Source organism: Grammomys surdaster, unplaced genomic scaffold (genome assembly GCF_004785775.1).
Source record: "Grammomys surdaster isolate TR1022 unplaced genomic scaffold, NIH_TR_1.0 126086, whole genome shotgun sequence".
Lineage (NCBI taxonomy): Eukaryota > Metazoa > Chordata > Mammalia > Rodentia > Muridae > Grammomys > Grammomys surdaster.
The window spans coordinates 1,151,922-1,224,010 of record NW_021620894.1 but is presented as its reverse complement, the minus strand read 5'-3'; the positions used below and the strand labels follow the sequence as shown (position 1 = coordinate 1,224,010).

General features: G+C 38.9%; 3 protein-coding genes and 1 pseudogene across 4 annotated transcripts; 1 reads left to right on the top strand and 3 right to left on the bottom strand.

The window, feature by feature from the left end:
* Positions 1-684: 684 nt before the first annotated feature.
* On the bottom strand, positions 685-1,620 carry LOC114611248 (olfactory receptor 8B12-like). Its single transcript, XM_028755893.1, has one exon. The coding sequence runs from the start codon at positions 1,618-1,620 to the stop codon at positions 685-687; it is 936 nt and encodes a 311-aa protein (XP_028611726.1).
* A 31,003-nt stretch (positions 1,621-32,623) lies between these two features.
* LOC114611277 lies at positions 32,624-32,824 on the top strand (annotated as a pseudogene).
* Positions 32,825-46,495: 13,671 nt separating this feature from the next.
* On the bottom strand, positions 46,496-52,052 carry LOC114611186 (olfactory receptor 145-like). 2 transcript variants are annotated; one of them, XM_028755835.1, is made up of 2 exons: positions 52,038-52,052; positions 46,579-47,499 (listed from the first exon to the last, which is right to left on the bottom strand). In XM_028755835.1, exons 1-2 carry the CDS (start codon positions 52,050-52,052, stop codon positions 46,579-46,581), a joined length of 936 nt encoding a protein of 311 aa, XP_028611668.1. The 2 variants fall into 2 exon arrangements, with proteins under 2 accessions (XP_028611669.1, XP_028611668.1); XM_028755836.1 differs by lacking the exon at positions 52,038-52,052 and having other exon boundaries at positions 46,496-47,529.
* A 4,750-nt stretch (positions 52,053-56,802) lies between these two features.
* On the bottom strand, positions 56,803-57,794 carry LOC114611241 (olfactory receptor 8B12-like). The gene has a single exon (XM_028755886.1). The coding sequence runs from the start codon at positions 57,774-57,776 to the stop codon at positions 56,844-56,846; it is 933 nt and encodes a 310-aa protein (XP_028611719.1). The 5' UTR covers positions 57,777-57,794; the 3' UTR covers positions 56,803-56,843.
* Between the last annotated feature and the right edge of the window lie 14,295 nt (positions 57,795-72,089).

Below are 72,089 nucleotides of genomic sequence, written 5' to 3'. Positions count from 1 at the left end.
TAGGGATACTTATACATGCATGTCCTTTACAATTCACAACAGCAAAGTTATAGAATCAGCACTGATACCTATCAACAGATGGTTTGATAAAGTTGGTATGTAAAAGCTCTGAAGTCCACTTGAGGGAGCACAGGGACCTGATTCGAGGTTCCATTGTTCTGATTCCTTCTCATACTTCAAGTATCTTAAAAGCGTTATTCCAAAGATTAATCTACACAGAGCTGAATGGCATCACAGAAAATGCAGTCAGATTTATTTAAGTGAAAACATCGGTGATCAGCTTATAGAGGTGGAACTGGCCATGCAAAGGGTAGAGCAAGAAAACAGGCTAAAAGAAAGTAAAATCAATGTTATTGGAATTCAAGGGCCTGTATTTCAGTGCCAGCTCAAGAATGAGTAGCATGTGTGTTTGTAGGTGCCCTGTAAAACACTTAGAGTCACCGTGTGCAGCACTTGTATGAAACGGTTACATTAGGTTACTTTTAAGGTATATTGTATCATTATGAAAACAGTATCTACATAAAGAAGAACAATTGGGACAGCCAACTGGGAAAATTTAAATATTCTTACAGACAAGATTTTGTTTTCCTGTTGGTATAACACTGCCTTTCATTTCCTTTACTAAGAAATAATAAATTCTTAAAATGTTAATGAAAAGCTTTGGGTGTTATTTCTGAAGTACTTTTAAGAGAAAAGTTTTCTGCTCAAGGTTTTCTTCAGAGCAATCTTGACATCCTTATTCCTCAGGCTGTAGATTAATGGGTTGAACATGGGCACCACAGCAGTATAGAAAACAGAGGACACTTTTCCCTGGTCCAGAGGCAAACTGGAAGGTGGTTTGAGGTACATAAAAGCTCCTGACCCAAAAAACAGAGACACTACAATAATATGGGACGTGCAGGTACTAAAGGCTTTGGACCTGCCTTCTTTGGAGCTAATGTGGAGAATACTAGAGAGGATAAAACCGTAAGATATGAAAATGGTAACAATGGGCACCCCAATGCCAATGGTCACAACAATGAAAACCACCAACAAATTGATGGAAGAGCTATTGCAGGACAGCTCAAGGAGGGGAATGATGTCACACATGTAGTGGTTAATGATGTTGTCAGCACAGAAGGTTATAAACTGTAAGTTTCCCATATGGGCCACGGCCCCAAAAACTCCCATCCCATAGACACCGGACAAAAGGTATGAACACACTTGGGGAGACATGGTGACCTTATATAACAATGGCTTACAGATGGCAACATAGCGGTCATATGCCATTGCTGACAGGATGTAGGACTCAGAAAAGACAAAGAAGCAGAAGAAGAAAAATTGTGTCATACATCCTGCGTAGGAGATGATATTCTTTCTCAGAACAAACCCCACCAGCATTTTAGGGGTGAGCGTGGTGGAGTAGCTGAAATCAATGAAGGACAGGTTGAGGAGGAAAAAGTACATGGGGATATGCAGGTGAGAGTTCAGCCCGATCAGCGTGATCAAGCCCAGGTTCCCCACCATGGTGACCATGTAGAAACCTAGAAACAGGATGAAGAGTGGGATCTGGAGTTCAGGCTGGTCTGCTAACCCAACAAGGACGAACTCTGCCACCGAGGAGATGTTCGCTGCAGCCATTCTCCTCTCCGAGTGTCTGTGAAGAGTGGGGAAGAAGTAACTACACAGCACAACATTACATGGAAGCCGAAGGAGCCGGAGGATAAAAGAACAGAAACATTTACTGTCACTAACTATGGGACAAACGCTTTCTAAACACTGCTAACTATCCTAGTTTTACAGGTGGGGACCTTATGGAATGGCCGTGACGTCACAATGCTATAGTCACTAAAGCACAGGAAGTACAATTGTCTGGTTCCTAATGGAGAGCGTCTAACTGCTCCGGAGAAGGGCTGCTGTGCTTCAGGCAGATACTCACACGTTCAGCTCCGAGCCTCGCTTTACTGCCTCCCGTGCATCTTGGTGGTGGTGCTGAGGGAAATTGTCTAGAGGGAAGAAAACTGACAGAGCGCGTTAACAGCAGTCCTAACTCTGCTTCACATTTACAGTCAAAGCTTCTGATTTCTCCTGGTTCTCATGCAGAACTGGAGGTAGAGCTTGCCCTTTGGTTGTACTTTTGCGATGAGACTCCTTGACAGTGACTGGGAAAGGCATAGCATCCTTCTCTAGCACCGTGAACAACGGGGAGCTGTGCCTTTTGTTGGAAATCTCAGTGAGCTTGTCGCAGAGGCTCCCACAGGGCCATTGCCCCAGAGTCCACCTTCCTAAGGAAATGTTCATTACACTCTTGTTAATGCTTCGTGTGGCTTTTAATGAATTTCTTGCTTAAACTACATCTTTTTAAAACATTACTGAAAACAAAACATTAAATTTGGAAATAATTTTTACCATCTGGTACAGAGCACCTGCCGTTTACCAAGCATCGTGCCTAGCACCACACAACAACAATGGACAAATGGTTCTGCCTCGTTTACTACTTATATCAACGTAATATCTAAGTTTTTTTTTCAGGGACAAAGAGTTTTATTTTCATGTAAATGTTTTGCTTTAGCACAGAAGTGATGAGAAATGGACTTAAGACAACTATGACTATGTATAGTTAAACGAGATAGATGGACATTAGGTCAGCACTAATTTATGTAGCCTCCATGTCTATGAGCTGGGAAGTTAAAGTGTTCTGCTTAGAAATATAGGGGTTGGTTGACTATTAAAAGCATGCATTGTTTTATGAGATAAATATTATTTTTAATTAATCAATTAATTAATTAATTTACAATTCAGCTGTTGCCCCCTCCCAGTCTCCCTCCCACAATTCCTTACCCCTTTCATCTTCACCCTGTCCCCTAGAGGATGCTCCCCCCCACCCACCAGGCCTCCTCACTCCCTGAAGCCTCAAGTCTCTCGAGGACTCAGCACCTCTTCTCTCACTGAGGCCAGGTTAATGCACTTGTTAGCTAGCTGTATGTAACCATCATACAATGATTCTATACTTCAATACATCCATAAGTGTATACCATATCATCTACTGCTTTTAAAATCTGCTGATTTGTAAATGAGAAGGCGCACTTCAGACCTTTGAGTCCACTCTGATTTCTCCAACTCCAATAGCCAATCTTAATTATTGCCTCACTGTCTCCTTATCAGTGGTTACACGATCTCTAAAGCACTGTCTTTAATTACAAGGATCCAAAGGCCCCAGATATATTTAAAAAAAATACAGCCATTTTAAAGAAGGGTAAAAAATACTAGAGGCAGAAACAATCAACTCAGAGGCTGTCAGACATCAAAAAAGAAGGGTAACTATTTCACTCGTGTGACAAAAATCACCTGACCCCTTCCAAGCTAAAATATAAAGAAGCTTATTATGTCATCCTATTTTGGGCTCAGTTTAATCGTTGCTTGCCACATACCTCTATCATTTGTTAATGTCTGAAAGGCCGGGCATTATCCCTAAGTCTAGCAACAGGGATTTGATGACTTTGACCCAGAACAGCATTGCACATCTGCTGGATCCCAGAAGTTTTTCTGAGCCACTTTTCAGGGAAGAATAATAAATTGTGTATTTATAGGACATTATTCAAGTACAAGAAATACACGCGTGTGTGTGTGTGTGTGTGTGTATGTGTGTGTGTGTGTATGTGTGTGTGTGTGTGTGTGTGTGTGTGTGTGTTTCCTCATGAAGAGGAAAGTGTAAACCACTCAAAGATGTAGAAAGAGGAGAAACATTCCAGTTTTAAACGGTTATCTGACATCTGAACACAAGATTTGAAAAGTGATTGAGGAAAGCAATTATTGAACTACCACACCAACATCTACGGTGTGATACAAGACCCTCTCCAAGACATCACATTTTGACAAGAAACTTAAATTCAGTTAGTTAACTCAGAAGGTGACTCCAAGGAAGAAATTGCTGCATGTAGTAACAGCACAGATGGGTTGGAGACGGTGCTGAGAATTTAAGACAGCTGAGTCAACTCTATAGGTCACTCACTGAAACTAATACAAGTTCTAATAAGATTTTGTGTGGAAACTTATATTCTACATTCCTTTACAGGAGACTAAGGCTGATGAATTTCATAGCCAAGAAATAACTTCTATTTGAAGAAACAAAACCTTTAGTTATCAAATTGTTTACATGATTTTAGCCATAGTGAAGGTTAGAGTTTTGGAATTGTTTCAAAATTTTAATACAGAAATCCATCTCCCCAGGCCTAGCTACCACTTCTATACATATGCTGTCACACATACACACACACACACACACTCATGCATGCATCCACACATATTTTGTGTTGAGTGCACAAACATCAGTGAAGTTTTACTAACTCTCAGCTTGGTCTCAGCCATAATAGTTTCATTGGACAACTAATATGACTGTCTGCATCTCAGACTGAGAATGATGGCGGGCATCTTCTGTTCTCAATCCCACTACACACACTTAAGGAATATATAATATCAAATCATTATTTAAAAAATATAATTTCCCACAAGACAAGAATTCTTGAAGACTGTGAGGGGTTGTGGGGAGACCTTAGGGATTCATTAAACATTTGCATGTCTCTAGGAGCTTTGGCGAGTTCTATGTGCATGATGTAAGAACCAGAGAAAGTTCTTCTGAGGTTTTTAACAGTTCACAAATGGTTTCCATGGGAACTTCATTTCAATGCTTCAATGTTTTATTTCAAGTAAACCAGGGTTCTCTATCTTTTTATTGTTAGCTTGCCACAATATAATGAAAGTAAAGCAAGGAAATAACATCCTTGATTATATTACCTGACGCAAAACTATCCTTCATCCCAAAACTTAAAACTTTGTATAATAGCTTCCTTGCTTGTCTTACTATAAATAGAAAATGATATGTAAGACATGGATTATAACAAGCTCATCAGGGCAAACATATGTGCAAGACAGAGCTTTTATGCATAGAGTTGTATGTGTTAGTCTCCAAGAGACTGGCATACCATCAAATTGCATGTGTTTGTGCAAAGGATGACTCTGTCCACTCTACACAAGAGAAATCCAAGCTATAATTTCAACAGCTCAGACAGCCTGTCCAGAGAAAGAGTGCAGTTGAATTGTCCTTATCCCAAGTGAGTTCATTCGAACACTTAGGATGTGCATAGATTAACAACATCTCCAAGAAGTCTTATACTTACCAGCGTTAATTAAAATATGTGCATTTATCATGTCAAAATGCTAAGTAAAAAGTTCAAAGGAAATGGCTCATTTCCTAAAGATTTGTGATCTGATAGAGGCGTCACCCATCTGTTTCCTCTATCCTTTACCCACCTTTGTGTTCCAAAACATCCAAGATCCAGAGCTCAATGACCTATGCCTCTTCTCTACACACTGGATATCTCATCCTATGGTGTTAAAAATATTCTCTGTGACTCCAGCAAGGGAAGCAGGTAGGTAAACTACAGATCTTCACCTACACCCCCCTTTTCCAAACCCCCACCCCTAACCCATCTCATCCCTAGCCTTGAAGCAGACTACCTGTTGAGACCACCCTCCTCCAACTTCCTTCATCTCCAATGGATCACACAGCTCTTCCCCACCCAACATCCCCCGCCCTGCCCAACTCACTGCTTTATCCCAGGCCACAACTCCAGCAAGCATTCCCTTGGGAACTTACTGGCCACTCTAATCAGGGAAACAGGTAAGCTAACTTCAGATTTTCACCTCTTTTTCTACTTCTCCAAATCATATCTCTCCAATCTTTTTCTCAACTCTGTACTAGACCACCTTCTTGCAGAGCCCATCCCTCCCACCCCATTTCTAATAGATTACACAGAGCTACCTCTCCAAACTTCCTTCTCTGAACTCATTACTTTATCCCAGTCCTCAACTCCAACAGGTATTCTGCCTCCATCATCAGGAAACTAAGCAAATCCTGGCAGAATACTCTACTTTCCTCCTTCTTGTGAAAGTACCTACCTACCACCATCACCTCCTGGACCATCTCCTTCCAAGTATCAGCTCCCAATACTGAGACAGACATTTTACCTAGTGCCTTAGGGTTTTATTGCTGTAAAGAGATACCATGACCACAACAACTCTTATAAAGGAAAACATTTAATTGAGGCTGGTTTACAGTTTCAGGTGATTAGTCTACTATGAGGGAAAGGAATATGGCAGCATGAAGGCAGATATGGTACTGGAGGAGTTAAGAGTTCTTCATCTTGCTCTTTGAGAAGCAGAAGGAGACTGTGTGCCATACTAGGCATATTTTGAGGGTAGGAGACCTCAAAGCCCAACCCCACAGTGATACACTTCCTATAACAAGGCCATACCTTCTAATAGTGCCACCCTATATGGGCCAAGCATTCAAACACATGAACCTATGCAGGTCAAACCTATTCAAACTACCACACCTGGGAACCTCAGTGACCACCTGAAGAGGTTAACCAAACTCAACAAAATACAAGAAAGAAATAATCCCAGAATATCAAATCAAAAAAGGGAAACACACATACACACACACACACACACACACACACACACACTATAACAACAAAATAAGAATAATCAATGAACATTACTCATTAATAGTTCTCAATATAAATAGTCTCACTTTCCTGATTAAAAGACACAGACTAAGAGTTTAGATATGAAATCAGGATCCATCCTTCTGCTACATCTAAAAAGCACACCTTAACATCAAGGATAAACATCACCTCAGAAAGAAAGTGTGGAAAAGATGCTCCAAGCAAATGGACCTAAGGAGCAAGCTTGTGCAGCCATTTTAATATCTAACAAAGTAGATTTCATACCAAAACTAATAGTAAGAGATAGGATAAGACACTACACACTCATCAAAGGAAAAATCCACCAAGAGGACACTATAATTTTTAACATCTATGCACCAAACACAAGCACAACCAATTTCATAAAAGAAACAGTATTACAGCTTGAAACACATATTGTCCCTCACACATTGATACTGGGAGACTTCAGTACCTGACTCTCACCAGACAAAAACTAAGCAGAGATATGCTGGTGCTAACTGAACATTATAAACCAAATGGACCTAACAGATATTTGAATATTTTACCCACACACAAAAAAGACTACATCTTCATGTTGGTATATCATGCAACTTTCTTCAAAATTGAACACATACTTAAGTCAAAAAACAAGAAACACATACAAGAAAATTGAAATAACACCCTTCATCCTATCAGAGTACTGTGGATTAAAGCTGGATATCAACAAGAAAAGGAAGAACAGAAATTTTACAAACTCATGGAAAATAAACAACTCACTACTGAATAAAAAAATATATATCAAGACAGAAATTAAGGGAAAAAAGGACTTCCTAGAATTGAATGGAAATGAATGCACAACATACCTGAACTTATGGGACACAATGAAGGTGGTTCTAAGAAAAAACTTTACATAACTATATGCCTACATTTAAAAATTGGAAAGGTCTCATACTGGTAACTTAACAGCATACCTAAAAGCTCTAGGAAAAAATGAATAAATCACATCCAAAAGGGGTAATGGCAAAAAAAAAAAAAGATAATCAAATTCAGTGCTGAAATCATTAAAATAGAAACAAACCAAAAAATACCAAGAATCAATGGAAGGAAGAGTGGTTCTTTGAGAAAATCAATAAGATGGGCAAACCCTTATTCAAATTAACTAAAAGGCAGAGAGAAATATCCAATTTGAAAAATTAAAGATGAAAAGTGGCACATGACAACAGACACCAAGAAAATCTAGATAACTATAAGGATATTCTTTAAAACCTATATTCTACCAAATTGAAAAATCTAAAAGAAATTGACAATCTTCTCCATACAAACTACTTACCAAAGTTAAATCAAGATCAGATAAGCAACTTAAACAGACCTATAACTCCTAGTAAAATAGAAGCAGTCACTGAAAGTCTTCCATCCAAAAAAAAAATTTCCAGGGCCAGATGGTTTTAGCACAGATTCTACCAGCCTTTGAAAGAAGACTTGTTGAGAACACTCTTCAAATTATTCCAGAAAATAGAAACAGAAGAACATTGCTCAATTTACTTTACAAGACTACAGTTACCCTGATAGCCAAACCACAAAAGATTCAACAAAGAAAGAGAATTACAGATCATTTTTTCTTATGAACATAAATCCAAAAATACTCAATAAAATGCTTACAAACCAAATCTAAAATGTATCAAAATGCTCATCCACCATAATCAAGTAGGCTTCATCCCATAGATGTAGGAATGGTTCAATGTACATAATAGCCGATAAATGTAATCCACCACCCTCATTAAAAAAAAAAAAACTGAAAGAGAAAAACCATGTGATTGTCTCATTAGATGCAGAAAAGGCCTTTGACAAATTTCAATACCCCTTCATAATAAAAGTCCTGGAGAGATTAGGGTACAAGAAACATATCTAATTCTAATATAGGTAGTTTTCAGCAAGCCCATAGCCAACTTAAATGGAAAGAAACTCAATGTAATCCTATTAAAGTCAGGAACGAGGCAATGTTGTCCACTCTCCCATATCTAGTCACTATAGCACTTGAAGTCTTAGCTAGAGTAATAAGACAAGTGAAGGAGAACAATGGCATACAAGCTGGAAAGGAGGAAGCCAAAGTATCTTTATTTGTAGTTGATATAATGGTTGTGGTGGTTTGAAAGAAAATAGACCTCATAGGCTCATAGGAAGTAGCCTGATTAAGAAGTGTGGCCCTGTTTGAGTAGGTGTGGTGTTGTGTGGTGTTGTTAGACAAAGTGTATCACTGGAGGCAGGCTTTCAGGTCTCAGATGCTCAAGCCAGGCTCAAGATGGAAGTCTCTCCCTGCCTGCTGATCTGTATGCAGAGCTCTCAGCTCCTTCTCCAGCACCATGTCTGCCTGCACACTGCTGTCCTTCCCACCATGAGGATAATGGACTAAATCTCTAAACTGTAAGCCAGCCCCAATGAAATGTTTTCCTATATAAGACTTGCTGTAGTCATGCTGTCTCTTCACAGCAACAGAAACCCCAATCAGACCATAGCATACATACATGACCAGAAAACTTCCACTGGGAAAATCCAACAGCTGAAAAAACACTTTCAGCAAAGCAGCTATGTACAAAATTAACTCACAAAAATCAGTTCCCCCCTCCTATATCTGAATGACAAATTGTCTGAGAAAAAAAAATCAGGGAAACAACAACTTTCACAGTACCCTCAAATAAAGTAAAAATATCTTTTGATGTCTCTAACTAAGCAAGATAACAACTTATATGATAAAAACTTCAAGTCACTGAATAAAAAATAAATGAAACTGAAGATTTCAGAATATGGAAAGATCTCCCATGCTCATGAATTGTTGGTAGGATTAATATAATAAAAACGCCCATCTTACCAAAAGCAATCTATAGATTCAATGAACTCCCCTTCAAAATTGCAACACAATTATGCAGAGACCTTGAAAGGACAATTCTTAGTTTCATGTAGAAATATCATAGACATGAAGATAACTAAAACAATCCTAAACAACAAAAGAATTGTATGAGTTATCACTATCTCCATTTTACTTTGTAATACAGAGATATAATAATAATAACAGCATGGTATTTGCAAAAATACAGACAGGTTGATCAATAGAATTCAATTGGAAACCCAGATATAAATCCACACACCTAATTTTTATAAAGAAGACAGAAATACACACTGGGAAACAAAATTAAAAACAGCATCTTCAACAAATGATGCTGATCAAACTGGAAGGCTGCATGTGGAAGAATCCAAACAGATCCCTTCTGCACAACACACTGCACAACATTCAAAACTCTAAATTGATGAAAGACCTCTACCTAAAACCAGACATAATGAACCTGATAGGAGGGAAATTGGGAAACAGCCTTGAACACAATGGCATAGGAGATAACGTAGGCTCGAAAATCAACAATTGACAAATGAGGCCTCATGAAACTGAAAAAATTCTGTAAGGCGAAGGACACTTGTCAGTAGGGCAGTACAGCAGCCTACAGAATGGGAAAAGGTTTGCACCATCTACAAACCCAATAGAGTACTCTGATTTGTGTTTCTTTCCTTTCTGTCCTTCAAATCATAAAGCAACCTTCCCGTCCAATTCATGATGTCATCTTTCAACACTGTTTTGCTCTGATAGTCATATTGCCAATGAAATCTCATGGATCACCTTTCCCCATTTAGGGAAGAATACACGTAATTTTAGTCTAAATATCTGCTTTATGTATAGGTATAGATTATAGTAATGGAAGTGCAAATACAAATTTTCCAAGTATTTTCTGCTACTGTAAATCTAGATGTAATCCTTGGTTTGGGAGCTCTGAGGCTCCAGGGTGAACTTGCTACTATTATTTTGCTGCTACTATTATTTTGCTGAATGGATTGACTATCAAACTTCCCTCTAAATTCACATATTTGCACCCATAGATTAGTGCGGCTCTCTGGGAAGTATCTTCGTGCACTGGATGGCTGTTAATACAGAAACTCACAATTGGTCTAAGTATGGAGAATAATGTCAGAGAAATGCCTAGCCACAAATGGGACACCATGTGACATGCTCTTCTCTCAGAGGCTAGAGACCATTTCAGAAAAAAAAACAGAAGAGAGACGGTAAGGGCTGGAGGTCCAGGATAGTCAGAGTAGAAAACTGTCTTCCAGACATGATGGGACTGAATAATTACCTGCTATAATTGCCTGCTCAAGACCTGTACAATTTTTAAGTTAATATATCAGCAGGGAATATGGAACCCTTCACTACCCCCCACTATGAGCTAAGGATCTATTGACAGTTGATCTGTGGGAAGGAGAGTCAGTTTTCTTGAAGATTGTCTCTGGCAGATCAACCATGCTCCAGTGGAAGGCCCTAAAATGATGAGTATATATACGGGCAACCCAAATTAGATTTTGTGGATTATTAAAAAAAAAATGACATGAAGTTTAGAGAGAGTGGGGATCGATCCCAGAGAAGCGCAAACAGGTAGCAAGTGTGAATAAATAGTAGGAAGGTCAAAGAACTGGACTGTAGAATAGATCATAAAATGCTGGCCTAAACCTGAAAATGGAAATAAAAAGTAAAAATTCACTCTCGGAGAAACAGAGCTTGAAGGAGGAGAGGCTAAAATAGAAACTGGAGAATCAGCTCCACAGAGATGGCTGAAGAATGAGGGACAGCTCTGAGTGCAATGCTTAAACCAAAGGTTGAGGACTGTGGTGGTTTGTATATGTTTGGCCCAGGGAGGAGCTCTATTAAGAGGTGTGGCCCTGTTGGAGTAGATGTGGCATTATTGGAGTAGGTGTGGCCCTGCTGGAGTAGGTGTGGCCCTGCTGGAGTAGGTGTGGCCCTGTTGAAGGAGGTGTGGCCCTGTTGAAGGAGGTGTGGCCCTGTTGGAGGAGGTGTGTCACTGTGGGTGTGGGCATTAAGACCCTCATCTTAGCTGCCTGGAAGTCAGCATACTGCTAGCAGCCTTCAGATGAAGATGTAGACCTCTCGAGCGCTCCTGCACCATGTCTGCCTGGATGCTACATGTTCCTGCCTTGACGATAATGGACTGAACCTCTGAACCTGTAAGCCTGCCCCAATTAAAAATTGTACTTATGAAGGTTGCCTTGGTAGTGGTATATATTTACAGCAGTAAAACCCTAACTAAAACAAGCACAAAGGGTGAAAGATTTCAAAAGCACTCAGAAAATGGGAGAAGGGAAATTTTTCAAGAAAACTTTCAAATTAAAAAGCCGAGAATAGTAACCAACAGGACGACCAGGTGACAAACTGGCTTGCAATCAATTCCAGCTCAACAATTCCTTAGTTGTGTGACCTTGGGAAAATTGTCCTAACATCACTGAAATATGATAATCCTATAGTAAACTCAGGGAGAGTAATGCCATATTTGCAGATGTGTGTGAGTTATGAAGCCTGACTTTTGTAAACACTTGTTAGATCCATAACACTAGACTGAACTCTCTCCCCGAAAAACGCAGTTTGATAGAGGAGTAATAAATTGTAGATTCAGACTCCTACTTCCTCCACATCACTTTTTACCTGTATACTAGTGCAAAGTGTTTCCAAGATTTCATTATCAAAGGCACTTTAAGGCACGGGAAAGATGTAAGAACAGATTTCATTTATTTATTGTATTCAAGACTAATTTGAGTTTCTCTTTCTTCACTTATAAATTTTACTGATTTGCATCTTTTAAATAACTTTCTAATATCTTTAGGTTGGTAAGTTATTAGTATGGTTATTCACAACATTAAATTACTTTTAATGTCTAATATTTGTAGTGATTTGTCCTCTTCATTAATGATATTACTAGTTCTTATTTTATAACTTTTGTGATCAATATGGCAAAAAAATTTATTGATCTCTTAAAATAAAATACCTACATTCTTTCACTGATTTTCTTTATTAATATTTGATATTCTGTTCTACTAATTTATACTTCAACTTAATTATTTTCTTTTATTTATATTATTTTTTTCTATTCACAAGTTGGGACATATGAATTATTGGCTCTTGATTTAAATTTTTTCTTCTATAAGACAGATATCTAAAATTATAAAACAACTTTAGCTAAATCATACAATGTTCAACTTTTTCATTTTTATTTAGCTTAAAATATTTCTTAATGTTCCTTGTGGGTTTTGTTTTCCAGCAATTATGTTATTTAGAAGTGTATAGTTGGTTTAATTCCCATATGTGCAGAGAGTTTTCAGAGATCTGCTCTTAGTTTCTGATTTAATTTCACAGTAGGAAGAGAACATATTTTGTATGTTTTTGGTACTCTTAAATTTATTGAAACTTGTTTAATGTTTCAGCATATGGTCTGTGTTCATGATTTTTTTTCCATGTACACTTGAAAAAATGTGTTTTATTGTTGTTTGGTAAAATGTTATATAATGTCACCCTCTTCATGTAAGTAGATAGTACTGTTTGGTCTTTTATGCCTACAATTTGTCCTCATATTTTGTCAGTTATTGTTGACACCACCAACATAGAATTTGTATTTTTCTCTACCTTTTTTCAGTTTTCTCAATGTTTATTTAATGTATTTGAAGTTCTAAGTTGACTTTAGTCATTCATCCCCACTCTCCCTCTCCTTCTTTCTCTTCTTCTCTTCCTCTCTTTCTCTCATCTTCTCCTTCCTCTCTTACTCCCAACCTCCTGTTGCTCTCAGGACCATCCCAGGGCCTGGCACATATGAGATAAGCATTCTTCAATTGACAAGAGTTATTGTAAAATGTCTCTAATAATAATTAGTTGTATATTTCATGTCCTGATGTCCACTGTGTTAAAATTTACCATAGCTACTCCAAACTTTCAATAATTGGGTCTCGTTTCTCATTACTTTGTCTACTTTTACTTTTTTGAGGTATGAAATATACATGGATATATTTATAGGGAACTCTATGATACTATGATACATGCATGCAAAGCGTAGTAACCAAACCAAGGTGCTTATTAGTGTTCCCATCACTAACATATCTATATTCAGGGACCTTTTACACTCCTAGTTATTGTGAAATCTATCACACACTTTTACCCTAACTAGTAGTTACTCTATTAAGCTCTAGTAAACCATCACCGATCATCCTACCTGTGTGTTTTGTTCCTTGTGCAACATCTTCCCACCCCACTTCTCTTCTGTGTCTCCCAGCCTCTGATGACTGCTACTCTACTCTGCCCTTCTATAAGACTGGTTTTTCAATTTCCATTTTTTTTTTCTTCAGCGAGCAAAAGGAACACATCTTGCAATTTTATTTAACAAGTTTGCATTTTTCCCATTTATTTCTGTTTTTTTTTATTGAATATTTTATTTATTTAAATTTCAGATGTCATCCCGTTTCCCCATTTCCCTTCCTTAGAAATCCCCTATCCCATTCCCCTTCCTCCTTTTTGCTTTTATACGATTTTAATTACATGCAAGTATTAAGGTCAGTTCTAGGTTCAGGAGCTAGCAATACAGTAGATGCAAATAGTCAAGGAACAAGCAAGACAATAAACACAACTAGTCAAAGAACAAGCAAGGCAATAAAATTCTGTGAACACTCCAGTGATCACTGTTTCTAAGGGCTTATCATGATGACCAAAATATCTGAGCCAACTTCTCTGTCCTAGCCCAAAGTCATTTTCATGTCTCAAGCCTACTTTCTTGTTCTAGCCTAAAATTTAGATTCCTGTCTGAAATTACTTCTTTGTTCTAGCCTAAGATTTAGATTCCTGCCTGAAATTACTTCTTTGTTCTAGCCTAATGTCAAATTCCTGCCTGAAGCCATGTCTCCAGCTGTATATGTAGTGAAGGATACCCTTTTCAGGCATCAGTAGGAGAGAAGGGTCTTGGTCCCTTGAAGGTTGGATGCCCCAGTGAAGGGGAATTCAAGGGTAGAGAGATGGGAGTGGGTGGATGGTTGGGAGCACACCATCACAGAAGTAGGAGGAGGGAGGATGGAATAAGGGGTTTCTGGGGGGGATGGGGAAGAGGATAACATCTGAAATGTAGATAAAGTATACAATAATAATAAGAAAACAAAAAGAAAAAAGAAAAACAAACAAAAAACAGATTTTTCAATTTCAATGAAGAAAAGCATGGAATTTGTCTTCCTATGCATGGATTATTTTATTTAACATAAGGACCTCCATTTCCACCCATATTGCCATAACTACAGGATCTGATGATTGTGTAACCAAATTGTATTCTATAATTACATTTTTCTTATATATCTGTGGAATGATGGAGACCTTGGTTAGTCTATAATCATGTATGATGCTATAGTAAACATAAAGATACATAAATATACACCCTAAATCTCTTTGATATATTAATTTTGGTCTTTGGGCCATTTACCCATTAATGGAATTGCTGAATTGAATTGGTGATTTTATTTTTAGTTTTTAAAGGAATCTCCATGTTTCCCATAATTTTTGAGGAAAAAAAAAACAGCTGTTTGCTATTTAATGTTATGGACAGTAATGAATAATGTTCATTTTTAAATGTACATAATTGGATTTTTCATCACTCAAGTTTAACTTTTCTGTCTCTTAACCAGCATGTTTAGATTATATGTATTTAGCATAATTATTGGGCAAACACTACAGACTTTTATTTGTTTTCTATTCATACCATCTTGTCTGGTCTCGTTTACTTTTTCTCCCTACTTTTCACGCCTTTCTTTAGATTTTTTTTTCAGTACTTTGTCTTATCCTTTCTGTTAGTATCTAACCTTGCTAGTTGTTGCTCTTAGTTTTAGAGATATACAACTTTATCTTAACAAACTTTATTTTGAAATAGCATTGTGGCCAATTATGCATTATGTGGCGTGACTTCCATTTCCCCTTTCATCTTTCGTGCTATTTATTGTTCTTAAGTGTTTTGCATCACATTATAAACACTGATGGGTGCCTCTAACTTTTTGTCTTACAATGAATTTTCTCTTTACGACTGTACTAAATGAAATAAACACTAGTATTATATGTTTAAGTTCTTTAGAATAATCATAATCTGTACTACTCAGATAGACTACTTCAGGAAGTGTGAGTGAGGTCACCTGCAAAGTAAAATACATTATGCTAATCCCCGTCTTCCTTCAAATGAATGGAATTCAAGCTATAATTTATTTATTAGGCTCTGCACAATGACTGGGGGATGACCCCCTAATCTAATTCTCTAACCCTAGACTGGCTACTTCTCTCACTGTTCTTCCCAAATGCTTGCTGTTTGAATCTTCCCGGGTTATTTCTTCTCTAACAGTCTGATGTTCTAGGGAGGGACTTCACACTGGCATGTGCTACTGGTCCATCATGACTAATGGAGACCTCTTTTCTCTATCTTCCCCTCCTTCATGCTCCTTGTTTCCCTTTCTCCTTCTTCTTGTGCCCCTATCTGCAACCCTCCAGCCAGGTAACTGAAAACCCGCCCACCTCTATTCCCTCTAGTAATTGTCTGTTGCCATTTGTATGTAACCGATAGTTCTACTGACAGTAAAGTGGACAGAACATTAAAGACTGATGTCAGACTTAAGATAATTAAGAATCCTCTGAAGGCTGTACCATCAGCCTTGCCAGTCAGATGGTTCTTCAGGCTTCCTTTCAATCCTTTATTTCCTCTGACAGATGGCATAACCTGTCATGTGTTGATACCCACCTCTCAGAGGACCTGGACCAAAGCAAATTGCATCAACTGTGGTCCAGTGAAAAACAGTAAGACAAGGACTGAAGACTGAACCATTCTCAGTTGGGTAAAGAGATTGTCAAACAGGCTGACAAGCTAGATGAGGATAGTGCCTGGAACTCTACAACATACTCAATGAAGATTTATTGGTGACAACCAAGAAGACACTGTAGAAGCAGATATTGTTGAAGGTAAAATGACTTGTACTTTTGAAAATAATACCCTTAGAGACAAAGAAACTGACTGATTAGTGCTGGATTGCCTGCTGAACAAAAAAAAATGAAAAATGATTCACAATTATTGTTAGCTATCAATAAAAAAAAAAAAAGTCCCAGAGTCTGAACACTTCTCTAGCATCCTACAAAGAAGTCTTTACTTACTACCTGAGCGATAGGCTGAGGTTTAATAATTAGAGTTAGACAGTTCCAATGATGTTTCATTTTTCCCACTTTCCAAATAAAAATATCAAGGCACACATAACTATATTCATATTTACCTAGCAAGCATTGACACACATAAAGATCTCATATAAAGATCTCTAACATCCAAATATCAGAGTTCATCATTCTATTTCTGTGACTTATGAAATTTTTTATCCTTTCTAGAGCATATTGGGGCTATCAAAGAGACTTGTAATAATGTGACTGAAACATGTAAATTTTATGCTGTGGGGCAATCACTTTACAAACAGTGATTTCTTCAAATACCACAATCATGAAATTGTTGATATGTATGATAAAGGCACACACAGGGTCCTATCAGCTTAGGAAATGTTAATTAGTTGACAAAAAATAGACCAAGTCATTCTAAACTAAGGATATCTAAAAAGAAATGATCAACCCTGAAACTTAGTAACCTAATTAAAAATAAAAATAGTGAATCAAGTTTTAACAGAAGTACTCTATGAGCTGTTGGTCAGGGAGGCTTTTGAGGCCCACCAAACAATTGCTACTGCTGATGATTGCCCACTAGATCTAGATGGGAAGACCCTACTACTGAAGGCACCATACATTTTTCTTAAAGGTTAGAGAAATGTAGGAACTGAGTTGGAACTCCTCATCCCTGATGGCTAGATATCAGAGTGTCAGGAGGTTATACGGAGTGCTGAAGGAGAATGGTCATAAAGTCTTCATCAGTTATGCAATGCCAGTGGCTTCCTGGAGTAGAACTTTGACTCTCAGTGGTGAGGGGAATTGGAGCATGTCATGCAGGAGTCACTCCAGGCTCACCCAATTTGAGGAGGAGCCTGTGTTGTGAGAAAGGAAGGGATCTGACAGTATGTACAAGAATCATAATATTGCAGGGCCATCTGGATGGAACCCAAGGACAGGCAGAGTGAGGACCTAATAGCCATAGTTCCAGTCTTTGGGACTGTCAGTTCTAAGAACAGAATCCTAAATTGCCAGGCTTTGGGACAAGACCTGGTAATTACGGGGGAAGGCTTGGGTTTCAGCTGATCATGTTGCCAGAAGGATCTCCTGAAGAAGGTGGATCCCTGTGGCTTTATCTTTCTCTCTCATTAATGAGGTACAGAGGGGAAACTGGGTGTGTGCTCCCAGGTCACCCATTTAGCTTATGTTCAATTTAGTTTAAATTTTCTTAAATGCATTAAAGCCTTCATTTTGATGTCCAGGTTGAACTTGGACAGAGTTACAACTCAACTCAAGCACAATGGTCTATCTCCAAGGTAGGGTTCACTCACTTCCTTATTCATTGCCACAAACTCTACTACATTTGGTGTTATTTTGCTTCTTGATATATACCTTATTGGGGGGAGGGAGGGATATTGTAAGTGCTTCTGTATATTCAAATGTGCATGTTGTTATATGTGCATGGGCATTTGGATGCCCAGCAAATGTCTTGCTCAGTTGTGCTCGCACTGAACCTAGAGTTCTCTTATTCATCAAGACTAAATAGTCAGAGAGTTCTCAGGCTCTGCTTGTCTCTGTACCCTCCAACACTGGGAGTTACAGACGTGCACCACTGTTCTCTTCTATTATGTGATTCTGGAGAGTCTTCAGTGAAAGCTGTTGATTTGTTAGTTTTGCCTGAAGGCAATTCCCCAAAGACCTAATTAAGAGGCAAGAAAGACCGTCATAATCTTGCTTTCTCTCATAATTTATGTCTATAAAATCTTCTCCTTGCCAGTTTTGTCAAAGACTAATTTCATATAGTAGTTAAACCTTACCTAACATTTTATAAAGCTTCCATTTTGACTTCAGTTTTACAAAGGGTATGAAATGTAGACTGGAATTCCTCCCTTTTTTTTTTCATTATGGCTATCCATCATAACTGGATATCCAGTTATTTTGGTATTATTTGTGAAGAGCAGAAGTTTTTCCTGTTGAAGTACGTCTGTGTCTCTGACAAAGTCAATAAGAATTTATGTTTGGTCTTCTTTTTTTTGTTTTTATTGGATGTTTTATTTACATTTCCTATGTTGTCCCCTTACCCCATCCCCCACCCACCCCGGAACCCCCAATCCCCTCACCCCTCCTCCTTCTTCTCTGTGGATGTAACCTCTATCTACTCCCCCCCACTCCCACCTCCCCACCCTCAAAATTCCCACCCCCTGGGGCATCCAGCCTTCATGAGGTCAAGGTTCTCTTCTTCCACCTATGCCCAGCAGGGCCCTCCACTCTTACATATTCAGTTGAAGCCCTGAATCCCCCCCCCCCAAGTGCTCCCAGGCTGGTGGTTTAGACCCTGGGAGCTGTGGTTGGTTGGTATTATTGTTCTCCTCATGGTGCCGCAAATCCTTTCAGCTCCTTCAGTCTTCACTCTAACTCCTCCATTGGGAACTCCATGATCAGTTCAATGGCTAGTTGTGAGCATCTGCCTCTGAATATGTCAGACTCTTGAAGACCTCTGAGGAGACATCCATATGTTTGGTCTTCTTATTTATGCTTAAAAATCTCAAACAATGTATTTTGAACATACTCATTCTCCCAGCTCACACAGCTTCCAGAACACGTATTTATTTCTTCCCCCATCAAGTTCAGTTTTTATTACCCAGCCTGTCTTGGGCCCTATTCAGCCTATTAGGGGGTCACATGGATTCTCAAATTTTTCTTTTCTGTAAATCTAAATGTATACCCTTATTATTTTAATTTCAGCTTTCTATTTCTCCAAGACGAAGGGACTGCAGGGTTTTCTACATGAGAACTTCACTTGATAGTATCTATAAACATGAAACATAACTTGCTATTGTCTATCTTCCCTCCTTCTAGTAAGTGTTTACTCCCCAATGTGGTCTGTCTGCTTCTGTTCTCTCTCCAACACCTTCTGGTACTCCTTTATACTATCAATTTGCCCAGAGTTAATTTTTTATACATGGATGTCATCTGGTCAGGTCTTAGTTCATAATCCATTTAGAATGTGAATGCATTTCTGTACCCATGCTACAAATAGACACATAAAGGGCCAATTCTTCAGAGTTCAACACATCTGTAATCATTACATCAATCAAAATGCAAGACATTTCCAATATTCAGAAGGTTCCCCCACAGCTACTCCTCGCAGTAAAACCAACTTCCCAAGGAGTTATCATAATCAGCATTCTACCTTTACAGGACAACTTTACTTATTCTTAAATTTTAGGCATTTTATACTTTGGATTATTTTGTTCTAGAAGATAGGCTTACCATATTATGCATATTTTATTTGTCTGTACATTATTTTACTGTATTAATAATTTATTTCTATATCATTTTGTGGCTATTTTTTAAATAACAAGTTAGATTTGGCTGTTCAAATGGTGACAGAGTAAATAGAACTACAGGTTAACCTGTTGACTACACACACAGAGAGAGACAACACACACACCACTACAAATTCCTCTAAACATATTTATAAAATAAAATGATTAGTGCACCTCCATGTTCAGTTCACTTATTATTGATACAGCACTTTTGTTCATTAAATGCTTATATAACATACTACACATATGTATGTTCTAAGTGATCAATATCATGGTAGAGGCCTGTTTTTCATAGATGATACAATTTTGCCTTATTACTTACTAAGTTTCCACAGAAAATCAATTCAGGAATTATACAACTGTCCATTTTATAAAAGCTGAGATCATTTTTTTCTGCAAAATTATGTGTTTTCAGGGCTAGAGAGATGGCGCTATGGTTAGGATCACTTATTGCTCTTCCAGAAGATCTGAGTTCAGTTTCCAGCATCCACATCAGGTGGCTCACACCTGTTCTGGACTCTAGGCCAGCACCTGTACACATTCACATGTGGCACACAATCACAAAGACACATATAAATACATGTTGATTTTAAAACGTTTTTATATCCATTACCTATGTGGTCTACTTCCGTTATTTTATCTTCAAGTCCTGATATTCTGTCTTCTACTTGCAGCATTCTCCTTGTCTTTCTCCTTCATTTTCTAGTCGAGTTATTCAGTTTTTCGATTTCACCTTCATTACGGCTTGAGTTCTCACTATTTCTATCTTCTTATTGAATTTGGTTTTCAAATCCTGAGCTGTTTTCATCATTTCATTCAGCCTTTGTGATTATGTTTTCTTGGACATTGATCAGGCATTTATTCTCTTTAACATTAGTGAGCTGTTTCTTTGTGTCTTCCTTAGAGTCCTTGAGTTCTTTGGTGACATTTGTGTTCCTTTTTTTAAGCACTGTGTCCTGGGGTCTATCTAGGTACCTCTCACTGGAGGACATTTCCATAAGACTGGTGGATTTTAAAGGAACCAGATTCTTTCTTGAACTTTCATGTGGTTTGTGATTTCACAATGAGAACTGGGCATAGGGACTTATTTTTATCGGTTATGTCTAATGTGAAAACAGCAAGCTTATCTGGTAAACAGGATGTGCCACCCAGCTCAAATATAGGGATTGAGCGAGGCACAAGCAAAGCTCACCAATCTGGGCCAGAGCTCTGGTGGATCATATATTTAATTTGTTTTACTTTAATTTCTGCTCAGAAATCTTATACAATTGTATATTGCTATTATATTGTTGTTAATAAAAATCATATCATAGTTATTGTCATGTATTCTGATATTATTTATAATGAGGTTTACGGCATGCTAGAAACATATTGCTGTAAGTCGTTAATAAGAAGTGTATCCACAGTAGTGGGTGGAGGATGGCATTGCAAGCATAGGACCTACAATTTTTACAAAAGGAAACAAGAATCCTAGAAGCTCCATAAAGCCACACATACTTCAGGGTGAATTTCTGAGTGTGTGAAAGAGACGGGAGATTATTGAGATTCCAAAAGATGGTGATCCCACCTCCTGCATTTTGCATTCTCAGAAAATAACTGTGAAGTAAGACATTGAATGCTCGGAGAAGATGGAAAACCCAGTTCACGCTGCACAGAGACGCTTGCACATCCATGTTTAAGGATAAATTTAACCTTAATAGTAGTTGACAATAACCACTATGGATGAGCTAGACCCTCTGCTGGATGGGATGTGTAGAAAAGAAACAATCCATGTAGTCTAGTTAGGGAGAAATAATAGGAACTATGAGTATGTGTAAGATGCAAAAATCACAAAGGATCTCAGGTTAAGTAAAAGAGATGATATAATTACCATGTGTATGCTAACATGAACAAGCAGAAAATCAAGAAAGGCATCCTCACGTGTGTAGAGCCAGCATACTACACTCACATGAGATAAGCTCAACTTAATCACAGACACAATCCTGCAACCAAATTGGATAACAAGCAAAAATGAGGAAGGGGTGGATCACAGGTATGTGACACATGACAGACAAGAGGGCCAGGAGCAGGAAGGAGACATTCAAGACCCTCGGGAGATTCGAATATGTTGAAAAATGCCAAGTCTGGTCAGAAATGAAAGTAGGCCAGCCTAAGTGGGACACAGTCAGCGATTCCAGCTCAAAGTGTCTGGGAAGAGCAAAGGAAGAGAAAGCCAGATTCCCGCCAAGAGCAAACAACTCTGTAGCCTTTCTTTCCATAGACGAGTGAGTGATTCATAATTAGCAAAATCAAAATATACCCCAACAAATGAAGCAGCAGAATAGTTACATATGCTGTTATGAATGTTTTTCATTATCATGTATAAAAAGCTAAAAAAATATAGCAGGAAAGGAGAGAAGCTCATTGCACAAATGACAAATAACCAAGCTTCTGGGCTTAATGCCAGGCGAGAAGTGTGCCAGTCACTGTGCAGTGCCACAACCACCCACACCCAGATACTGTTCTCCTTTTGATGCACTCCAGTTTGGAGTAGCCTTTCACAAACTCCCAAAAGCCAACACCTAGTGCTACTTTCCATAGAGTTCCACTCAAGGTATCTGAGTTCTATTCCCTGGTCAGAAATGTACAGAAAGCCTGGAAATATTTATTTCCTGAAGTATTGTCCAAGGCCATGATTGATATAGGCAAACCATAAATACTCCAGATGCATGAACCATTAGCTCAGAACAATTCTGGGACATGCCATACTGTCTTCAAAGACCTTGTGCAGTTGGGAACTACAGTTAATTGCTGTTCTGAGAGTTTGCTTCATATAGTGACTTTCCTAATATGCGTGATGATTTGTATATGCTTGGCCTAAGGAGTGGCAGTATTAGAAGGTGTAGCCCTGTTGGATTAGGTGTGTCACTGTGAGTGTGGCCTTTAAGACCTCCATTCAAGCTGCCTGGTAGCAGTATTAGTTATGGTTTTACTGTGTGAACAGACACCAAGACCAAGGCAACTCTTATAAGCAGAGCTTCCTTCTTCCACATTCTTTTATATAAGCTGCCATTTTAGAAGATATAGACTAGATTTAGGGTAAGTCTCCACACCTCAAATAATCCAATTAATAAAAAAAAAACAGTCATTGGTCAGAAGATGGGTTTTCATTGATTCCAGTTGTATTCAAGTTGACGGCCAGGATTAGCCATCACAGCTCTAGAAGAGGTCACTGCAACATGAATCTTCACCTTGACTGGAGAACTCATCTATACTCCTTCCATAAGAAGACGAGGATCAAATAGAAAGAGTTGAGAACAGATTGATCCCAGAAGCAAAGGGAAGATGAAACCACTTGAAAAGTTTTAATCACTCTTGTTTAGAAGGAAAATGCTTAGAATTCAGAACATCGTAATTTCCTTAAAAAAAATACACTTTATAAATCAGTATATCGCTAACTCACAGGAAGAATCTTAGGAAGAAGTAGTTGCGTGGGTAGCTAGGAATGGTTGTCATGTGGCTGGAAGAGACTATGTGGGAACTATGTGTTCTGACACTGGTTCCAGATCAGAAGCTGAGCATTACCTGAGCAGTCTTCACTCTAACTCCTCCATTGGGAACCCCATGATCAGTTCAATGCTATGAGCATCTGCTTCTATGTATGTCAGCCAGGTAAATGGCTCAGCAGATAAAGATGTTTGCCACTCAAGCTTGGCAATCCCTGGAACACATATCAAGGTAGAAGAGGAGAAAATATTCTACACGTGTCCTCTAACCTATCTGTAGGTCCAAAAAGATAATTTTTAACTTGTTTAAAAAACTAAGTACCACTCAAATCCTACCGAACTAGAAACTCTGAAGGAAGGACTCATAACCTTCATTTTAGATATTCTGCCAGGTATTTCATTACAGAAGTTCACATTTATGTATGGGTTCAGTTATCCATGGTCAACAATGATTCAAAAATATGAGCTGGGAAATGTCATGATTAATCAACTGGTAGATTTAAAATAACTCTTATTGCTCAATCTCCTGCTATATCTGTGGACTTTGTATGTGTGAAGTCAACCATCCATGAAATAAAAAAATATTTTTAAAAGACTCCTGAACATGTATACGTTTTTCCTAACAAAAGCTCGCAATACGCAAGATACAACTCACAGACCACATGAAGCTCATGAAGAAGGAAGATCAAAGTGTGGGTGCTTCGGTCCTTCTTAGAAGAAGTAACAAAATACTCATGGGACCAAATATGGAGCCGAAGTGTGGGACAGAAACTGAAGGAGGAGCAGTCCAGAGACTTCCCCACCTGGGGATCCATCCCAAATGCAGTCACCAAAGGCAGATGCTGATGTGTATGCCAGGAAGTGCATGCTGACATAGCTGTCTCCTTTCTGCCAGAGCCTGACATACACAGAGGCAGATGCTCACAGCCAACCATTGAACTGATCATGAGGTTCCCAATGGAGGAGTTAGAGAGAAGACTGAAGGAGCTGAAAAGGTTTGCAGCCCCATGGGGAAAACAACAATACCAACCAGTCAAAGCTTCCAGGGTCTAAACCATGAGCCTGGGAGCACATAGGGAGGGACCTATGGCTCCAGCTGTATATGTAGGGGAGGATAGCCTTGTCAGGCATAGGTGGGAGAGGAGATCTTTGATCCAGTGAAGACTGGATGCCCCAGTGTGGGGGAATTCAAGGGCAGGGAGATGGGAGTGGGTGGGTGGGTGGGTGAGTGGGTGGGTGGGTGGGGGCACATCCTCACAGAAGCAGGAAGAGGGGAAATGGGATAGAAGGTTTCTGGGGGGGAGTGGGGAAAGTGGGTAACATCTGAAATGTAAATAAAATATCCAAAAAAAATTAATTTCAAAAAAAGATAACATTATATGTGTTTCATAAATAATCTAGAGATGGTTTAAATTATACAGGAAATTTTGTATACAGATTTGCATATATTGTATCCAAATACTGCAACATTTTGTACAAGAGATTTAACTCCAAAGCTCAATGCAGAGCTGGATTCTGATATCCATAGTAGGTTGTGGAACTCGTCTCCATGGATTCCAGGAAACAACTGCATATCATTTCTATTGCTCTATATTATTGTCATTGTTGTAAATCTTTTAATGTGCATAATCTATAAATTAAGCTTTATAAAAGGTATCTGTGAATAAGATAAGCTTTGAAATATAGACCCATGATTAGGGGATGGCTTCTATGCACATTGAAATTTGAAAAGTCCCTGATGTAGTCCTTGGTCCCCAAAGGTGAAATGGGATATGTAAATATACCTAATTTAAATTAAAAGATCAGGTGTGGGTTTTGTCTCAAGGCAGAGGAAAAAGAACAGTGAACATGATAGTCTGTCTGAAATAAAGATGTTTGGTTATAAGCGCAGGATCATAAAATCCACCAGCTTAATGAAACAGATGTTGGGAAAGCAGAGTTTGATGGGGACTATGATCTCAATACAAGACTGTGCCTGGAAATTCATCTACAGCTGGAGAAAGAAAGCACCATCCATCTGTTATGCCTGGACCACAAAGTGATAAGTAAAGGAGGGCTTCCTTTATATTTGTATAAATCAGAGCTCTAAAAGGAAACGCAGAGACATCTTCACATACTCACCTAAACACCTCTGTAATAGCACACTTTTAGTTCTGTATGGAATGTTTTCAAAAAATGCTGCACATGCCAAGACAGAAGCACAAACCTCCTTAGACTCAGCCTAGGGAAAACAGTTGAGTCACAGCTGGAATCCCTACAGGAACACTTAGTAGTACTGGCATTCACTCAGTTAAAGTATCTATCCTTTCTGCAGAGCAATATATCTCAAAGTGGTGGCTTTTTCAGTAAAATGCCTACAACCTTTAAAACTTCCAGATTCTATGTTATCAAATGACAATGGAAACTTACGCTCCAGAAAACCAACACATGAAGGAGAGAGAACAGAGTAAATGTCATCTTACCATTGCAGTGATGCTCTGCCCGGAGACAGCAGGGAAGAATCATACGTAACCACGGTGACATTTTTCTAAAGATACCTCAGTTTGGGAGGCAAGATTCAGTTCATATTCTCCATTATTTTGGCTAAGGCATAAGTTCACTCTATGAATGATTCATACTTCTATTCAGTAATTATTCCATATTTCCATAATTTCTGCATTTTAAGTACATATAAATATTAAATTATACTCATCTGCTAAAAATGCTTTCCTCCAAAACATGGTATTGACTAAATGATGATACTGTCTCTATAGATTTACCTTCTTAAATGATGCTACGTATATTTCCCATAAAAATTAGAAGGAAGGTAGTGTTTAAAAATCAGAGTGAACAGAACAGGTATAATTTCAGTTCAGAAAACCACTAACTTATTCTCCATTTCTCTGCTTTTCTCATCTCAATTGTGTTATATAATAGAATCAGACAGTATCTAATAGTCGAGATTGGCTTCTTTTTCACACAGCATAATTCTATTGAAATGCACCCAAGTTGCAATGTCCATGAATAACGTGTTCCTTCTTGGAGGAGGAAGGTATGATATAAAAAGCCAATGGAAACAAGAGGTCCTTGCGGCGATGGGTTGTTATGTATCTTGGCGGTACCAACAGCAATATTTTGGTTGTTACATTGTACTGAAGTGCTGCTAAACCAGATCAGTGGGAGAAAGTGAAGAAAGAGTGCCTGGGATCTTTGTTTCTTACAGGCAGCTGAGATACCTGCAATTATACAATAATGAAAGACTCAATAACGAGTTACAAAATAACTAATTGAGATCAAACCATGCGCCAACTTCCATCTCATGGCTGGAAGAGAAAAAGCCAATTTTTGAACCTAGTTTCAGAAATTCATTTCTAATTAGAAGACAGAATAAAGTCATCGTACTTAAAGATGTCACAATTGTTTAATGCTCTGTTAAAGGTATGAGAAAACATTGATTCATGTAAAGGGGGGAAGGATAAGTGCCTTAAAAGTTGCAAGTAGATGAGCACAAAATTTACAGGTTTTTAATGTACTCACTATAAAGAAATAACATTTAAGGTGACAGTTACGCTAATTGCCCTGATTTGATCATTTTACACTGAATACATGGAATGAAGCATCACAGTGAGCTTCATAAACACAGCTATTGTGTCAATCAAAAAGAAAAACTTAAAAATAAAAATATTTTTATGAAATATTTTATTTTACAAAATAAAAATATTTTTATGAAATATTTTATTTTACAAAATAAAAATATTTTTATGAAATATTTTATTTTACAAAATAAAAATATTTTTATAAAATATTTTATTTTACAAAATAAAAATATTTTATAAAATACTTTATTTTATAAAATAAAAATAAAATAATATGACAAATTATATTACAATGTATAAAGCAGACATTTATTAGTATAGTTCATATAACAAAATAACAGAAAACCTAATGAAAGATAAGACTTTGATTAAAGTCATGGTAATATTTCCATACATATGACCAATAGAATGTATGAAAAAGAGAAATAAATCAAATTATTCAACATTGCCAAAGATACTGATAGAAACCTGAAATAAAAAAAATCAAAAAACAGGAAGTTGTATTATACTTCATAACTAGAAGCTTTAAAATCTGGGGGTGTGAGAACACCCCTGTGGTGGTTTGAATATGCTTGGCTCAGAGAATAGCACTAGGAGGTATGGCCTTGTTGGAGTAGGTGTGGCCTTGTTGGAGGAAGTGTGTCACTGATGAGGTGGGCTTTGATGTCCTCCTCCTAGCTGCCTAAAAGATAGTATTTTTTTTTCTCTTTGCCTTCGGAACAAGATATAGAACTCTCAGCTCCTCCAGTGCCGTGCTTCCTGCCATCATGATACTGTACTGAACCTCTGAACCTATAAGCCAGCCCGAATTAAATACTGTCCTTTATAAGAGTTGCTTTGGTCATGGTGTCTCTTCACAACAATAAAACCCTAAGACACTCCACTCCATAGTTTGTCAACTTAAAAAAAATTTTTTTTAGATGCATCTATGCTATCAGATATTTTGTTGGAGTTAAACCAAATTAATTACAGAAGTTATGGTTAAATGTGAATATTCAGTAAATCCCCCCCCAATAAAAGAGTAAGTGGGAAGTTACCCTAACAATATAAGAACATAATGAAGTTGCTATAGTTAAAGCAGTGTGGGATTAGCTTTCTGGCCGACTAATGGACCAGTGGGGCAGAATAGAAAACTCAGAAGTAGCCTAGCATCCTTGACATTTACTATGTGATAAAGGCAGGAGCTCCAAGTTAGAAAAAGATGAACATTTTTGTAAACGGCAATGGAATAAACGAATAACCATATGGAAAAAAAGATGACGTGGGATCCATTCACACCGTACATCAGTATAACTCATAAACAATCCAGACATCTACCTGTTTAAGACATGAAATGACCCAAACAGAATGGAATTCTAAGTAAATTGCTTCATGAACTATGAAGCCATGAAGCGTTTCTAACTATGGTTAAAATATCATAAATTATAAAACAATAATAAATGTAACCAAGAGAAACTTTCTTAAAAACAATAAAAGACAAGTCAAAAGCCAAATAACAAAATGAAAAGAAATACATGTAACTTATACCTGAGGTAAAATGTTTGTATATTAGGGATTTTTATATCCCTAATATACAAAGGAAAACAAAAGAATCAGAAGAAAATGAGAAAAAAAAAACCCACTACCTATAAGAATTCAGTAGCCATTGAACATTCAAAAACATTCTCATCTTTCTCATTATAAAAGAAATACAGAACAAAACAACACAAAAATTTGTTCCTTAGCAATCATTTTGAAGTTTTAAATATTTTAAGAGATACTACATTAGAAAAATTAAAGCAGTTACTCCCATTTCTTTCTAAGGAGACTACAAACGCCTACTTTCCATATATTTAAGGCGGCTCCCATCAAAATGAGCAGGGGGGTTTTTTGGTGTTTGTTTGTTTGGTTGGTTGGTTTTGGTTTTTTGAGACAGGGTTTCTCTGTGCAGCCCTAGCTGTCTTGGAACTCACTCTGTAGACCAGGCTGGCCTCGAACTCAGAAATCCACCTGCCTCTGCTTCCCAAGTGCTGGGATTAAAGGCATGCGCCACCACTGCCCGGGTTTGAGCAGGGTTTTTTAAAATAAGAATTTATGAGCTGATTAAACTTAATTCAAATACTAAGGATCTACTGTAGCCAAAATAATTTATTGAACTTAATAAAGGTGTGATTTAGCTGATTGGCTGAGCAAGGTATGCCCACAGATACAATAGTATACAATTAATCATGGGAGTAACCAACCACTTTCTGATTGGATTTAAGACTCATTTCAAAAGAAGCAACTCATATCTTAGACCATTGTTGGTTCAAGAGCATGTGGTTAAACAAATCATAGACCCTAGGAGTGAACTCCTATTATGCCTCTAATAAATGGACATAATAGTAAATTGACTTCGAATGACTTATTGTTACACTGGTAATTAATCAATAATTAATCTCTCAACCCTTATCAGAGAAGTTTCTATCGGCAATAAGCAATGATTAACACCCAGATTTACAACTGGCAAAGCACAGCGAATAAGACGCTACAGAGTGCTCAGCCCTAAATGAGACATCAACATAGTATCCCACCCTCCTAAGAATGAAGGGTCATTGTAAAGAGAGTGTAGGAAGAATATAAGTGCCAGAGACGATAAATGAATATAAAGTATCTACTGTACCCAGCAGGACTGCTACACATATGAATTCACAGCAATGTGACAGCGTGCACACCCTTGTGCATGTTCAAACCAGACCAAGCCACAGCACTGTGAGAGGAAGTAGGCAGAGTTTTACCCCTGGCCAAGAAGCTATTGGCAATGGAAAGTTGCTAGGAAAGGAGTTGATGTTCTTCAACAGTGTTTCCCCCATTCATTAGCTCAACCGTGCTCCAGTGAAGGACCAGACGTTGAAGAATACAAGGGCAGCAAAAATTGGATTTAATTGATTTTGTGGAAAAGTACAAACAGATGAGTAGATAGAGAAGGAAGGGATGGTGAGGGGAGTAGAAGAGGGCCTGAATAAGACTAAAACATGCCATGCAAAATTCTTCAAGAATTAATTTAAAAAAATCAAATGACCCAATTTCTGTGTGTGTTTCTATCTATCCTGCTGCTTCTGTGTGTCGATCTCGATGTTAGTTTTAATTATTGTGGAAGAGTCTTTAGTTTTAGTTATCCCTCCACATATTCCTTCCTCTCCCCCACCTTCCCATTTCTGACCCCAGTTAATCCTTCTTATTCCATTAATCTTTATCTTTCAAAGATACCCCCACTAATAAAAACTAATCTTGTCAACCAATGTAGAGGACACAATTGTAAATATTTTATTCCTTTCAAGATAGTTTTTTTCACATGTGGTTAATATGTTTTTATTAATCATTAAGAATTTCTTTTTTATTTTTTATTGGATATTTTATTTACATTTCAGATGTGCTCCCCTTTTCCCATTTTCCCCCTACCCAGGAAGACTCTATCCCATCCACCTCCTCCTGCTTCTATGAAGATGTACCCCCACCCACACTCTCACTCCCACCTCCCCACCCTCAAATTCCCCCACATTGGGACATCTAGCATTCACTGGACCAAGGACTTCCTCTCCCTCCTATGTCAGACAAGACCATCCTCCCCTACATATACAGCTGGAGCCATGGGTACCTCCCTATGTGCTCCCAGGCTGGTGGTTTAGACCCTGGGAGCTCTGGTTGGTTGGTATTGTTGCTCTCCCCATGGAGCTGCAAACCCTTTCAGCTCCTTCAGTCTTCTATCTCACTCCTCCATGCACATAATATATTTTAATTATATTTACCCCCAGTATTATTTTTATCATGTTTGTTCCTCTTCCTAAGTCTTTCCAATTCTACCTTCTACTTCCCCCACCCAAAGCTTCATTTACTCCTTTTTTTAATGACTCACTGAATTCAATTTTGGATGTCTATGTATGCATGGATATAGGGCCATCTATTGAATCATGGTTGATCTACCGTGAGCCACATCATTAAAGAAAACTGACTTCACTCCCCTAGAAGCCATCAACTGTCAATAGTTCCTCTGGAAGGGGTAAGAGCTCACCAGCCTCTCTCCTTTCCATGCTGGAATTTTGACTGGCTTGATGTTGTACAGTCAACACCAGCTGCTATGAATTCATGAGTGTAACAGTCCTGTCCTGTCCAAGAGACACTGTTTCGTGCTAGTCCTGCCAGACATGCTGCCCCCTCTTCTACAATGTTCCCTAACCCTTGGTGGAAAGGGTGTGATATAAATGTCACATTTGGGTCTGAGAATTCCACAAGCATGATATATATTGAACTAATTGTGAGTTTTTGCATTAATTACTGTCTATTGTACAAAAAGCTGTTCTGATGCGAACTTAGAGCTACAATAACCTACTTATATAAAGTTATGTATTCAAAGTTCAGTTCAGTATTATGTCTGCTTAACAAAATAACAGTAATAGGTTCACCATGGGAGTCAATGAGCTCCCAGTCATAGGTTCTTGGCCAGATCCAGAACCAACATCCATTTCCTCCTGCGGATCAATCTATCAAGGAGTGATTTATTGCTTCATAACATTCATGTCACGATTGCACACATGGATATATCTTGCCCAGTTGTCATTATTGTAGCTCACAGAATTTATAGCTGAGTAAGACTTTTGATGACTCTTCTCTCTCTGCAGTCTGAATAGCACCTTCTATAAAAGCAGCAGGGAGAAAGCTTCTGAGTCAGTGTCACTTTATTTCTCCATGTCCTGTGGCCAAATTGTGTGATGTCTTCCACAACAGAGTCTTAGCATTAAGTTATGGTAGGCATCAGCAGTAGCAGTCAATAGCCTATTTTGTTTGATGGAGCCTCAGGATACCCCTGACCTCATCATATTATTTTAAGTACATACTCCTTATCATACATGTCTCTCTCTTTTTTAACAACGTGTATTTCACTAAACTCTCTCCCTAGGGCTCCACCCACCAAACGGAGGACACCATGTTTACTCCTATATGAAGCCAAACATGCCTCCCTCGCACACATTAAAAATTCATCCGGTACCAATCTTGTCCCTTTGCCAAAGCCAACTCAACAAAATATTTCACCTCCTACGCTTTTGCAAAGTGTGATATATTCAAATCATCCTGTGAAAAATAACATGGAGTTACTTCAATGTGTTAGGTCAACTAGCATGTGAAATGAAATCTTCCAAGAAAAAGGGAAGGCAAAAAATATACTTCACAATAAAAACCATAATAAATTGAGATTCAAGCCAGGATTCCAATGCCAGCATCAGGTATTTTTGTTCTTGGTTAACAGGCAAATTTTTAGTTTCCAAAGTTTACCTACTTTGAGATGTAAAGAGGTGAGATGAAATGATATATAAATACATTTGACATCAACTATGTTGTAATTACAAAATCTATATCTTAAAATTAAAAAAATCATGGATTAAGATAAAATAAGTCCATTAAGAGAAAGATAAATTTTCCTCTACATATAATATGTAAGACACTGGAGCTTGAGTTATTTATTGAAAAATTAATGATGATAATAAAAACATCAGTAATGAAAGAAAGTCATTGGATCCCTTACTTGATTTTAGAAAAAAGAAAAAACTTCATAGTGCATATTCTGAGCTGGGAAGATGGCTCAGTTGTTAAGGGCATGTGCAGCTCTTCCAGAAGACTTGAGTATATATATATATATATATATATATATATATATATATATATATATATATATATATTATTGACATAAGAGCTATTGCAGATTCCTTCTTGGCCTCTTGGTTAGAATTAAGTGTAGTTATCTGTTCTCACTATCTAAATATATGATATGTCCGCTGTCCAGGACAATGTCTTAGATAGGTTGTTGGAGCTAGGAGTTGGAATGGTGAACTAAGGAACTTGTTCCATCCCACTCTATGAATGGACATAAAATTGCAGTAGTTCTACAAGTACTACACCTCTCTGGGTCTGAGGCATCTGAAAACCTGGGACTCATCAACATATCCTCTTATGAAAATGCTTGGCTGATCAAAATGACACTGAGTGACCCTTCGGTGCTAGGTGAATTAATGAGTACAGAAGCATATGAGATGTGAAGTCCATGGTTGAGGAGTGAACATGGCAGCTGTTCCCAAATAAAACAGTGTGAAGTAACCTGAAAATAAACAAAGAACTATTGAAAGGTACCTCAATGAAGAAAATAATGTCACATTCAGGGACTGATGATACTGTCTGAAAACAGATCAGAAAACACTATTTCCTATGCATGCCATAGCTCGAGAACTCCTTGTTATCAATACACCCAGGTAAGTAATGAAGTGAACAGAACTGAGAAGACATGATGCCATGTACACCAGGAGGTCACATGTGTATATGTATATGTATATGTATATGTATATGTATATGTATATGTATATGTATATGTATATGTATGAATACTTACTTGTTATATAACACTGACAGTGTGAAAGGCTCAGATAATAAAAGTTTAGTCATAGACCATACATCCTGCGAAGAAAATCCACCTGAAGAAAATTCATTCATTTTGAGAGGATGATATTAAAAACTAAAAATCTCTAAAGGATGCTGACATGGGACACGGGTGGGCAGAAGAAACACAGAGGCTGCTATGTTGAACAGGTAGGTGGTGGAGAGATGGGAGAGAAAGAGAACCAGACTGGTTTGAGCATTATGAAGTGAAGTGGAAGTAGAGATGTTGAAATGATAAGGAATACCCTGATGTGAGTAACCTTTGCTGCCACCTGAGGCCATAGTGATGTCCTGGCTCAGCCTGCCACTAAGGGCCATTTCCGGGTCTTGTAGAATCAGGACTCTGTGTCAATGTCTATGCTCTTATGTTACCTCCAAAGGCCATGAAGATGTCCCTTGTCTGGGTTGCTGCCTGGAGCCATGTTGATGTCCCAAAGCTGCTCAGAGATGGCCCTGCCCCTCACTGGCTACAGCAGTCAGAGGATCTGGTCCCTAGGATATAAGGTCATGAAAGCTGGCCCCACATATTGTCATGGCAGTGCTAGAGAGCTGGCCCCAAAGGTATAAAAGCAGAAGAGCTTGTCCCACGCCTTCCCTGCTACCGCTAGCTGGCCTTGTTCTTTCCCTGGGCAAAGCAGGAAAGCTGGCCCTGGTGTTGTGGCTTCAGGAGAGCTGGCAGGCTGACCAACTCAGCTAACTACAAGGCCCAGATACAGAGCTTTGAGTTGAGCCCACCCCAATATCTACCTTGTCTATGAACTACTGGAGTGTGTGAAGGGACTGGTCCTGAAGAACCAACACTGCAAGATCTTCATGACACAGACTATCTGAGAGAAGTCTCCATGAGGATCCAGTACTGATAGCATAGCAGAAGCCGGAGGCCTTAAACCAGACCAATGACTCATTGCAATTAATATTTGCAAGTAAAGCTGCTTGAGGAAAATGGCATACTGTATAACACACTGTGACACACCACAGCTTCCACGGAAAGATTTTTGATTTGTTTTGGGTGGGGAGGTTGCAAGGGCAGAGGGCAGATATGAAAAGGCGGGGAGGTGAATGGGATTGGGATACATGATATGGACTTCACAAAAGAATCGATATTATTTTAAATCTCCAAAGAACAATGTTAAAAGGAAATAATCTGAGCCTGTGAGAGTTCATAGACTGTGATCAAGTTCATGTTCCCCACCATGGCGACGGAGAAATCTCAAAACAGTATCAATGGGATCTGGACTCCCAGCTGGTCAGTGAAACCTGAGAAGGTACCTTTCATGGAGAAGGAGATCCACTTGGCTCTGTCTAGATCTTCCATACATGTTATAGACTGTAAGCAGTAACCAGAGCATGGAGATGAAATTGTGTAACTCAAAGGTAGCTGCTTGTATTCTCATGCTAATTATGTCCCCTAAAAACCTGTTTGCAGTGTTCCGCACAAAAACACTGAGGGACCCTGCCCCCAGTTGGTTTTGATTGGTAAATAAAGATGCCCCACAGCCAATGGCTAGACAGGGCAAACAGTGGCGGTACTTTTAGCATTCCCAGGCTAGAGACAGGAGAAGGAAGAAAGAGATACCATACCGGGAAAAGGCGGAGAAGAGGAGAAACACGTCTGAGAAAGTACAGGTTGAAGAGCATAGCCACCATGTAGAAGCCAGGGAAGGACAGCTCCAAGAGGGTACCCCCAACTGGGTCTAGGGCAACAAAAATGGAATATAGATTTTAGTAAGTAATAATTTGGGTATATCGGAGAGGGTTAGATTAGCCATGTGGAGATTAAGTGGGCCAGCCATTGAGCTGTTTAAGGCATATCAAAATATGAAGGGTGTGTGTGTGTGTGTGTGTGTGTGTTTCATTCGGGAACCCAGAACATTAGGGTGGGTAACGAGCAACACATGCTACCACTGGGATCGAATTGAGTAGATTAATTGCTCACTGCTACACCCAAAGTCTTGTTTTGTACAGTCATTATTGGATGATAATAGTAATGGTGTAAGCATGTGAAACTACTCATTAAAAGCCAAGTCTCTGAAGGTGGATGGAGGGAAGGAAGGAAGTGGGAGAGGAGATGGAGAAGGGCACAGCATTGGAGATTCAGGTGTAGGGGGTGCAGAGAAGAACAGAAATCAGCAGTGGGAGGGGACATCTCTAGAGGTCTGGAAAGGGGTTCAGCGGAGGCTCCAGGGAGTCTATGGGGGTAACTTTAGCTGATACTCCTAGCGGTGGGGGCTATGTCCCCTAAAGTGGCCACTGCTTATAGTCAAGCAGGACTCTCAGTGGATGAATAAGGACAGCAACCCACCCACAAAACCTTAGACCCAAAAGTGTCCTGGCTACAAGATGTACAGGAGCACAGTACCACTGGTTAATTACCCAGTGGTACTGTGCTAGTAATTCTGTCTTACTTACTGTTCACAACTTCAAAGGAAGAGCTATCATTCTGCACTTAAAATGGTAGAGCACTCAGATAACACACTACAGAATGAATCTTCAGCCAACCCCTCTGAGCTACTTAAACTCAAGATTCATTACTGACAGCACCCAGCTTTGTCTCCCACAAGCAGGTTTGTCTTCAGGGAGATGTACATATTATCAGACCATTTTCGAGAAGTGATTTCATAAATAATATAAATAAATATAAACACAGGGACTAATAAAGTTTTCCATGGAAACTGGGCTCATTGCTACTGTTCAAGGTGTATATATATTTAAGGATCACTGATTACCTAGACATAAAATAAATTTCTGAATTTAGAGAAATTTGACCTACAATATGAAATGTGGTTTTGTTCCAAACTAATGACAGAAATGGTCTTGGAGAAGTTGACAAACCTTTACAAAAACAGAAGTCCATCTTCTAAAAATCACAACACACTGGTCTCTGCATGTGTTGAGACCACACCCATACATCCGTGAGAACTTCTCACTCTCAGCTCAACACTGACAAGGGCAATCCATCATCAGTTAAATACATGGAATTGCCCCCAACCCAGAGTAAGTCTGAAGGATTCCAATCTCACTCCAAAAAAGAAAGAGAAAGGCAATTCATTAAAACAAAATTAAAATAAGCCCATAAGGCAGGCTCCTTGGATCCAAGTGTAAAGAAGACGTTGGAGGTTCTCTGGAAGCTCTGAGGGGATTTTGTCTGTTGCTTCAGAGACAGTTGCCATGACAACTTCATTTCCAAATGAATCTTAGACAGGTTTCTCTAAAGCCAAGTTACCTAATGACTTGCTCCAGTATAAGCTGCAAGTAAAAAACAACTATGTTGATGTTTTTCCCCTTTTTTTTTGTAATATAGACAGCTTCCAAAGCTTGAGTCTCAGAAAAGTGACTTCCTTCATTTATTTATTTCTGGTTTAAACTACATATTATTTCAACATTGTAGAATCTAATATGTCTTGCATACAATACATTTTTCATATATGTATATGTATGTGTATAGCTCTTACACTCGTAGGCTTCAGGAAGACCATGGATTACAAGTACAGTCCAGAGCCTTGCATTAGAAGAAGCACAAACTACATAGAGCCCTCACTCCTACAGTCTAGTGTCTTTAGTACAGGGTACTTTGCACCCTACCAAAGAAATATAAATACCAACCCAGCCATGAACGCTTTGATCTACAATAGTGTCCTACCTGTAAGATATGCTACTCCAATGGTAGCACAAAGCTTGAGGAATAATCAACCAATATCTGATTTAACTTGAGGCTGGCTTCATGAGCTAGAACCCAAACCTAACACTGCCTGGATGACCAAGAACCTGAGACTAGACACCCGAGGGACCTAGAGGAACAACAAATGGTACTGGTCAAAAATGAAAATAGTAAATAAATAAATAAATAAATAACAATTCAATGACTCTCAATGACACTCTGCGATACTCATAAATCAGTGCCTTGACAGCCATTATCAGAAAAGCTTTCTGCTGCAGCAGATGGGAACAAATACAGAAACCCATAAGCAGATGTTATGCCGGGAGTAAAAGGCACTAGAACACTCAGTCCTAAGTGGGATGGTTTCATAAAGTCACTCTGATCAGAGATCAGAGAACCCAGAAGAAGAAGAGGAGGAAGAACATGTGTAAGAGCTAGAGGGGATAAGGACACCAAGAAAACAAGGCCCTCAGAATGACCAGGATGGGTGCACATATGAACTCATGGAGTCTGAGACAACATGCACAGGGCCTGTACACATCTGTCCCATAACAGCACCCTCGAGCTTAAAGGAAAAAATGGACACAAACCCCATCCCTAACCCAGAAGCTATCTCCAATTGTTAACCACTTGTGTATGAAAGCTAGTCTTCTCCAAGTAAATCTCACTGGGGAAGCAAACCACTCATAAGGCTAGGCTCTCTGCCCAGCAGTAAATGCCAACAGAAAGTAAACTCAACAGTGTCTTTAGAAGTTCCTTGTCAGGGCTTTTCTTTTCCTTCTTTTTCTTTTTCTTTTTCTTTTTCCTTTTCTCTTTCTTTTTCTTTTTCTTCTTTTTCTTTTTCTTTTTTTTCTTTTTCTTTTTCTTTTTTTTCTTCTTTTTCTTTTTCTTTTTTTTAACTATATTATATTTTTTTCAATTTTTATTTTAGTTCATTTACATATTTTTAATCTCTTTTTACCTTACAGGTCTTTTGCATACATGTTGTGGCTTGCAGTTTAAGGTTTGTATAGGATTTCAAAGTGTGCGAATGAGTGGGTCTCTGTATCTGTATCTATTTCTGGTGCCTTCTCTTAGTCTCTTTTCTTTCTATCTGTTTGTTTTGTCCTGTTCCAGTGTGTTAGTTTTGTTTTAGCTTTTATTTTATTTTATTATTTTATTATCCCTTAGAAGCCTATCATTTTTCTGAGAAAAAGAAAAAAGATGGATTCTGATAGGAGGGGAGAGGAGGAGCAACTGTGAGTAGAGAAAAAGGAAAATGTAATCAATTTATTATGTGAGGGGAAAAAATCTATTTTCATAACAGAAAAAAAGAAAAAGAAGAAACAGCACAAACCTGGCCAGAAAGAAGAAATGGCACCGGACAGGACTCCATTGTTACTACCACACCTGAGACAGCATTGAAGAAGAAACTTAAGGGTTCTTTGGAAAGTCAATTGTGTTGGATGGTGGTTTCTGCTGAGGCAAACATGTAAAGGAATGTTTTCCTGAAGTGGACATAGGTGAAAGACTAAGGCAGACTCGTGAAAGAACATTTCACTGAAGCAGACACAGCAGAGAGGATGTCCTGCTAAAGCAAATACTTGAAAGGACACATGATCAAGGAGTCTTTGCTAACAACACATGTGTATTGGTCTACCTTACATTGCCTAGTTGAGCTCTATTTGTTGGGACTCCAAGGACTGGATGCGTGTGCTTAGGCAAGACCTGTGCTGAGGCAAGGCACATGGAGGACACGTGATGTTTGGAGGGTATGAATAGGACTTGTCAGACAGTGATGGAGGCTGAGCTAGGCTTGCTTAGAGAGCTAGCTCTACAATGCTTGTGGGTCTCGAGTCTTCCCTGATCTTCGCTTTCCTGGAAGAGGCACAGCTGAGAACTTCTGGTGTCCCTCCAGGTCTCTCTTGCTGACTCATGCAGAGGCTGAGGACTGGCTGCCTCTGCTAGGTAGTGCCACCGCTGCTGATTCCTGTTTGCTATCTTGACTCTACTAAATTTGGGTGCTGGTGTATTCATGAAGTGTTTGCAAGTGGATCAAGCTGCCACTGCCTGCTAACCTGTGCACTAAACTGCTGATTTCTAGACAACACAGACAGGAGTTGCCCCAGGGAACCTTTCTAAACAGGTCCACTTTCCCCATATCCTTTCTTTCTCATTATCTCTGGTGGGTGGTGGGCTAAAAGAGAGGTGAAAGTGTTTAAGAACCATCATTAAAAATACTTTCGCCAGGCAGTGGTGGCGCATGTCTTTAATCCCAGCACTTGGGAGGCAGAGGCAAGCGGATTTCTGAGTTCGAGAGTTCGAGGCTAGCCTGGTCTACAGAGTGAGTTCCAGGACAGCAAGGGCTACACAGAGAAACCCTGTCTCGAAAAAAAAAAAAAAGTTTTCATCATTGAAAACATTAAAGTTACACAGCATCTGAGAAAATAAGTAGAACTAATCTGTTCACTCTTAAGTGAGTCTTCCTACTTCAGGTAATCTAATCTAGATAATCCCTCATGGCATGCCAGCAGCTGATCTCCTAGGTGATTCTGGATCCTTTCTTATTTACAATATTAACCACTACATACAGAAAGAAAAAGTAGATTTTTGGCTTCAGAGTGAAACCCTATCTCAAAAAAGAGAAAAGAAAAAAAAAAAGAAAAGAAAAACAAGATGTGTAAACATATTTTCTCTTGGGTAAAGATATGAAACACTTGGGTCCTAGGGCAAAATGTTAATTCTATAAAAAGTTGTCAAAGTGTTTTTTTTTTAAAGATACAAAGAGACAACAATTTCTTTAAAAAAAAAAAGCTTTCAGAGTTAAAACTCAAAAAATAAGCAGAGAAGACAGAAGCAACTTCAGTGAAGAGGGGGGCCTTTAAGGACAAACTTGCATTTCGTTAAGTCATTAAGGGCATAGTTATTCCTCCCAGCTTTTCATCAGGTTTTCAGATATACCATATTTCCTGAAATCACACATTTTTGAGGGGTGTTGTCTTGTACACATGGTTGACAGGTCCGTTTGGATTAACTCATGGGAAGGGACCGTGGCACGCCTTTGAAATCACGCAGTCTTTGAGGTATTCAGATGGCGTGACTCCACGAAGAGACAGAAATAGAATTCAAATCCCATTCTTGGGACCACATATCACAGAACATATATGTAAAAGGTTTAGGGGAAATTTTAAAATGACAATAAATGTATAAAGTACCTATGCTTTATCAGAAGAAAATAGCCTTTCCATACTGGGCCTCGGCAGGTCCCAGCTACTCCACTTCCCCATTTTCACATAGTATTTTAAATCTAAATGGGGGAGGAAGTGGCAATGACGCTTCCTCCCTCCTTCACATGATATTTCAAATTCAAAGGAGTGAACTTGTGATATTTTTCCCATCCTTAAAGTTAGTGAGTTACCAGGGAAATGGGAGATTAGAGTCCAAAGTTAATTTGAGGGGAAGAGTCCATCCCCAATGACCTCCAAACCTGCTAAACCCTAATTAAGCACCTAACAATTTGTTTTATGATATCAACAACATCTCTATATGCAAGGCTCCCGAGTTTGTGAATTTAGTGCAAGGACTTTTAATTAGGCTCTTCCATGGTAGCCAGGTTTTTTCTGGATATTTCTAAAAGTCTATCTTACAGTCATCCCAGATGACTGGATACAAAGATGAACCCAATTTTTCCCCATAAAGCAGATCTCTCAATAGTCACTCTCTTTATTATTAGATTATAGTCAGTGCGAGTTGTCACACTTTTTGTCCCAGGAAAATTGTTACTGGCTCCTCCAGAACCCTAATTAAGTATTTAGAATAAGAACTTTGAAATATCATTCCTCAATACAAATCCGGCTTTTCTACTTACCAACAGTGTTATCTTGGGAAATTTGTTTTACCTTCCTGTGTGTTCCTAGTATTTGATGTTAAAATGGGGAAAATAACCAAAACCCAAAGGAAATTTTAATAAATAAGTGATGCACTGTCTGACACAAAGAAGGCCCAAAATATCGCTATTATTGTTATTAGAGATTGTATATTTTAATTACTTTACTTCCAGAGTTTTTATTCAGTAAGTAAAATGGACTGATTATGGTGACATACAACTGTAATCTCAGCACCTAGTAGGTAAAGGCAGGATAATAAGAAGGTCAACACCACTTGCTGCAATATAGCAAGTTTCAGGCCAGCCTAAACTGCATGATACCCTGACTCTCATTAATAAATACATTTTAAATAATATAAATAAAACTTCCTTCATTCCCTCTAGTTTTAAAAGTGCTTAAAGATTCTATGTAAGCTACTGTGGTAGAAAAGACCTCAGTCTGTGTTCTGAATACTGCAAATCCAACCTGACAGACGTGATACACCCACTGGTGCAATGGCATGACTGTTACAGAAGTATCCATCTGCTTTCTAATGAGATTAGAGGCCTGTTCCACAGAAGGGAAATCACAATTGGTACTACAAGCCTGGCCAATGGCCCATCACTCAGGAGATTATGGGCCCTAGAGAGTAACTTACTGTTGTTTTGTTGTTGTTGTTGTTGTTAAATGGTCATGTTGTTAAACTGCCTTCTAAACAGACAAATCAGTGTTGCTCTGAACCTTGGTCAGGAAGCTTCTTTTTGCAGTTGGCAGCAGTTAATGCAGGCCTTTATAAATTGTCAAAGGGTTCAGAATCAATGACTTAGAGTTCCCATTCATCAATAGGACATCAATGTCAATCCCTTATCCAAAGGATTGGGGAACACAGCAGAAGAGTGGGCAGAAACTACGTAAGGGCCAAGGGACTGGCAGCGATTGTGAGAAAGGCTGCCTTCTGGATATAAAATGGCTGTAACTCTCAAGAACTCACGAGAACCTGTGGTTATCGTCAGAAGATCTGTATTAAGACCAAGCCAGCCAATATTCTAGGATGGATAGAGGGAGTATAGTGGCTTGTGTTTTCATGCTAATTATGTTACCCAAAACCTGTTTACAGTCTCCCACACATAGGACTAAAGGAAGCCTGTCTCCAGATGGCTTTTGACTTGTCAAAAATGTTATCTGTGGCAAGTAGACAAAGGCTGGACTTTTAGGATTCCGAGGAAGGGACTAAGGAAGGAAAAAGAGTAGATTCTACCATGACAAGGGCGTAGGAGACAGACCACACCAAAAAGGCGTAGGAAGGAGAGATACCCAACATGTAGATGCCCAGCAGGGTCCAGGGCAGCAAAGATAAAATACGGATTTAGTAAGTACTAACTCAGTAATATCAGAGGGGAGTGTATGTTAACCATGTGGGATTAGGGAGTGGCCCAACCATTGAGCTGTTTAAGGTATTTAAAATATAAGGCTGTGTATGTGTGGCTTTCTTTCAGGAATCCAGAACACTAGGGCAGTACCGAGAAACACACACATACCAGGAAGTATGGAGCAGATCAATACACTACCACAACAATGGAGAGTCACAGATTCCATCTCTTATTGAGGAGCTACTGGCAGTTGATGGCTGTCAGTGGAAGTAGAGTTATTGGGGTGGGGGGAACCTGGGCACCAGTAGGTTGCCCATTCTCCAGTGGAGGGCCCTACATGCATTCTAGCACAGACTAATAAGCGGCTTTATTCATTATCAGGAAACATCCTACTAGATAATAAATACTACTATGGCTCCTGGTACTAGGTTTAGGTAGTTATCTATTAATGGTCTTCCAGGTCATTCAAGATGTTGTATCTCCTCCGGGTCCAGAGATACAACTCAAGTTTCATCTTTGGTCCAGTTATATTAAGTTTCAGGAATTTATTTTTATATTTCATATCCTCAGTTACTCATATGTAGCCATACATTTTTTACAGCCTACTTTTAATATACATTCAACCTCTCCTCTTGCCCACCAACCACCAGAGAGGCAGAGGAAGAGAAAAGTTATTAGGATATGAAGGAAGTAGACCTATTCAGCAATAGTTCTTTGGGGGCAAGTTTGATCTTCTTCAGCAGCAGTTCAGGCCCTACCAAACACCAAATATTACTCAGTCCTCTAGACCAGTCCTCTAGGCAGGCAGACCACACACAGAGACCAGCAGTATCATTCCAGTCCTCTGAGCAGGCAGACATCAGGCATGAACCAGTAGCTGTAGTTCAGTCTGGAAGAAACTGCAAAGGCTCACCAATCTGCCTAGGTGAGCTGCCACAGGAACCTGACAAGCAATTTTTTTGGTGCGTTTCTCTCAATGCCGTTACCACAAGTGGAGCACAACAGCATTATATAAGGGGAACCAATGCATATGTGTCATTAGCAAAGAATAGCAAGGAAGAGCAAACCAAACCAATGCTCTATGCTTGCCTCCTACAATCTGTGGAATCATATTTATATTCCTTCATCACACATCCTTTCACGTGTTTGCTACATCAAAATGTTCTTCTACCTGTGACTGCCTCAGGAAAACATCCTGTGTCTGCTCCAGCAAAATATCCTTTCCCCTGTGTGCCGCAGGAAAACATCATTTGACATAACTGACTTTCCAAACAAACCAGAAGTTTCCACTTAGCTAGCAGTTCTACATGTAAATATGCCTTATTGAGGTATTACTGAAATTCAAGTAAATGGAGCCAATTTCTGTGACCAGCACAGCAATTTTAATAAATTACCTATCCATGCAAGAAATATGTGCTATCTCATTTTCCTAAAGTGTTCTGCACTATTATGAGTAGCCCCTCCCCCACTGTATGACATTTTATCAGGAGAAACATAAGCAAGTGTTACTTATTCCAGATAAGGAATCAATGGCAGAACAAAGTAAGGATACTACTAAATCCAACTTGGTGAACCAATGAGTTGATTGAGATTACTTCCAGGAGTATGGATAAGGAACTACAGAACCAGAAATAGCTCATATAGAGTTGCATCACCAAGACCCTACTGCAGTACAGGTGACACCTCATGAAAGCTAGGAATTTGGAATTCACAGCACAATTCTCAGCCATCTCAACAGATGAAATGTGAAAAAAATTCTCTTCCACACAGCACAGTTGGTATGAGTCTCTTCCAAGCAGCTCAGCTGGTCTCTGCTTGTTCCTGGTGGCCTGGTCTATCTCATTCTCTTCTAGGCAGCTTAGCTTGTCTGAGAGTGTCTCTCCAGGATGCTCACTACTTATGGAGATGTGAGGTGAGAGGGTTCTAGAAAAGCAGGTCAATTTTAGGGACTTCCTGAAAGAACTGAGTTTTTAACTTGTGGAACTTTAAGAGCTTCCTGGTAGGATAGAGTGTCTCACGTCCTTTAGATCACCCTGTGTCTTAAGGAGCTTCCCTCCAAAACGGAAAGTTCTCATAGAGGAGGAAGTTGTTAAACCACACCCCACACTTCAGCCCTAAGCAACTACAGACTGCCTAGATTATTTTTTGCCTATATTTGAAGTTATAAAATACGTTAGCCACTTAAATGTGACGTTCCTTTCCCTCAGCATAAAGTTCTGAGCTTTGTTCACCACTTAGGAAAACTTTCGATTGCTTCCAATTGAAAGTTAAGATAATGAAGATGCTAAAAATGTACCTATGGGAGTTTTTACACTTTAATCAGCCATAATTGAGGGCCTTGTGCCCTCATCAGTACTTGGTGTGTCAGCATCTTTAAGTAATCGAATTGTATTGGATATGTAAAGGCAGAGTAATTTGATCTACATTTCCCTTACCATTCTTTAATATCAGTAATATCATTCACATTCATATCCTTAATCTGATTACACATTGTTTGTTTCGTGAGTCTCTCCACCAAGAGAATTTGGGTCATGTGCAAATTAAGGTTTCTGTCTTTCCTGGCTGTGGGGCTGCATACCACATTTCCCATTAATGGTTCACTAGTGTCCCACATCTCTTCCTGTGACCACAGCCAAGAGATAAGCCTCGATTCTCTCTCCTGACTCTTAAAGATGGATGAAAATGGGGGATAGGAGCCTTTTCCTCAAGACTCACTGCCACACTGCAATATCACTTCAGAGCACTGTGCTGATTCAGAAATCCAGATATCAGCTTCCATACTTGTTACACTATCAGAAGAAGTACTTCATTCTCTAATTAAAGATGAAGATAAGAGAAATAGGCAGGAAGGTTCTGAACATTTGGGTGACTTGGGGCAAACATCCAACTGCTCCTCCATCATTGTGGCAGGCTCCAGTGAGAAAACAGAAACATGGAGGATATAAACAGTGATGAGTTAGTGACTTCCAGACTCCGCTACTTCTCTGTTCTAACTCAGCATGACCTCAAAGCCATTCATCTGTCTTTACAGATGTTTCCCCAACATCTGTGCTAATTAGTCTGCTTTGGTCAACTCCTATAGTAACTCTTTGGTCACTGAAATCTAGCTGATCCTGGAGTAAAAACACATCACCTCTAAAATTGTACATCAAACAAAGTTCATCTCACTGAGCAAGCAGGAGGGCAACAAGTCCGCCAGAGCCATTCATTTGTAGGACTCCTATTTCTTTGTGGAGTGAAGCAACCATGGGAAAGAGATTGGACCAAACAGGCCTATCCAAGACTCCATTTTACCTGGTCTCTGGTGTTTAAATTATATTTTCCCCAAGTTTCTTTTCCCCGTCACCCAACATGAGAAACAAGTTCAAGGAAGCCTGAGAAAGAAGAAATTGTTTCTGTTTACTAGAGTAAAAGAACCGAAAGTCTATTTTTCATTGATTTTTTTTAATTCATGTTTCTATCCATTTAACACATAAGGTGTCCAAGGAAAAAGAAGTCTTCTCACTATGACATCAAAAATACAAAACAAAAAAGGTTAAAAATAAAAGTATCAAATCACTAAAATGAGTTTATCTCATCCATAAAATTCAATGCAAATAAGTTGTCCCTTCTAAAAAGAGTTTGTTTGGTATTTATTTATCATAAATAAATGCATGTCCCAAACTAGTCACTGCCCCGTTAAGCCACTTAGAGCCTTACTTGGTTATCCTGAATCACAGATTGTTCCATCAAGGCTTAACTACCTAAATTCACTTCCCCAAAATGTGTAAATGACGTTCATTTGTCGTAAAATAATATATACCTTTACATTCACTGTCTTAATAAACACTAAGCCTTCGGAAGTCCTAATACAAAGATTCATGATGTTGAGTTCCACAGATAGTCTCAATCTTAATGAGAACCACATAACACAGTCTTATTTTTGTCCTTTACACTTGGTCTAGACCAACTTAAAGAAGTTTTTGCATTGCCTCTGATAATAATGATGATAATGATGATGATCATGATGATGATGTAAAATGTTTTTGATAAGTTATGTTTAATTATTATAAATGAAATCAGATTTTAATGCATTGTAAAAGTTATAAGACTGAAATTAGTAAAAAAAAAAATGATAATGTTGAAAAAAGAAAAACTCACAGCATAAAAAAAACACAAAGTAAAGTGAAAGTCAACCACCTAGATTTGAGGGTATCTGTGGTATCAGGCAGTTTTTACCTCCTGAGTAACAATATATTTCTGATTTCCCAATAGTTAATATAACTAGATCTTGAGCCCCTCATGGCAACATCCCATCATCTTATGAAGATTGCTCACTAACCAATCATACCACTACAGCTCATGGTCCAGCTCCTCAAGAAAATATTCTCCTGCCCAAAGTTTTCTTCAGAGCAACTTTGACATCCTTATTTCTCAAGCTGTAGATCAGAGGATTCAACATAGGTACTACAATAGTATAGAACAAGGAGGAAACTTTGCCTTGGTCAAGGGACAAAACAGAAGGTGGCTGGAGATACATGAAAGCCCCAGAACCAAAGAAAAGACAAACTGCAATCATGTGGGAGCTGCAGGTGCTGAAGGCCTTGGACCTGCCCTCTGTGGAATGCATGCCAAGGATGCTGGAGAGGATGAGGGCATAAGAAATGAAGATGGTGACAATGGGAACACCAATATCAAAGCTCACAAAAATAAAGACAACCAATTCATTTACATAGGTGCTGGTACAGGAGTGTTCCAGAAGGGGAAGGATATCACACATGTAGTGGTTGACAAGGTTGTCAGCACAAAAGGTCAGTCTTGCCATGGATATGGTGTGGGCCATGGCTCCAACAAAACCCATTAAATATACACCAAACAAAAGGAGTAAACAAACCTGGGGAGACATGGTGACCATGTACATCAGAGGGTTACAGATGGCAACATAACGGTCATATGCCATGGCTGACAGAATGAAGGACTCAGAGATAACAAAGAAACAAAAGAAAAACAACTGTGTCATGCAGCCTGGGTGTGAGATGATGTTCTTCTTTGAGATAAAACTCATCAGCATTTTGGGGGAGATAGTAGAGGAATAACAGAAATCTACTACAGAAAGATTGAAGAGAAAGAAGTACATGGGGGTGTGCAGGTGAGAGTTCAGCCCTATCAGGGAGATCAAGCCCAGGTTCCCCACCACAGTCACCATGTAGAAACCTAGAAAGAGGAAGAAGAGGGGCATGCGGAGTCCTGGCTGGTCTGTCAGGCCTGCGAGGATGAACTCTGTCACAGAGGAATTCTTGGCAGTCATTCTTCTCAGGAGGGAGGCCTGTGTGACAAAGAAGGAACGAGTGGAGGAGAAGAATCACCACCATCCTTAAAAATCTATGTCCTCCTTGTGAAAATGGAATCCAAAGGAGGTTTGAACTATGGAAAGAAAGCTTCAACTATTTACAATTTACTATTTACTATTGTGTAGTAGTAAATTGCCAAATGACTCTAACTTCCAGAGTACACTAAAGGGCTACATTTATCCTTCAGAATGAAAGGGTGAGCATCTCTTAGACTCTGAAAATGGTCCTTTACCGTGTCCCGCTCTACATCAGTTTCTGAAACCTGGACCACTTCTCTATAGTGAATCTTAACAGACAGAATACATCATAGCTCTAGGTCAGCACTATAGAGTAACAAGTTGAAGTTGTGTTTCCTACAGTCTCTTAAGTACACTTAGGCTTAGTAATATTAATGTTCTAAGCTAACACTTAGTTAGGTATTATTGGAAAAAGCCCTAAGCATATGTGACCATAGAGCAATCCACACTTTACAAAAGGAGACACGGAGTTCTCAAAGTCACAAACACTCCAGACTTCAGGCAGGATGGAATCTCCAGCAGACCCACAGAGAGTCTGCATTCCTAACCCTTGTTTCACGGCTGCTCAGGGTCAGAGGGGCACATACCTTCCTTTACTTGAAGCAAGGATGTTCTGCTTACTGTCTCTCCTCTGAAGTGTTCTGGGGAAGACAAAGACCTGGTCAATAGAAGACAACAGCTTGGAATTTGGACCTTCTCCTTTCTCAGGTCAAAGCTAAGAGTTGGTTTTATCTTGTAATCCTTTCTGTACTGACAACATTGATTCACAATTGCTGTTTATCCAGTGACCCCTGCAGTTTCCTTTCTTGACTAACAGTTGTAATCCAGTGATCCCTGCAGCTTCCAGAAAGGATGCAGCTCCTGCCCTTGAGTAACAGAATAAGAGTGCCGTTCTTGTTTACAGATCCCAAAGGCCTGGTTATGAAGACAGAGGCTCTCTCAGGACCATCTCCTCAGAGTTTCACTCCCTAAGGAAGCCGAAATGTTTGATTCTTCTGTAGAATTCCTTGTTTGGCTTTCAGAAACAATTCCTTCTCGTTATAATTATGTAAAAGAGGATGATCCTGGGTCCTGTAACTTATCCAAATTTCCAATGTCAGAAAGTTGAAGATTACTAGAAATACAATAAAATAAGAATAAGTGGCCCAAGATCCAACAGTAAAAATATAGTCTGTAAATGCCAAGCAGTGTGGTCTGGAATTAGAAGTAAGGAATTTAAAATAGCCACTTGAATTACATTTTAAATTTACATTTGAAAATGATCAAACAAATAGAACATTACAACAGAGTATAAGAAACATCAAAATACCTCATGAAAATTTCAAAACTGCAACATTTTATAGAGGGTTAGGAATACAGTAAGTTGATTTAATATCAGGCTGAGTAAATCACACAAAGTAGCAGTGAAACCAAAGACAGAATTAATAGAAATCAGCTATAACAAATTCTATTCCATACACAATAGTCACACACACTTAAGAATCCGTTAACCAAAGGAGCTGTGAAACGACCTCCAGTTGAAAGCTGGTCTTGCTTGTTAACTTGAATCCATCTGGAATTAACTAAAACCCAAGCTGCTGGGTATAGTTGTGGAGGCTTTTTCTCGCTTGATCATTTGAAGTGGAAACGCCCACCCTAAATCTGGATCTTTTGAGGTGAGATGATCCTTTGTGAATCTGGGCCATACCTTCTGGTGACAGGCTATATAAAGAGCATGTAAGAGTGAAAGCACTTGCTTCCTTCTTGCCTGTTTGCCATTAGATCTCTGGCAATTTCCTTCCTTCATGGGCATTAGAGCCAACTTCTTCAGGATCCCAATGTGTACTGAAAACCAGCTGAGATATCCAACCTCTTGAACTGAACAACTACTGGAATCTTGGACTTTTTGTCATTGTTGGACTAGGTGGCAAATAGCCTGTAAACCAATATAACAAAATCTCTCTCTCTCTCTCTCTCTCTCTCTCTCTCTCTCTCTCTCTCTCTTTCTCTCTCTCTTTCTCTCTCCATGTGTATGTGTGTGTATTTCTTTTCTCTAGAGAACCTTAACTAATACACTCTATGATAAAAATTTTAAGACACTGAAGAAATTGAGGAAGATACCAGAAACTAAAAGGACCTTTCATGGTTATGAGCAGAAGAATTAATCTTGTGAAAATGAAGAAGTCCTACTGAAAGAAGTCTGCGGACTCAATGAAGGTTTTAGAGCCGTTCTTTAAAGATGTAGGCAAGACAATCTGAAAATTTATATGGAAACCCAAACAACTAAAAAGAATTCCTGAACAAAAGGTATGCTCCTGGAGGTATCACCATCGACGATTTCAAATTATATTACAGAGCTATGGTAATAAGATATTAAATGAATAAAATCATGGTACTAGCACAAAAACAATCACATCGATCAGGGGAACAGAGTAGAGAACCCAAATAAAAATCCATACAACTACAGCTACATAAATGTGGTAGTCAGAATAAGAATAGCCTCCATAAGTTCTTATATTTGAATGTTTCATCATCAGGGGTTAACTCTATTTGAGAAGAATTAGAAGGTATGGCCTTGGAGTGGGTATGGCCTTTTTTTTAGGAAGTGTGTCACTGGAGGAGGACTTTGAGGCTCCGAAAACCTATGCCAGGTTCAGTTGTCCTGCAGCCTAAAGATCAGGATATAACTCTCAACTGCTGCTCCAATGACATTTGTGCCGCCATTCTCCCTGACATGATGATAATGGACAAAGCCTCTGAAACTGGGACAGGCCCCCAAATAAGTGCTTTCCTTTGTAAGAGTTACCTTGGCTATGATGTCTCTTCACGGGAACATAATAGTGACTAAGACAGTGTGCTGGACTAGTTTTGTGTCAACTCAACACAGGCAAAAGTCATCTGAAAGGATGGAATCTCAATTAAGAAAATGCCTCAAGGACACTTGCTCAACTATGTTCACAGCAGCTTTATTCATAATAGTCAGAAACTGGAAACAACCTAGATGCCCCTCAACCAATCAAGGAATTTTTTTAATACGGTATGTTTGCACAATAGAGTATTACTCAGCTGATCAAAACAATGACATCACAACATTTTCAGCCAAATGGGTGTAACTAGAAAAACTCATCCTAAGTGAGGTAACTCATACCCAGGAAGACACACATGGTATATACTCACGGATATTGCTGTAAAGTAACGGATAATCATGCTACAATCCACAGACCCAAGGAGGCTAAGTAACAGCCAGAGCTTAAGGGGGGATGTAAGAATCTTCTTGGGAAGAGGAAATACGGTAAATTTTGAAAGCGGACTCGGGGAGGGTAGGAATGGAAACAGTAGGGATGAGGTGCAGAGGATGAAAGGAAAGAGTACTGAGAGAAACACCTGGAACTGGGGGACATTTTGGAAGTAAGGTAGAAACCTAGCGCGACAGAAACTCCAGAGAATCTATGAAGGTGACACTACTGAAGAATCCTAGTTCTGGGGGACATGGAGCCTGAACTGGCTACCCTCTGTAAGCAGCCAAGACTTCAAGGAGAGAGATTGGGACACCAATCCAGCCACAAAACCTCCGATCCACAGTATGTTACGCCTGCAGCATGTACTGGGACTGGAGCCTAGCATAGTCTTCATCAGGGAAACTAGAGAGACTTCATCTAGCAACTGATGGAGGCAGATGCAGAGTTCCACAGCCAGATACTGGGCAGAGCTGTGGGAATCCTTCAGAGGATGGAGAGGAGAGATTGGAGGAGCCAAAATAATTAAGGACACCACAAGAACTCAGCCCACAAAATCAACTGACCAGGACTCAAGAGAGCCCACAGAAATCGGGGAGCCTAGCTGATTCTGACCTAGGGCCTCTATGTAAATATTACAATTGTGGAGCTCAGTGTTGTTGTGGGATTCCTAATGGTGGGAAGGGAGTATTTATGACTCTTTTGCACTCATTTGAGATCCTTTTCATCATACTGGGAGCCCTTGTCCAGCCTTGATGTAATGGTTTGTTCCTGGTCTTTTTGTATCTTACTATGTTATATTTGCTTGATGTCCCTAGAAGGCCTGCTCTTTTCTGAAGGGAGGGGAAAGTGGGGGTAAATCTGAAGGAAAGAGGAAGTGGGAGAGGGGAAACTGCAGTCAGCATGTAATATATGAGAGAAGAATATATAAAAAGAAAAAAATTCAAAAACCTGTACAGTATGTGCATATGTACATTACAACATGATTAAATCAGGATAATGAGCATAGCTATCACCTCTGAAATTTGTTATCTCTGCATGATGAGAATATTCAGAGTCCACTCTCCTAGTTATTCGGAAATATATACTACATTACTATTATTACGTAAAGTCTACTGTGCAATAGAATGCCAGAGCTTGTTCTTCCTTTTTCTATTTCCTGTATCCACTAGCAATCTCTTTCAATCCCCTTTCTCCACACTTCCCAACTTCTACTGGCATTATTCTACTGCTGCCCTCTGTGAGATCAACATGATCAGAGATCATATTAGGGAACTCACATGGTATTTGCTCTTCTGTGCCTGGCATTTCATTCATCTTCTAAGGATAAGCCCCTAGCAATTAACACTGATGTTTCTAATCATGCACTCTGCAAGAATACTGAGTTTGGTCTCATTAAATCTTTTTTTTCAGTTACATTCTTGCCAGCAGTATAAACTCACACTTCTCCCTGTATTTTCTAATAATTTCTTTACAAATAGAGACAATTGGGTGCTAAAGTTGCCATCCTGCTATTTTAATTTATAGTTCTTCATATATGTAGCCATGTTAGTTACTTTTGCTAATGTTGTGATAAATCACCCAGACTAAAGCAACTTAAGAGTAAAAATTCCTTTGAACGCAGAAGGTTGAGACATCTGGGCCCATTGCAGCCACAGCTGGAAAGCAGAGAGAGATGATTGCTTATGCATGGACTTCTCTCCCTTTCATTCCGTCCAGGACCACAGACATGGAATGGAGCTACCCACAGTGGGTGGAGCCATTACAGTTTACCTGACCATTTTAACCTCTTACACTTATGATCAGAGGCTCACCTAATCTCGATATATCACTCACAAGTCTGTCATGAAGCTCGTCTCCCAGGAAAATATCTATCCTGTCAAGTTGGTAATCAACATTAACCAATACACAAGTTATATCAGTGATGCAGTCTTGGGATCTTGATCAGGTTGATTTTCTCTTCCAATTAAAAAAATTAAGACAGGAAAAATTCTCCAGTTCCACAGGTAGCAGTAAAGAAGTCTTGAACACCACAGAGCTGGTGAAAAGGTATCTGTTTGTATTCTTCCACATGCAAACATCCAGTTTGATCAGCACCATTTGTTGAAGATGCTATCTTTTTTTTTCCAGTGTGTATTTATGGCTTCTTTATCAAAAATCAGGCATCCATAGGTGTGTGGCTTTCTGTCTGGGTCTTTGATTTGATTCCATTAATCAACATGTCTATTTTTATGCCAATACCATGTAGTTTTTACTATATAGCTCTGTAGTACAACTTGAAACCAAGGATGGTGATACCTCCAAAAGTTCTTTTACTGTTCTAAAACAATCAGTTTTAGCTATCCTGAGGATTTTTGTTGGTTTATTTATTTTTCCATATGAGCTTGAGTATTGCTTTTTTCAAGTTCTATAAAGAATTGTGTTAAAATTTTGATGGGGAATGCATTGAGTCTAAAGATTGCTATTGGTTGGCTGGTCATTTTTACTACATCAATCCTACCAATCCATGAGCATCAGTGATCTTTCCATGACCTGATATCTTTTTCAATTTCCTTCTTCAAAGACTTTAGTTTTTTCCTTCTTTCTTTCTTTCTTTCTTTCTTTCTTTCTTTTGTTTTTTTGTTTTTTTGTTTTTCAAGACAGGGTTTCTCTGTGTAGCCCTGGCTATCCTGGAACTCACTCTGTAGACCAGGCTGGTCTCGAACTCAGAAATCCACCTGCCTCTGCCTCCCAAGTGCTGGGATTGAAGGCATGCACCACCACTGCCAGGACTTTAGATTTTTACCATTCAAGTCTTCTACTTGCATGATGAGAGCTACCCCAAGATCTTGTGTCCATGATTTTTTGTTCAGACCGTTTGTCATTTATATACAGGAGAGTTACTTTTTTTTTTTTTTTTTAGTTAATCTTGTATGAAAGTGTTTCTTAGCTATAGGAGTTCCATGGTGGAATATTTAGGGCCATTTATATATACTATCATAACATCTGCTAATAATGATATTTTGACTTCTTCCTTCACAATTTGTACCCCACTTGATCTCCGTCAGTTGTCTTACTGGTCTAGCTAAAATTTCAACTACTATATTGAATAAATATGGAGGGCATGGACAACCTTGTCTTGTTCCTATTTTGTTGTAAGATTATTATTTTTTCTCTTTTTTTTTATTTTGTGGGTGTTGATAACCTAAGGTTGGTGTTTTTCTTCTAGAACTTTCTGTATGGCTACATTTGTAGCTAGATAATGTTTAAATTTGACTTTATCAAGAATTATTGTATTTTCTCTATTTATGGTGAGTGAAAGTTTTGTTGGGTGTAGTAGTCAGGCCTGACCTTTATGTTCTTGTAGAGTCTGTACCACATCAATCCACGCTCTTCTGGTTTTTACACTCTGCATTGAGAAATATGATGTAATTTTAATAGGTCTGTCTTTATGTGTTACTTGGTCTTTTTCCTTTGCAGATTTTAAGATTTTTTCTTGTTATATAAGTTTAGTGTTTTAATTATTATGTGGCAAGGGAACTTTCTTTTTATGTTCAATCTATTTAGTGTTCTGTAATCTTCCTGTACCATTAAAGGCATATCCTTCTTTAGGTTACGAAATTTTTCTTCTATAGTTTTGTTGAAAATATTTTCTGGACCTTTAATATAGAATTCTTCTCTTTTTTCTAGTCCTATTATTCTTACGTTTGTTCTTTTCATTGTATTCCTGATTTTCTGGATGTTTTATGTCAGGAATTTTATATACTTAACATTTTCTTTGACAAACATATCCATTTTTAATATCCTATATTCAATGCCTGAGATTCTCTCTTCCATCTCTTGTATTCTGTTGGTGAAGTTTGCCTTTGTAGTTCCTGTATAAATTCCTAAATTTTGCATATCCAGAAATCTCTCAGTTTGTGTTTTCTTTATTGCTTCCATTTCTGTTTTCAAGTCTTGAACAGTTTTATATGTTTTCTTCAACTCTTTGTATTTTCTTGTTTTTTTCTTTAAGGGATTTATTCATTGTCTCTTTAAAGACCTCTATCACCTTCAAATAGCTGATTTTAAGGTCTTTCTTTGTGTTTTCCCTACATTGGAATATTCAGGGTATGCTGTGGTACAGTAGCTGGACTACAGTGACAACATATTATCCTGGATGTTATTGATTTGTGTTCTTATGCTGGCTCCTACGCATCTGGGTTTGGGAGTGGATATAGGTCTAGGCACTGATTTCTGCTTTTGTCTTTGTTGGGTGGGTGGTTTTTCCCTTAGTTTCTGTTTCCTGTCTGGATTTTCAGAGTGTAATGGTGTGTGCCGCCTGTTTTCCTGGCCTGCTTACCTTGGCCTTTTCACAGGCAATGCCTGTTGATGATGTTAAAGGCTTGGTTGGATACAGGGATAAGTGGGGGAAGGGACATCAGGAGGGAATGCTGCATGGAATCCACAGGAGATTCAGACAGGAGGAGAGCAAGGCTGCAGCTGGGGACCTGTTTCAGTGCTAGGGATGAGACTGAGGGATTGGGTCTTGGGGGATTTAGCGAAACACTTGTTTTAAGCTTCTAGGATTTTGTCTCAGCTCAGGGGAGTAGAGAAGAAGCAGGTTGTCTGGAACATTTGCCACATTTATTACCTGGTCATGGCTTCACTCCTTATCTTTCTGCCTACCAAGAAATCTGACTAACTCCTAGACTCTCATTAGGTTTCAAGAATTTATTTGTATGCTTTTTGCCTCGTGATCATTTGTAGTTGTATATGAACAATGAAGTCAATAAGGTAGACTTCAAGAAAATTAAACCAAGTTATATGTACAATTCAGTATTATTGAAAAACTGCATATCCACACAATCACCACTCAGTTAAGTTATATTTTCATTTACAAAATAAGTTTGCTTGCATGAGGTACCCTCACCTTACATGACTACTGCCTGATTGTAACTGTCATATATAATCTTTACGTGCTTTAAATGTTATAAAAAGTGTCATCCACTTTCATGTGAAGTATCTTTCACTTAGATAAAGTTTAAAATTCATTCGTATTGAGATTCTTTAATGTATATTTATTTTATTTCTGCTCTTCTGTTTCAAAAAGCCAGAAGGTAGGCCCGGACATCTAATAGCTGCAAGCAAGAGTATATAAAATATTCAAATTACATTTATGTATTTAGAAATATGTAACAACTAAGGAAAAGGGAGTCATAAATTTGGGGGATAGAAGGGGAGTATATAGAAGGAGCTGGAAGGCTGAAAAAGAAAAGGGAAATTATGTAATTATATTTAAAATTTCAAAAAATAAAATAATTTAAAAATTATTATTTTAAAAAAGAAATCCTAAAGGAGGGATAATATGGCAAGAAAACAGAATAAATGCAAATAACACATACATGAATCAACTTTCAAAACTTGAGTTTATTTTTTATATCAAATAGTTTTATATCCTTGAATAAAACATATTTCTATATCTTCAATATCTATTAAATTAGAATAATTAAATAATTTATAAGGCCTTTTCATAAATAAATAGTTCTTGATTATCGAAAAACATGCATAATATTAAATATTAGACAAATGGCAAAAGCTTGCATGTTGAGACACAGGCTTTGAACCCTGACCATCATAAAATTACAAAAATTGCTATTTAGCTCAATGTTTGTAAATTACAGAAAATAGTTTATGAATGAGAGAAAATGACTGTTAATTATACATTTGTGCATATTCAATAGACACATAATTTTTTTCATTTAAAAAAATAAGTATTGAGAGAGTTTCTGAAGAAACTCTGAGAATCAGAGTCAGGTAGAACAGAGCTGTGTTAAAATGTTGCTCAAATATAAGGTCTTGAAACCCTGTTTCTGGGCTGCATATAGCTTGTTGATTGAACAACTGCCCATCATCCATGAAGACCTAGGTTCACTCCATAGTGCCAGAAACTTCTCTTCTTAAGAAGAGGAAAAAATGACCAGACCTTGAACCCCCCCCCATGCCAACATTGAATCTCTTATCCAAACACAGCTCTTTCCGTATGAATACTGCTCACTGACCAATCACACCACTGCAGCTCATGATACTGCTCCTCTGTTAAGAACAAATTCTCTTACCCAAGGTTTTCCTCAGAGCAACTTTGACATCCTTATTTCTCAAGCTGTAGATCAGAGGGTTCAACATGGGCACCACAATCGTGTAGAACAAAGAAGACACTTTTCCTTGGTCAAGGGGCAAAATGGAAGGTGGCTTGAGGTACATGAAAGCCCCAGAACCAAAGAAAAGACAAACCACAATCAAGTGGGAGCTGCAGGTGCTGAAGGCCTTGGACCTGCCCTCTGTGGAATGCATTCGAAGAATGCTCAAGAGGATGAGGGCATAAGAAATGAAAATGGTGACAATGGGCACGCCGATACCAAAAGCCACAACAATGAAGACTACGAGCTCATTTGTGAAGGTGTTGCTGCAGGACAGCTCAAGAAGGGGAAGAATGTCACACATAAAGTGATTGACAAGGTTGTCAGCACAGAAGGTCAGATTCATTATATTTCCTGTATGGGCTATGCCTCCAGAGAAACCCATCACATAGACTCCCAGTAAAAGAAGTAAATACACCTGGGGAGACATGGTGACCATGTACATCAGAGGGTTACAGATGGCAACATAACGGTCATATGCCATGGCTGACAGAATGAAGGACTCAGAGAAAACAAAGAAACAGAAGAAAAACAACTGTGTCATGCACCCTGGATGAGAGATGATGTTCTTCTTTGAGATAAAACTCAACAGCATTTTAGGGATGATAGTAGAGGAATAACAGAAATCTATTACAGAAAGATTGAAGATGAAGAAGTACATAGGGGTGTGCAAGTGAGAGTTCAGCCCGATCAGGGAGATCAAGCCCAGGTTCCCCACCACAGTCACCATGTAGAAACCTAGAAAGAGAAAGAAGAGGGGCATGCGGAGTCCTGGCTGGTCTGTCAGGCCTGCAAGGATGAACTCTGTCACAGAGGAATTCTTGACAGTCATTCTTCTCAGGAGGGAGGCCTGTGTGACAAAGAAGAGAGCCAGTGGAGGAGAAGTATCACCACCATCCTTAGAAATCTATGTCCTCCCAGAAGATTCCCCAACATATAACAAGGACACATGCTCCACTGTGTTCATAGCAGCCTTATTTGTAATAGCCAGAAGCTGGAAAGAACTCAGATGTCCTTCAACAGAGAAATGGATACAGAAAATGTGGTACATTTACACAATGAAGTATTACTCAGCTATTAAAAACAACGAATTCAAGAAGTTCTTAGGCAAATGGATGGAACTAGAAAATACCATCCTGAATGAGGTAACCCAATCACAAAAGAACACACATGGTATGTACTCACTGAAAATTGGATATTAGCCCAAAAGCCCACAATACTCAGGATACAACTCACAGATCACATGAAGCTCATGAAGAAGGAAGACCAAAGTGTTGGTGCTTCGGTCCTTCTTAGAAGGAGTAACAAAATACTCATGGGAGCAAATATGGAGACAAAACGTGGGACAGAAACTGAAGGAGCGGTCGTCTGGAGACTGTTCCACCTGGGTATCCATGCCATATGCAGTCACCAAACCAAACGTAGATGCTGACGTGGATCCCAGGAAGTGCATGCTGACAGGAGCCTGATATAGCTGTCTCCTTAGAGATCTGCCAGAGCCTGACATATAGTGCCGAATGCTTACAGCTAATCATTGAACTGATCGTGGGGTTCCCAATAGAAGAGTGAGAGAGAAGACTGAAGGAGCTGAAAGGGTTTGAGGCCCCATGGGGAGAGCAACAATACCAACCAACCAGAGCTCCCAGGGTCTAAACCACCAGCCTGGGAGCACATAGAGAGGGACCCATGGCTCCAGCTGTATATATAAGGGAGGAGGGTCTTGTTGGGCATAGATGGGAGAGGAGGTCCTTGGTACCGTGAAGGCTGGTTGCACCAGTGTAGGGGAATTCAAGGGTGGGGAGGTGGGAGTGGGCGGGTGGGTGGGAGCATATCCTCATAGAAGCAGGAGGAGGGGGGCTGGGATAGGGGCTTCCTGGGTGAGGGGGGAAATGGGAAAAGGGGATCACATCTGAAATGTAAATAAAATATCCAATAAAAAAATCAACAAAGAAAAAAAGAAAAGAAATTACGTCCTCCTTGTGAAAATGGAATCCAAAGGAGGTTTGAACTATGGTAGGAAGGTTTAAACTATTTACAGTGGGTAGTAGTGAACTACCAGGTGACTCTAACTTCCAGACCATAGTAAGGGCTGCACTTATCCTCCAGAATGAGAGGTTGAGTAGCTCTTATACTCTGAAGACGGTCCTTTTACAATGCCCTGCTCTATACCAATTACTTAAATCAGGACCTCTTCTTTAGTAACAAGTTTAAGTTGTGTTTCCCATTTTTTCTTAACTCAACTACACATAGATTTAGTAATAATAATGTTCTAAGTTAATACTTAGTTAAGAGTTACTGTGAGAACCTCTAAGAATATGTGACCCTATAGCAATCTCACTTTACAAAAGAGACACAAATTTCTCAAAGTGACAGACCCTCCAGACTTCAGGCAGGAGGGAAGCTCCAGCAGACCCACACAGAGTCTGCATTCCTGACCCTTGTCTCATGACTGCTCAGGGTCAGAGGGGCACGTACCTTCCTTTACTTGCAGCAGTGATGGTCTGCTTACTGTCTCTCCTTTGAAGTGTTCTGGGAAAAATAGAGACCTCGTGAACAGAAAAGAATGGCTTAGAGTGTAGGACTGTCTCTTCTGTCAGGCCAATGTGCATACTCTGGTTTATCTTGTAATCCTTTCTGTACTGACAACATTGATTCACAATTGCTGTTTATCCAGTGACCCCTGCAGTTTCCAGAAAGGAAGCAGCTCCTGCCCTTGAGTAACAGAATAAGAGTGTCATTCTGGTTTGCAGCTCTCAGGGGCCTAGTTATGAAGACAGAGGCTCTCTCAGGACCATCTCCTCAGAGTTTCACTCCCTAAGGAAGCCGAAATGTTTGGTTCATCTGTAGAATTCCTTGTTTAGCCTTTAGAAAAAAAATTCTGACAATTAACAGTTGTAATTATGACGGAGGGGAATGATCCTGGGTCCTACAACATTTCTGAATCCCTAGTGTCGTAAGGTTGAATATTACTAGAAACACATTAAAATGATAAGAAGTGACCCAGGATCCAAAATACATTCAGTAATGTAAAACTGTATGGCCTGGAATTAGAAGTAAGGAGTGTAAAATAGCCACTTGAATTACATTTTAATTCATATAGGAAGAAAAAAAGATGAGCTAACAAATATTACATTCCAACAGGGTACAAGAAGCAACAGAATACCAAACGAAAATTTTGAAACTGAAATGTGTATTCTTTCTAATGTTGCTTTTATTATGTTAATTTGGTCCCCCCAAGATTGCAGGAGAATCCACATGTCTGCCTGTAAGATGCTGAAGGACCCTACCCCAGTTGGTTTTGATTGGTAAATAAAGTTGCTGGTGCCCAGTGGCTGGACAAGGAGACAGAGGCGGGATCTTAGGATTCCTGGGCAGGGGACTGAGAAAGCAGAGGGAAGGGAGATAGCTCCTATGCCTGGAAAGGAGTGGAGACATCATGCCTGAGAGGTACAGAGGACAGAGAGACAGCTGACACTTAAGAGTCAAGGAAGAGCAGTCCCAAGGGGCCCCGCTGACTGGGTCTAGGGCAACAAAGATGGAGTATAGATTTTAGTAAAGCAATAAATCAGGAATTTATTGGGGGGGGCAGGGAAGACGTGTTTTAGCCGCTCAGAGGTTTGGAAGTAAGGCAGTCATTGAGCTGTTAAAGGTGTGTGTATGTGAGTGTGTGTGTGTGTGTGTGTGTGTGTGTGTGTGTGTGTGTGTATCTTTCATTCAAGAACCCAGAACATTGGGGTGGGTAGCGAGGAGGGACGCCACTACCTCCAGGGTGCATATGAGTAGGATTAATCAGGGACTACTACACTGAAACTTTCTATAGAGGGTTAGGAATTTTGTAAGTTGAGTTAATATCAGCTTAGGTCATGTCACGCAATGTACCAGTGAGATTAAAGACAGAATTAATACAAGTTAGCTATACTAAATTCAGATGAAAAAAACTAATTTTCAAGAGACCATAGTATCCCAAGCCTCTGGGATGATCTTAAACAAGTCCAATATATGTGTAATCACAGTTCCAAAATATGACCTGAAAAATTACTTTTAAGTACTAAATGTAAAAGCTTCCAATCCAATAATTGTGATGAACCAGAAAACAAAATAAGTTAAGGAAACCACAGCAGGAAAACAGTGGATATAAAACATATCATAGTTGCATATGACATAGTAAAACAGCTGAAAACTGGATTAAAAAGAACATAACTTTGAAGTAGGCATAGACAAGAGGTTCAGAGATTCCTGGGAAGCTGAAGTGAAATCAACTCACCTGTTATAAAGGAAATGGAAATTAGAAGACAATTAAATGACATCTTTAAAGCTCTGAAGAAAAACAATTGTCAATCTAGCATTACATATCTGGTAAAAACACCTCCCGAAACAAAACAAAGAAATTGTCAAGCAAACGAAAAGTGAAAGATTTATTACCGAGCACTACAAGAAGTGAGAAGGAAATCTTTCCAGATGAAAGTACCAGTCTACAGGAGGAACTTCATGTCTATGAAAATACCAAATCCATAGGCATACATAAAATACTTTCTTTTAGTTTTCCTTCAAAAATAATTTTGCTTAAGGCAATAAAACAATAACACAATTCAGCCAAAAATATAGAGATGTGTAATTAAAACTATGAGACAAGTTGGATTAAAATGACCTTGCATAAATCAACAGGATCAAAAATTTACAGATGTAAATGCAAACATTGCCAGTTCAGGACAAGTAACAACCTACTGTGAAAAGAGAAAATACCAGAGTGGAAACTGAGTAGGAGCACTATGAAGTTTCCAGTGTTCAAACCAGGACCAATGTCACTCCTTCTTCTGCCTGATGATCCGGATGTAGAACTGTCAGCTTCTCCAGCTCCATGTCTTCCTGAACGCTACCATGCTTCCTGCTGTAATGATAATGAACCCAACCTCAGAACCTGTAGGTCAGTCTCAATTAAGTATTTTCCTTTAGAAGAGTCAATGTGGTTATAGTATCTCTTCACAGCAATAGAAACCCTAAGACATGTGTCAGCCTGAATAAGTTCAGAAAAGAAACAAGGGATCCATCTCTAAGGAGCACCTCAAATGCTAAACTAAGCTCAAAAGCACTTCGTTAATGACAAAGGCACATCTGGGACTCTGAAAAAAAAAAGTGATATTCACTAACTCATTCAACAAGTTGAGAAATTCTGTCATACACTGGTCTAGAGGTTACAGTAAAAACACTAACAAAAACAAAGTACCTATCAATTACTAAGAAAAAGAAGACAAATAATAAACATGATATGTAATATATCACAGGAGATAGTCAGAATGGGGAAAGAGAAAGAAGGGCGGGATTCTTCGTTATATATTTAAACAAGATGATAAATCATGAAACTTTTATGTGGATTGGATGGGTTATAAAGAATATGATGATCATGTTGGTCAGGTCTTTAAAAATAATGATCACACTATTTCAGTCAGTATCTATCATTTTAATGGGTCATTGGTTGACCATTGCTTAACTTATTACAGTACCCATTGTCCTTGACTCAGACAACAGCTCCACCAAAAGCACTGGCTCTACTGAAGGGAATTTTAGATTTCACAAGTTACAGCAGCAAAAGAACTTTCTGGCCTTTCTTCAGAATCAGGAGTCATACAGTGAAGAGTAGTAATGTCTATGTATCTCTTGTCTAAACATATCATCCGTTTCTCTGAGTTTCCCTAATTTTCAAATCAGCTTTCAGGCAGAGATCCAGGGTATAAGGCACAAATTGAGCTGGTATCTAGGCAGCTACATTTTAAATACTTTCTCAGGGATATTTATGAGGCCTTTAGCCAAAGAAGAAAGAAATTTCCACTTGAAGAAATATAACCCTTAGTGAACAAGCGATTAAGCTACTTTATTAGTCTAAGTGTCTACTGCTTTCATTACTTAGACAGGAATGTCTCAGTGGCAGAGCATTTCCCTAGCAACCCCAAGTCCCTGAACTTGATCCCGAACACAATAAGATAAAAAATTAAATTAATATATTACATATTAATGATTAATAATAATTAATATATGTTTATATGTGGTGTTGTTTCCAATTCCACCTGCCAAAGCTACCCCACATGGTCTTACTGATAGGTATGTATCCATGGCTCATTCTGGCATGCTTCCATTTCCATGCGTCTGAACCATTCCATGGGATCACCATGGTCTGGCCTACCTTCCCTACCTCCAGCCACACTTAGTGCAGGCACTCAGTGTGTACGCCATTGTCCTGGTACGTGATATTTCACCTACTCCTGGAACAATCCATAAATTAAACACTATAATTCTTTTTTTAAAAAAATACATCTTTTTATTGTTAAGACAAAGAGGTATCAAAATTAAAATAAAATTTACAGAGAGAGACTTACGGAAACTACTAAGGAACATCAGAGAAAGTGAAAATTGAAACTAGGCCCAGGGCAGTTATGAATTAACACAGGAAAGATAAGGAGGGAGAACAGTGAGAATGTGCAGAAGATACCTGGGGAGAGGATCTGGTGTTACTTTGATCTATCACAAGCACCTAGGTAAATGAATAATGGGATATGACTTCTAAACTCCACTATGAGCTCAAGAGTCATCCTCCCCATTGGTGCTGTCTCTGTTGGGGATCTTCTTCCAAGTCTGGAAAGTTGAAAGTTGAATGACCTTCAAGCCATTAAGAAAAGAATTGACTCAGATAAACCAAAAACTGTAGTCTCTGCTGGAAAGCCTGGGAATTTTTGAAAAAGAACAAAGCAAAGAAGCAGACTTGCCTTTCTCATCCCCAGTAGAAATGAAGACTGAAAAGTCTGAAGAAGAGCAGAGCAGAGCCTCTGTGAAGAAAGACCAACGTGAAGATGAAGTCTGAGGCAGGTGCAGATGAGTCTGCTGACAAGGGTAACCTGCTGGGTGATGACGATAATGTAAGTCAGGAGGGTGACCAGCTGGAGTTGATCAAGGATAATGAAAAAGAAGCTGATGAAGGAGAATATATTATAATTCTTAACCTATAAACCAAACACAAGTGTACTATATTGAATAAAATGAATTGTACTAAGTGCAATACCACAAATAAACTCCAACACACTTATATTGGGAGATTTCAAAAAACCTACTATCACCAATAGGCAAGAAAATAAACACAGAAACATTAAAGTTAAATAAAGCCATAAGTCAAATAAACATAATACACAAGACCAAGGAATATACATTCTTCTCATTATCACATAAAAATTTTCAAAAAACAGAACACAAAGACAAATTTCACTGTTGAAAGCCCCGGCTTGTGCTGACAGCATTCGCCATTACAAGATGGCGCTGACACCCGGTGCTCCTCCAAGTAAACCAGTAAACCACGCATGTGCTATGGTAAAAAAGCGCCAAGTCACAGCCCATGGGGGGGGGGGTTGGCGGGTAACGAGTAAGCAGCCAATCAGAAGTGAACATGCCGCTCCAAGGGTATATAAACAGTGCCTCTTCCGGCCCGGGGTCTTTCCTCCTTTTCATTGGAACAAATGTTTGCTGTGGAAGGATTCTGGTGCCCGCGTGCGTTCTTGCTGGCGAGACGATTACACGCGGGTCACATTTCAGTAAACACAAGAAAGTTGAAATCATATCATTTGTTTTATCTGACTGCAACAGTGTGGGGTGGGGAACTAGACATTAACAGCAAAAGAAATGACACAAACTCATGGAACTTAAACAGCACACTGTTAAACAATGGATAAGTCACTAACAAAGTAAAAAGGGAAGCTAAATTTTCCGAGAATTGAGGAAATGATAACACACCATACTGAAACCTACAGATACAACAAAGGGAGCCCCAGGAGGAAAGTTTATAACCCTAAGTGCCTACATCAGAAAATTAGAGCAAACCCAGATTAATAGATTAATCCTATATATTAAGGCCTTAGAAAAACAAGAACAAACCAAATCCCAGAGCAGTAGATAAAGAGAAATAACAATCAGGGCAAAAATTAATGAATTGGGCATAAAAAAAATTTCAAGGAATCAGAGAAAGAAGAGTTCATTCTTTGACAACAAAAACAAGATCAGAAAATTAAACAAAAGGAAAAATAAGAAGGCCCAAGTCAATAAAATTAGAGAAGACAGAAATATTTTTAAAATACTAATAATACCCAGAAAGTCTTGAGTACATGCTATAAAATGCTATATTTCACAAAATTGAAGACTTTAAAAAAAATTAACTTCCAGATGCATGTGATCTGTGTTCATTATTTAATGTCAACTTCACACAACCTATAATTATAAAAGAGGAAGAAACCGCAGTTGAGAAAATACCTCCATAAGACATGGCTGTGGGCAATCCTGGAGAGTATTTTCTTAATTAGCTATTGGTGTGGCAGGGCCCAACACATTGTGAGTGGTGCTCTCCCTGGATTCTATAAGAAAGCAGGCTGAACAAGCTATGTGGAGCAAGCCAGCAAACATATCTCCTCCATCACCTCTGCTTCAGCTCCCACCTCGTTTCCTTCCCAGTTTGAGTTCAGGCCTTGATATATTTGCCCCATATTTGTATCCAAATGTTCCAGACTGTGAGATGTGAAATATTTTGTCTTACATCCCAGAATGCATTGGCTAAAGAGGAACTTGAGATGTTCTAAACTCCATGTAATTCTACTGTCTGATGTTCTTTACTTGATGACTCGTTTCCCACTTCCCTCTGTGAGGGGTATAATTATAGCTGTCCCATTAATAAACTCTCTGGCCTGGCTCCTCAGCCTTTGTAGCCCTCCTGATCCCAGCTTTTGACTCTTTCTTAACTCTTTCTTCTCTCTCTATCTATCTATCTCTCTCACTCCACTCTTTCCCATCAGGACCCTGTTGAAAGCCCTGAAACAGCTGGTCCATGTCTTACCTTGACATAATAAATGTTGTTCATTGATATTATGCTAAATGAAGAAAAACTCAAAACATGTCCAGTAAGATCAAAAATAAGACAAGGATGTCTAGTCTTTCTAGTCCTGTTCAATATAGTTCTTGAGGTCTTAGCTAGAGCAACAAGATAAGAAAGAAATAAAAGGGATACAAATACAAAAAGCTCAAGTATCTCTGTTGGGCTTCAGGAGTCACCTCACAAACCGAATGAATACCAATCTCAGTCAGACAGGGATAGTTTATGGAGCATATACCCCAGGACTGATCCATCAGGGCCACAGTCCAGATTCAGGAACTGAACTGTGAAATTGACTTAAGATTCTACAGGGCTTTTAAGCCTAAAATCCACAAACATCTGTGCCAAGTTACTCCACCAATCAGAATTTAGGGACAAGAGATTTCCTTAGGAACGTCTTTCTTGTACATTTATCCTGTTCCCACTGGTTGAGGTATTCAACTTGGTAGGGGACTTGCATTGTCTAATATTCATTTCTTAACTTGTCAACTAGGATGTGACTTGTCTTATGTAACATTCATGTCTTAACTTGCTAACCAGGATGTCAGTTACCCACATACAAATCTCTTTCTGCCAAGTAGGATCTCAGCTCCCAGGGAGGTCTTGGGAACTTACATTTTCCTTGACCACTATTGATCATGATTTTACTGCTTCCCTCTGTGAGATCAACATGATCAGAGATCATGTGAGAGAACTCACATGGTATTTGCTCTTCTGGGCCTGGCATTTCATTCATCTTCCAAGGGTAATCTCCTAGTAATTAACACTCATGTTTCTAATCATGCACTCTGCAAGAACACTGAGTTTGTTCTCATTAAATCTTTTTTTTTTTCTGAAACATCCCTGCCAGAAACATAAACACATTCTTTTCCCTGTATTTTGTAATAATTTCCTTACAAGTTGAGACAAGTAGATGCTAAAATTGCCATCCTGATATTTTAATTTATAGTTCTTCATTTATGCAGTTGTCTTAGTAGTTCTTCCTGATGCTGTGATAAACCACCCTGGCCAAAGCCACTTAAGAATGTAAAAATTCCTTTAAGATAGAAGGTTAAGACAGCTGTGCACATTACATCCACAGCTGGAAAGCAGAGAGAGATGGTTGCTTGTGTACAGATTTCTCTCCCTTTCATTCCATCCGGGATTCCAGACATGGAATGGATCTATCCACAGTGGGTGGAGCATCCCACAGCAATTTACCTGACCATTATAATCTCTCACACTTATGATCAGAGGCTCACCTAATCTAGATTTATCATTCACAAGACTGTCATGAAGCTCGTCTCCTAGGAAAAAATACCTATCCTGTCAAGCTGGCAATCGACGTTAACCAATACACAAGTTATGTCAGGGATGCAGTCCAGAGAACTTGAACAGGTTCATTTTCTGAACCAATTAAAGATTTATAAGGCAGGAAAAACCTTGAGTATAACAAGAAGCAAGCAGAGAAAGGTTGACCACCATGCACAGAATTGATAGTTGAGGGAAGGTGTTTATTGAGGTGAGGAAACAAACACATATACAGCACAGTCACACAGAGAAGACACTTACTGAAGCAGACACAGGAGGAAGGGACACTTAGGAAGCCAAGAATCAAATATCTTCTAGAGGGCCGAGGTACTTAAAGTGTCTGAAGAGTTTTCCTCCCCTAATCTGAGTTTGTTCAGTTTAATGAAAGATAGGATGTCTGGTCACCGTTGGGTAAGATATCCTGATCTGTCCTGAACTTGTTGAGCCTATCAGAAGGTTGTCTGCTGGTGGGAGACAAAAGCCTACAAGGCCTTTGATTTAAGCTGCCAGGTTTTTGCCTCAGATCAGGAGAGTGAAGAAGAGGTCTACCATCTTGGAAGTTAGCAGCCTTTATTACCTAACTATGCCCCTGCCTTTCTATCTGTCTGCCGATGAAGAAATCTGACTAATGCCTAGATTCACATCACATCAAGAATTTATTTTTGGTTTTGCCCATGACCATTCATAGTTGTGTATGAACTCTGAAATCTACCTTACTGAAGGTAAGTGAAATTCAAAACAATTAAACCAAATTATAAGTACAATTCACTATTGGAAAACTACATATACACACAATCACTATTCAGTTGTTATATTTTTATTTCAAAATAAAAAAAGTCTTGTTAGCATGAGTTATCCTCATGCTACATGACTACTACCTAATTAAAACCATCATGTTTTTTTTACATATTTCAAATGTTACCCACTGTCATGTGAAGTTCCTTTCACTTAAAGTTTTAAGATTCGTTCATGTTTAAATTCATATATATATACATATATATGAACTTAATAGGTTAATAGTTGCTAAATAACATTTAATCATATGAACATATCAGTTACTCATTCACTAAGAAAATTTCACAGAAAAAATGAATTGCTTCTGAATGAAATAAAAATGGAGGGTATGCCTATTTCTAAAATACAGAGATGATTTTTATTGTACATATAAGTGAAAAAGCAGGCAGAAGGAAGGGTCTAGGCTGAACATGGCCAACTGACTAAACCTAACAGGGGATGAATAGGAAGGTGGTGAGGGGAGTAAGAAAGGATCCACAATTTAGAGGCAGCCCCAGGCCAAGAGACCAAGAAAGAGGTGTAGACAAAATGACTGAGTTATACAGGGATTAGGCTAGGGGAAGGGAGGTTGAGGCCCAGGGGGCAGATGAGAAGTGTAGGGAGGAGCCATGGGTGCTAAGTGATGCCAGGAGAGCTAGCCAGCATCTGCTTTGATATGTTACTACCTTTTGTCCTTGGTTTCTGAGACCTAACAATTTCTAATTTGAACTTGTGAGTACAGCAAACTTACCAAACAGGATCACTCCACAGATAAGGAAAAAAAAAAAGTTTATTAGGAGACAAGGCACAGGGGTCTGTGCCTGTGACAATCAGGCCAGTTTATGGGCAGCAGAAGAAATGGGGAAAACACAGTTAATTGATAAACAACGTACCTGAGTCACAGGGTCTCTGAGAAAGGCTGAGGGTTGGGTTTCTGTTGCCTTATGGCTATCTACGTTGACTGAGCTAGGACAGCCATTCTAGTGAGGGCTCAGCTTTGTGACCTAGCAGGACTATCATAAGCAAAGCTCCCAGAAACATCCTTACAGATGTCTTTGTAAATAATATTTCCACCGTGTATTGATAAATACTTAAGCAAAATTTTATTCAACACAGAGTGCCTAAATTGAACTGAACAAAAGTTTTCCATGGCATTTACTAAAGAGGCGTTCCCATTTGACACCTCCATCAGTAAAAAATGAAGGCCCACCCCTCAGTACTTGTGTCTTCAGTGCCTTTAATTTATCCAGCTCTGTTTGGTACATAGTGGTATGGTGATTTTATTTACATTTCTCTTACCATTAATAGAAGCAATACTGTTTTCATATCCCTATGGCCATGTACATACTTTCTTACTTGCTGCCTCATTGCTTATTAGATGCTGTGTATTCTAAACAGAGTCTGGGTATGTCTTGTGTCACATGTATTTTCTTGAAGTCAGTGGATTTATTGTTTCTCGAATAACAGTGCAAATGAAGAAACAGTCTAAATTTTTATAGTTATTTTTATTAAATACTTTTCATCTGATATACTTTGATCATATCCTATCTACTCCCACTACTCCTCTCAGATCCTTCACACCTCCTTACCTACCCAGAAGCCCAATTCACATTGTGATCAGTGGCTTTTATTCTAAACTTCCTGAGAATTTTAAACTTCTTTTGAATTAGAAAAACTAAGGTAGTTAAGAGGGTTTTTTTCTTCTTAAACATCTCCTAAAAGTAATGTCAGTTTTACTTTAATGTTTTAAGTTATTGCTGGTGTTCTTGGTATTAGACCAGGAATCCTTGCCTGATGAATTTATTTTGATCAGCAGAGAATCTAACTACCTTGTCCAGTGCCACCAACAATTTGCTCCAAATGTGACTTTCTTGTTATGGGGATTTTGCATATTGGGTCATGACTGGGTAAGGTTAATACCACAGGCAAGCAAAATGCATACTTAGTGATGTGTTTATAAAAAGATAAAGAGAGGAGGGATATGTTCTATGGAGGTATGGTGAGGTACAGGGGGAAACGGGTACCTTGTCGGGCCCATGCTTAGGCATCCTTCCTCCCGAGGGACCAGCCACATGAAGATATTAGTATGAAATACAGTCTATTCAGGGGAGGGGGAGGGGAGTCAAGAGGGCAATAGAGGCAGAGAAAGAGAGAGAGAAAGAGAGAGAGAGAGAGAGAGAGAGAGAGAGAGAGAGAGGGAGAGAGAGAGAGAGAGGTAGAGGTGTAGAAGAGTTGAGGCCAGCCCTGAGCATGTGGAGAGAGGGAGGAAGGGAAAGGAAGAACAAGATTAAGCAAATGAACAAGAGAGCAAGGAGGGGGCAAGCAGCCCCTTTTATAGTGTCAGGCATACCTGGCTGTTGCCAGGTAACTGGAGTGGAGCATATCTGGCTGTTGCCAGGTAATTATGGGGTGGAGCTTACCTGGCAGTTGCTGGTAACTGTGTGGTGGAACTTTGACAGAATGCTAACACTTAGGATTCTGAATGGCTTTGAAAATAGTACTTTCATTTTATTTAGGAACAAGTTCTATAGATAAACTAGTATAATTTCAAAATATATATAACAAGCTTTTTACTGCTTCAAAAAAATGAAAATGTTGAATAAAAGGCTGAAATAAAATGCTAAGACACTATTTGGATTAGCATGTCCTTAAAAATCCAACACAAGGCTTCCCTTCCCCTTCCCATCTTCCCTGTTCCCCAGTCCTCTGGGGCAAGCCAAGCTGCACTAAGCAGCCTGCTATCCCCTCTGGACCTCCATTCTCCCCTCCCCTCGTCCCCAACTTCTCTGCCCATCTTCATCAGACATTTACAACCTGAATCATACAGGTTAGTTTCCCTTCCCCCACCCATCTACCCTGCTTGCTGAGTCCTCTGGGGCACTCCAAGCTTCCCTAAGCAGCCTGCTATCCCCTACAGACTTTCATTCTCTTCCCCCCACCTCTCTGCCCATCTTCATCAGACCTTTGCAGCCTGAAACATACAGGTTAGCTTCCCTTCTCCTACTTTTCTTCCCTGGTTGCTGAGTCCTCTGGGGTATGCCAAGCTGCTCTGAGCAGCCTGATAGTCCAAGTGAACCTCAATTCTACCCCGACCTCTCTTCCCACCTTTATCAGATCTGCAACTCCTCAACCATACAGATCTGTAGATCCAAAACCATACAGCCCAAGGATACCCATCAGAAGCCTGCCACACTTGGACCATTGACGTTAACTCCCCCTCCCACAATCTACTAAAACAGGAATATTCAAGGACCAAAGTCATCAAGATGGTTATAGTCTCTCAAAACAACACAATTAACAAAAGCCAGAGCAATATTTTATCTTCAAAGCATAGCTATCCTACTACTGGAAGCCCTAGATAGCCTAACACAACTAAAACAGACGCACACAAAAATAAAGACCTTAAATCCAATCTTATAAAGATAATAGAGACTTTTAAAGATGAAATGAATACATCCCTTAAAGAAATACAAGAAAATACAATCAAGTGGGTACATCCTTTAAAGAGGAAACAAATAAATATTTTAAAGATACACCAGAAAATACAATTAAACAGGTGAAGAAAATAAAAGGTAAAGTACAAAGAAAAAAAACAAAAACAAAAAACAAACAAACAAACATGTGCAAGACCTGAAAGTTGAAATAGCAATAAAGAAAACACAAATGGAGAGAATCCTGAAGATGAGAAACCTAGGGGAAAGAAGAGGAACAGCAGATGCCTATAGAATATAGGATATGGAATTGAGAATCTCAGGCATAGAAGATACAGTAGAAGAAATTGATACATAAGTCAAAGAAAATATTAAATCTAAAAATTGCTGATACAACATGTCCAGGAAATCTGGGATAACAGGAAAAGACCTAACCTTCTTAGGTTAAGTCTTAGGTGTCATAATAATAGGAATCAAAGAAGATGAAGAGTCCCAGCTCCAAGTCCAAAAATATTTTAAACAAAATCATAGAAGAAAACTTTTCAGGCCTAAAGAAAGAGATACCTACCTTCACCTGTACAAGAAGCTTATAGAACACCAATTAGACTGGACCAGAAAAGAAACTCCTCCTGGCACATAATAAACAAAACATGAAATCTACAAAACAAAGAAAGAATATTAAAAGCAGCAAAGGGGAAAGTCCAGGTAACATCCAAAGGCAAACCTATCAGAATTATACCTGACTTCTCAA

What these genes read in the sequence shown, in the direction of transcription:
- LOC114611248 (XM_028755893.1), bottom strand. Translation starts at nt 1,620, where the DNA reads ATGGCTGCAGCGAACATCTCCTCGGTGGCAGAGTTCGTCCTTGTTGGG.
- LOC114611241 (XM_028755886.1), bottom strand. Translation starts at nt 57,776, where the DNA reads ATGACTGTCAAGAATTCCTCTGTGACAGAGTTCATCCTTGCAGGCCTG.